Source organism: Aegilops tauschii, chromosome 4 (assembly GCF_002575655.3).
Source record: "Aegilops tauschii subsp. strangulata cultivar AL8/78 chromosome 4, Aet v6.0, whole genome shotgun sequence".
NCBI classification, from domain to species: Eukaryota; Viridiplantae; Streptophyta; class Magnoliopsida; order Poales; family Poaceae; genus Aegilops; species Aegilops tauschii.
The window spans coordinates 430,969,743-431,041,831 of record NC_053038.3 but is presented as its reverse complement, the minus strand read 5'-3'; the positions used below and the strand labels follow the sequence as shown (position 1 = coordinate 431,041,831).

At 45.2% G+C, this 72,089-nt stretch overlaps 3 protein-coding genes across 3 annotated transcripts; 1 reads left to right on the top strand and 2 right to left on the bottom strand.

Annotated features, from left to right (window-relative positions):
* Positions 1–28,120: 28,120 nt before the first annotated feature.
* On the top strand, positions 28,121–35,650 carry LOC109753217 (methionine--tRNA ligase, chloroplastic/mitochondrial). The gene is made up of 12 exons (XM_020312134.4): positions 28,121–28,498; positions 28,858–29,001; positions 29,098–29,247; positions 29,432–29,599; positions 30,671–30,795; positions 31,170–31,263; positions 32,013–32,111; positions 33,216–33,396; positions 33,506–33,621; positions 34,193–34,348; positions 34,752–34,880; positions 35,079–35,650. The coding sequence occupies exons 1-12, from the start codon at positions 28,223–28,225 to the stop codon at positions 35,241–35,243; spliced, it is 1,803 nt and encodes a 600-aa protein (XP_020167723.1). The 5' UTR covers positions 28,121–28,222; the 3' UTR covers positions 35,244–35,650.
* A 23-nt stretch (positions 35,651–35,673) lies between these two features.
* LOC109753218 (putative cysteine proteinase inhibitor 7) lies at positions 35,674–36,030 on the bottom strand. Its single transcript, XM_020312135.4, has one exon. The coding sequence runs from the start codon at positions 36,028–36,030 to the stop codon at positions 35,674–35,676; it is 357 nt and encodes a 118-aa protein (XP_020167724.1).
* Positions 36,031–48,332: 12,302 nt separating this feature from the next.
* LOC109753213 (putative cysteine proteinase inhibitor 7) lies at positions 48,333–48,689 on the bottom strand. The gene has a single exon (XM_020312129.1). The coding sequence runs from the start codon at positions 48,687–48,689 to the stop codon at positions 48,333–48,335; it is 357 nt and encodes a 118-aa protein (XP_020167718.1).
* Positions 48,690–72,089: the final 23,400 nt, after the last annotated feature.

The following is a 72,089-nucleotide window of genomic DNA, read 5'->3' as shown; positions in this document are numbered from 1 at the left end:
AAAGTAAAATAAACGGCAAAAGAAATAACTAAGTGTTGGAAGATTAATATGATGGAAAATAGACCCGGGGGCCATAGGTTTCACTAGTGGCTTCTCTCAAGAGCATAAGTATTATGGTGGGTGAACAAATTACTGTTGAGCAATTGATAGAATTGAGCATAGTTATGAGAATATCTAGGTATGATCATGTATATAGGCATCACGTCCGTGACAAGTAGACCGACTCCTTCCTGCATCTACTACTATTACTCCACACATCGACCGCTATCCAGCATGCATCTAGAGTATTAAGTTCATAAGAACAGAGTAACGCTTTAAGCAAGATGACATGATGTAGAGGGATAAACTCATGCAATATGATATAAACCCCATCTTGTTATCCTCGATGGCAACAATACAATACGTGCCTTTCTGCCCCTGCTGTCACTGGGAAAGGACACCGCAAGATTGAACCCACAGCTAAGCACTTCTCCCATTGCAAGAAAGATCAATCTAGTAGGCCAAACCAAACTGATAATTCGAAGAGACTTGCAAAGATAACCAAACATACATAAAAGAATTCAGAGGAGATTCAAATATTGTTCATAGATAAACTTGATCATAAACCCACAATTCATCGGTCTCAACAAACACACCACAAAAGAAGATTACATCGAATAGATCTCCACGAGAATCATGGAGAACTTTGTATTGAGATCCAAAGAGAGAGAAGAAGCCATCTAGCTAATAACTATGGACCCGAAGGTCTGAGGTAAACTACTCACACATCATCGGAGAGGCTATGGTGTTGATGTAGAAGCCCTCCGTGATCAATGCCCCCTCCGGCGGAGCGTCGGAAAAGGCCCCAAGATGGGATCTCACGGGTACAGAAGGTTGCGGTGGTGCAATTAGGTTTTTGGCTCCGTATCTGATAGTTTGGGGGTACGTAGTTATATATAGGAGGAAGAAGTATCTCGGTGGAGCAACATGGGCCCCACGAGGGTGGAGGGCGCGCCCAGGGGGTAGGCGCGCCCCCCTGCCTCGTGCTCTCCTAGTTGATTTCTTGACGTGGACTCCAAGTCCTCTGGATCACGTTTGTTCCAAAAATCACGTTCCCGAAGGTTTCATTCCGTTTGGACTCCGTTTGATATTCTTTTTCTGCGAAACACTGAAATAGGCAAAAAACAGCAATTTGGGCTGGGCCTCCGGTTAATAGGTTAGTCCCAAAAATAATATAAAAGTGTATAATAAAGCCCATTAAACATCCAAAATAGAATATAATATAGCATGGAACAATAAAAAATTATAGATACGTTGGAGACGTATCAGACGCGAGCTTCCTCCTCTGCCATGGGGCCGATGCCGCTCACGACCTCCTCAAGCGCCTCGACCAAGTAGGGAAGCGGCTGGGCGGGGCCGTCCTCGTCGGTGGTCAGCGTCTTCTCCAAACCCTTCTCGTAGAGTGCCTTCAGCGCCACGCGAGACCTCTCCTCGAGGAGCGCGAAGGCCGCACGGTCCTCGCCCAGGACCTTCGCCTTGGCGTCAAGTTCGGCCTTCTCCGCCCTCACCTTCCGGTCCAGCTCCTCCAGCTGCGCGCTCAGCGGCCTGCGCCCTCGCTACCTGCTCCAGCTCGGCGTCGCGACCCTTGACGGTGTCTTCCCGGGCCTTCATCTGCTCCTCCTCCGCCTTGCGGCTGCGGGCTTCCGCTGCACGCTCGTTGTGCAGGGTCTTCAGCTCGTCCTCTAGCGCCCGACAGCGATCCTGAGCGGCCTCGACGTCCTTCAGCGCCGCCTCGTGAGCAACAGCTGCTTGGGCGGCAACCTGCTTCTCCCTCTCGGTAGTCATCGCGGCCTGGCTTAGCGTCACTCGAACAGATGTGTCAGAATGAAGCTAGCCAGAGACCAGCTCCAGGCGCCCGGCTACCAGGCGGGTGTCGGCGCCCTGGAGATCTTCTCGCAGCTGGGCCATCTCCAAAAGGGCGCGCTCCAAGACATCAGGGGAGGCAGAAGGACCTGGAATCAGCAGTGCAGCGGGAGGAGGAGGAGGAGGAGAAGGTGTCGTCACCACAGCATGGGAGACTGGGGGCTCCTGAGCCTTGGAGACCTCGGCAACCGAGTCAGACATCGGTGCCTCCGGAGCCAGTGGTGCCACAGGGGCTGACTCCTCCCGAGGATTCTTCCCCAGGCCTCGTGAGGACGACCGAGCCGGAGAGACATGAGCGCCAATGATGCCCTTCTCCATGGAGGGATACGCAGCCGGAGCAGGCGGGTTGGTCCCGAGCGGCACCACCGCCTTCCCCTTCCTCTTCTTCGCTGCAGGTGTCGGCCTGATCGCACAACGGAGAAGCGTCAAGGTCAAGCAGCAGAAGCAAGAACAGGACGAGGCAAGAGCACTTACTGGTCCACCGCGGTGTAGTCCACCCTCCTCTTGCTAAGCTTGAAGCCCGAAAGCCTCCCAGCCTGGGGCGCGGGCGCACGGAGTCCAGGGGCAGAGGAAGGAACAACAGATGGGTCGGAAGTGGCTCCGGGCGGCGTTGGAGCAGAAGCAGCGTCTCGGGAGATCAGCGCCGACCTGCCCCTCGCCGGGACCGCGGGCGGCTCCCCCTTCTCCTGGAGGACGTCGGCCCCGTCGTCGTCAGGAAGGGTGCGGAGGATGTCGGCCTTGCTCAGGGGGGAGGTCTCCCCCATTCCCTCGGGAGTCGCTTCCGAGTCGCGCTCCTCGTCTCCCTCTTCTTCTTCCCCATCGCGGGAGCCGTCAGAAGACACGTCAACCAGCGCCGTCGCCTCCGGGACCACAAGGGGCGCCGGCGGCACCAGTCCGCGCTCGTCGAAGGAGGGCATGGCGGCCACAACCTGTGCCCCGTCCTTGCGACGGAACAAGGGAACGGTGGCACTCGGCGGATACTCTTGGTCGTCCCCGACCAGGAGGCGGAGAGCTACAGCCAGCTCCTCGTCAGACAGGGCGCCTGGACTCAGGCGAAGCTTGTCTTCTTCACCCCCAAGCATCCACAAGGGGCGCGAGCGCGCCTGAAGCGGAGCCACCCGCAGCATCAGGAATTCCCTCAGGAGCGTGGCTCCCGTCAGCTTCGCCACCTTTGCGTTGCCCGGCTTCAGGTCGGCATTCATCTTCTCCAGCACCGACGTCGCTCGATCATCAGTGAGCTTTGCGCAGGACCACCTCTTGTCAGGCTGAGGCATCTCCGTCGGCAACCTCAAGCGTGGGTGGACGCACTTGGCATCCATCATGACCCACTTGCTCCTGAAGCTGTCTGCCTTCTTCCCAGCCTTCGAGATCGCATTGGCCTTGCCGGCCGTGATGAAATTGGCGCACCCGAAGGTGCGGCCATCAATGATGCGGAGGAAGAAGAAGTGGCGCAGCAGAGCGACGGACGGCATCACGCCGACATACGCTTCGCAGTAGAAGGCGAAGATCGACAGAAGGAGAACAGAGTTGGGATGAAGATGCAGCGCCTGCAGCCCGTAATGGCCAAGAACCCCGTAGAAGAAGTCGGAGAAGGGGGGAACCAGCCCCGCGACGATGATGCTCATGAAGAAGGGGTAGAAGGTGCTATTCGGGGCCTCCGGCTCGGCGGAGCCAGCCCGGAGCTCGGTCTTCCCCCTCTCGTTGCTCTCCCCCGCCATCAGCAAGTGCGTGGCAGCGAGGTTCTTCTCCGAGACGTTGGGCGTGTCCAGAGATGGTTCATACCAAGCTGGCAACGAAGCGGCCTTGACCTTCCGGGGCGCCATTGGTCGCTGATTCGGAAGGAGAAGGGAGCAGATCTGGAGATTTTAGAAGCGAAGGGCGAGAAAGGGGATATGGAGCAAGGCGAAAGGAAGCAATGAAGGCAAGCATAGCCCACACTCGCCTTTTGTCAATCGGGCAGTTGCCGAGGCAGCGTGAGGAAGCGAAGACGCCCACGTCCAATCAATCGCCACGCGTCGAGCGGGGCCGCAGGCTATTGGGGCTCGCGTCGCTCCGCACTTGCCCTTTGGCTTCACCCCGAAGCCAAGTCCGAGCGCGCCTTGGGCCCGGGGGCTACTGTCGGCGTTCTGGGAACGGGGGTCCCCAGACTTGCCTGCCTGTGGCCCCAGCGTGGCTCCACAAGCGGGCCCGTACGGCCCATCTTCACCAACAAGTACTCAAGACCCTCGTGAGGTGCCAAGCCTCGCGAGGCGGACGACACAAGACCTCCTCAGGAGCGACCTCACCAGGCTGGCTCGCGAGGGGCGGAGAGATCAAGGCAAGGCGAACTTCGCGAGGTTCCTACGACGTCAGCCATGACGACCAAGGCAGGCGGGCGCCAGGCGGGCGCCAGTGCGCAAAATGTCCTCGTTTCCTCTTTGGTGCTAAGGAGGCAAGCGCAGGCAAGGAGTACCGAGGCATCAGGCAAAGGTTTCCATATCAGTGCAACGAGACCAAGACCAGCAGGACGACAGGACGAAGGTCACCATGGAGCCCAAGACGGCGTCACCACCAGAGCCTTTGGCAGGCAAAGACTACTTTTGTCAGGATAGCTTGTACTAGTTGTCCCCTTTCAAATTGGCCGTTGTTGGCTCCCTTCCTACTCAATATTTGGGGAGAGGACCAGGGCCTCTATAAATAGGACTAGCCACCACCCAAAGGAGAGGAGGAGCGAGAACCGATCTGGGTCTCATCTTGAGCCATCCTCACCCAAACACATTCACCGAGCACAAGAACACCTCTCCTCAGGAGGCTGTTCTTCCCCTTGTATTGTTCATCACCAGCCCAAGAGGCAATCCACCACCACCACACTGGAATAGGGTATTACACCACATCGGTGGCCCGAACCAGTATAAACCTTGTGTCTCTTGTGTTGCGAGTTCGTCTAGCTAGCCTTTGAGACCGCGGTGAGGCTGAGGGCGTGGTTTGGTAGGGGGAAATCTTCTGTGTTCGAACCTCAAGGGTTTTGCCGGAACCCGAAATCTGAAACCCCTCTGGTCAATGGCCTCCATGCAGGCGGAGGGGCAGGAGCCCCTCCGAGATTGGATCTGTCCCCCAGTTCTCTTCTGTTTCGCGCTCCCCAGATCTGGCCCTTCACGGTTTCTTAAATTCCCGGAGATCCGTAACTCCGATTGCGCTGAAATTTTTACATGATTTTTTCCATAAATTATCTTTCTTGCACCAGAAGAAGGGTCCCAACCGACGTTCTAGGAGGGCACAAGATACCTGGGCGCACCAGGGGGTGCCCGGCACGCCCTGGTGGGTTGTGGTCACTATGGGCCCCCGTTTGCGTTGATTCCACCTCCCGACAATCATAAATATTCCAAAATAATTCTCCGTAATTTGTTATCGCGTTTGGACTTTGTTTGATATGGATTTTCTATGAAACAAAAAACATGCAACAAAAGGAACTGGCATTGGGCACTAGATCAATAGGTTAGTCCAAAAAATCATATAAAAAGTTGCCAAAAATATGTGAAAGTTGTATAATATTGGCATGAAACAATCAAAAATTATAGATACGATGGAGACGTATTAGCGGTCAATGTGTGGAGTAATAGTAGTAGATACAGGCAGGAGTCGGTCTACTTGACACGGACGTGATGCCTATATGCATAATCATTGCCTTGGATATCGTCATAACTTTGCGCTTTTCTATCAATTGCTCGACAGTAATTTGTTCACGCACCGTATTATTTGCCTTCAAGAGAGAAGTCTCTAGTGAAACATATGGCCCCGGGGTCTATTTTCCATCATATTTGTTTCCGATCTACTATTTTGCAATCTTTTATTTTCAGATCTATAAACCAAAAAACCCAAAAAATAGTTAGTTATCTTTTATTTAGTTTTATCTATCTCTATCAGATCTCACCTTTGCAAGTGACTGTGAAGGGATTGACAACCCCTTTATCGCGTTGGGTGCAAGTGTTTGCTTGTTTGTGTGGGTGCATCTATTGGGGACTTGCGCGTTTCTCCTACTGGATTGATACCTTGGTTCTTAACTTAGGGAAATACTTATCTCTACTGTGCTGCATCACCCTTTCCTCTTCAAGGGAAAAACCAACGCAAGCTCAAGAATTAGCAGGAAGAATTTCTGGCGCCATTGCCGGGGAGATCTACGCCAAGCCTACCAAGTACACATCATAAACTCTCATATCTTGCATTACATTATTTGCCATTTGCCTCTCGTTTTCCTCTCCCCTACCTCTAAAACGATTTTCAGAAAAATACAAAAATATTTTCCTTCTTTTCGTTTGCCCTTATGTCTTACTTGTTTTGTTTGCTCGTTTGCTTGCCATAATTGTGTATTTTATTCAATATTAGAAACAGAAAGGTTTATGGATCCACTTAAAGTTTTCTACTTGGATCATCTTCGATCTATATGTGCTCGTGTTGAAACCACAACTAGTTTAGTTGAGGGAAAATCTTTAAATGAGCATGCTCATTTTGTGCGTCACCATTTGTCTGAAAAAGGGAGACTCTTATGGAATCAAATAAATTGTTTGCTATGTTATGCTTGGAATCTTTGTGAACTTTGTGATTTTACTTGTTGCTCTAAGAACCCTAAAAACACCTTCCCTTCCTATGTGAGTTTAATGACAATGAAATCGTATCTTCTTATGAAAAGGGTGTTTATAGTTACTATGATATCAAACAAACTGAAGAATTTGTTGCTTTTAAGGGTGCTTATGAAGTTGCTACTTTGATTGAAAAGTATGATATTACTCTGTACAAATCTGAAAATTTTGACATACTTAAATATTGCTATGAAAATTATGCTCATAATGCCTATGTTAAAGAATTTATTGAGAGAATGTCCGCTGCTTTGGAAGAAAATAATGATATGCATGAATCTATAGATAATTGTGATTCTGTTGATTTGATTGAAATATCCCTTGATGAACATGATGCTTGCTACTCTTATGGCCATGCTGCCAATATTAATTATGCTTATGGAGGTGAACTTGCTATAGCTCCTTGTGTTAAACATGAAATTATTGCTATTGCACCCATGCTTGATAGTCCCTTGAATGAAAAGCATGATTGCCATGATGTTATTATAAATTCTATTGATGTCAATTGTGCTAATAATATGCAAAATCCTAAGCTTGGGGATGCTAATTTTGCTATGTCCACTACTTATTGCAATGATCATGATTGGGGTGATAATGCTTCTTATGATCTTGAAATTTTATTTAAGCCTCATGATGAATATGTTTGCGATAATATTGAAAGTGGGTTTGGAAGAGTATCAACTTTAGGAAATAATAATCCCACTATTTTGGAAGAGTGTCAACTTTGCATGCATGTGGATCATGTTGAGATTATTTTATATGATAGCTATATTGTTGAATTTGATTATGATACTACATGTAATTATTATGAGAGAGGGAAATATGGTTGTATAAATCTTCATGCTACTAAATTACCTCTCGTTATGTTGAGATTGCTATTGTTTCTTTCTTCTTCTTTGCATATGCTAGTTTTTGCTTGCCTTGATAATTTTTTTGCTGCCTATGCATAGGAAGTATGTTAGACTTAGATGTGTGTTTCACATGCTACATGATGCTCTCTTTGTGCTTCAATTCCTATCTTTCATGTGAGCATCATTAAAATTATCGATGCCTAGCTAAAAGGCTTTAAAGAAAAGCGCTTGTTGGGAGACAACCCAATATTTTTATTTTCTGTTTTTATGAAAATACACATTATTACCTCTGTAGTAATTGTGTTTTGGTGTTTTAGTTAGTGTTTGTGCCAAGTAAGACCTTTGGGATGGCTTACGGTGATAGTTGATTTGATCTTGCTGGAAAAAAAACTTTTGCGCCCAGTCACAGAATTGTTAAAAATCATAGAAGCCCGATAAAATACTGATTATTTTTGCAAAATATTGATATACAAATTGCCTCTGTTGTCCTAATTTTTCAGAATTTTTGGAGTTATAGAAGTATTCAAAGTTTACAGATTGCTACAGACTGTTCTGTTTTTGACAGATTCTGTTTTCTATGTGTTGTTTGCTTATTTTGATGAATCTATGAGTAGTATCGGGGGGTATGAACCATGGAGAAGTTGGAATACAGATATTACACCAATATAAATAAATAAAGAATGAGTTCACAATAGTAACAAAAGTGGTGATTTTATTTTCTTATACTAACGGATCTCATGAGTTTTCTATTGAGTTTTGTGTTGTGAAGTTTTCAAGTTTTGGGTAAAGATTTGATGGACTATGGAATAAGGAGTGGCAAGAGCCTAAGCTTGGGGATGCCCAAGGCACCCCAAGGTAATATTCAAGGACAACCAAGAGCCTAAGCTTGTGGATGCCTTCTCTTTCGTCTTCGTCTATCGGTAAATTTACTTGAGGCTATATTTTTATTCACCACATGATATGTGTTTTGCTTGGAGCGTCTTGTATGATATGAGTCTTTGCTTTTTAGTTTGCCACAATAATACTTGTTGTACACACCTTTTGAGAGGGACACGCATGAATCGTGATTTATTAGAATACTCTATGTGCTTCAATTATATCTTTTGAGCTAGGCAATTTTGCTCTAGTGCTTCACTTACATCTTTTTAGAGCATGGCGGTGGCTTTATTTTATAGAAATTGTTGAAATCTCTTGCTTCATGAAAATGAAAAAGTATTGGCTTGAGTTCTTTCGCGAAATCTCTTGCTTCACTTATATTATTTTGAGAGTCTCTCTAAACAGCATGGTAATTTGCTTTTGTTATGAATTTAGTCCTAATATGATGGACATCCAAGAGAGATATAATAAAAACTTTCATATTAAGTGCATTGAGTACTATGAGAAGTTTGATTCCTTATTATTGTTTTGAGATATAAAGATGGTGATATTAGAGTCATGCTAGTGAGTAATTGTGGATTGGTAGAAGTACTTGTGTTAAAGTTTGTGATTCCCGTAGCATGCACATATGGTGAACCGTTATGTGATGAAGTCGGAGCATGATTTATTTATTGATTGTCTTCCTTATGAGTGGCGGTCAGGGACGAGTGATGGTCTTTTCCTACCAATCTATCCCCCTAGGAGCATGCGTCTAATACTTTGTTTCGATAACTAATAGACTTTTGCAGTGAGTATGTGAGTTCTTTATGATTAATGTTGAGTCCATGGAATATACTCACTCTCACCCTTCCACCATTGCTAGCCTCTCTAGTATCGCACAACTTTTGCTTGTGCCTTACACCCACCTTTTGCCTCCCTCAAAACAGCCGCCATACCTACCTATTATGGCATTTCCATAGCCATTCCGAGATATATTTCCATGCAACTTCCACCGTTCCGTTTATTATGACACGCTCCGTCACTGTCATATTGCTTTGCATGATCATGTAGTTGACATCGTATTTGTGGCAAAACCACCATTAATATTTTTTATACATGTCACTCCTGAGTCATTGCACATCCCGGTACACCGCCGGAGGCATTCATATAGAGTCATATTTTGTTCTAAGTATCGAGTTGTAATTCTTGAGTTGCAAGTAAATAAAAGTGTGATGATCATCATTATTAGAGCATTGTCCCATGTGAGGAAAGGATGATGGAAGCTATGATTCCCTCACAAGTTGGGATGAGACTCCGAACAAAAAAAAAGAGAAAAAAAAAAGAAAAAGAGGCCAAAGAGCCCAAATAAAATGAGAGAAATGAGAGAAGGGGCAATGTTACTATCCTTTTTCCACACTTGTGCTTCAAAGTAGCACCATGATCTTCATGATAGAGAGTCTCCTATGTTGTCACTTGCATATACTAGTGGGAATTTTTGATTATAGAACTTGGCTTGTATATTCCGATTGTGGGCTTCCTCAAATTGCCCTAGGTCTTTGTGAGCAAGCGAGTTGGATGCACACCCACTTAGTTTCTTTTTGAGCTTTCATACACTTATAGCTCTAGTGCACTTGTTGCATGGCAATCCCTACTCACTCACATTGATATCTATTGATGGGCATCTCCATAGCCCGTTGATACGCCTAGTTGATGTGAGACTATCTCCTTTTTTGTCTTCTCCACAACCACCATAACCTATTCCACCTATAGTGCTATATCCATGGCTCACGCTCATGTATTGCGTGCAAGTTGTAAAAGTTTGAGAACATCAAAAGTATGAAACAATTGTTTGGCTTGTCATCGGGGTTGTGCATGATTTAATACTTTGTGTGATGAAAATGGAGCATAGCCAGACTATATGATTTTGTAGCGATAACTTTCTTTGGCCATGTTATTTTGAGAAGACATGATTGCTTTATTAGTATGCTTGAAGTATTATTGTTTTTATGTCAATATTAAACTTTTGTTTTGAATCTTATGGATCTGAACATTCATGCCACAATAAATAAAATTACATGGATAAATATGTTAGGTAGCATTCCACATCAAAAATTCTGTTTTTATCATTTACCTACGCGAGGGCGAGCAGGAATTAAGCTTGGGGATGCTTGATACATCTCCAACGTACCTATAATTTTTTATTGTTACATGCTATTATATTATATGTTTTGGATGTTTTATATGCATTATTCTGCTATTTTATATTATTTTTGGGACTAACTTATTAACCTAGAGCCAGTGTCAGTTTCTGTTTTTTCCTTGTTTTTGAGTTTTGCAGAAAAGGAATATCAAACGGAATAAAACTTTACGATGATTTTTCTTGGACCAGAAGACACCCAGAGGACTTGGAGTCCAAGCCAGAAGACCCATGAGGCGGCGGCATGGGTGGAGGGCGCGCCCTAGGGGGGAGCGCCCCTGCCTTGTGGCCCCCTCGGGAGTGCCCTGACCTACTTCTTCGTCCTATATATTCACATATATTCCAAAACCCTCAGGGGAAGCCACGAAAATACTTTTTCGCCGCCGCAAGCCTCTGTTTCCGTGAGATCCCATCTTGGGACCTTTTCTGGCATCCTGCCGGAGGGGGATTCGATCACGGAGGGTATCTACATCAACCCTATTGCCCTTCCGATGAAGCGTGAGTAGTTTACCTCAGACCTACGGGTCCATAGCTAGTTGCTAGATGGCTTCTTCTATCTCTTTGATTCTCAATACCATGTTCTCCTCGATGTTCTTGGAGATCTATCTGATGTAATCTTCTTTTGCGGTGTGTTTGTCGAGATGCCATGAATTGTGGATTTATGATAAGCTTATCTATGAATATTATTTGAATCTTCTCTGGATTCTTATATGCATGATTTGATATCTTTGCATTTCTCTTCGAATTATCGGTTTGGTTTGGCCAACTAGATTGGTTTTTCTTGCAATGGGAGAGGTGCTTAGCTTTGGGTTCAATCTTGCGTGATTTCACCCAGTGACAAAGTAGGGGTAGCGAGACACGTATTGAATTGTTGCCATCGAGGATAAAATGATGGGATTTTCATCATATTGCTTGAGTTTATTCCTCTACATCATGTCATCTTACTTAAGGCATTACTCCATTATTTACGAACTTAATACTCTAGATGCATGCTAGACAGCGGTCGATGTGTGGAGTAATAGTAGTAGATGCAGGCAGGAGTCGGTCTACTTGACATGGACGTGATGCCTATATGCATAATCATTGCCTTGGATATCGTCATAACTTTGCGCTTTTCTATCAATTGCTCGACAGTAATTTATTCACCCATCGTATTATTTGCCTTCAAGAGAGAAGCCTCTAGTGAAACCTATGGCCCCCGGGTCTATTTTCCATCATATTTGTTTTCGATCTACTATTTTGCAATCTATTATTTTCAGATCTATAAATCAAAAAACCCAAAAATATTTAGTTATATTTTATTTAGTTTTATCTATCTCTATTAGATCTCACCTTTGCAAGTGACCATGAAGGGATTGACAACCCCTTTATCGCGTTGGGTGCAAGTGTTTGATTGTTTGTGTAGGTGCATCTATTGGGGACTTGCGTGTTTCTCCTACTGGATTGATACCTTGGTTCTTAACTGAGGGAAATATTTATCTCTACTGTGCTGCATCACCCTTTCCTTTTCAAGGAAAAAACCAATGCAAGCTCAAGAAGTAGCAGGAGGCAGAAGCAAGTCTCTAATATATGCACCTGCACAAACTAACAAACACTTGCACACAACGCGAAAAAGGGGTTGTCAATCCCTTCACGGTCACGAACAAGAGTGAGATCTAATAGAGATAGTTATAAAAGATAAGTAAAAGAGTGGACTAAAGTAAATATAAATAAATTGGAGCAAGGTATTTTTGGGTTTTTTGGTTTATAGATCTGAAAATATATGATGGAAAATAGACCCGGGGGGCATAGGTTTCACTAGAGGCTTCTCTCCTGAATAAAGCATACAGTGGGTAAACAAATTACTGTTGAGCAATTGGTAGAAAAGCGCAAAGTTATGACGACATCTAAGGCAATGATCATGAATATAGGCATCACGACCGTGACAAGTAGACTGAAACTATTCTGCATCTACTACTGTTACTCCACACATCGACCGACTCCTGCCTGCATCTAGAGTATTAAGTTAATAAGAACAGAGTAACGCCTTAAGAAAGATGACATGATGTAGAGGGATAAACTCAAGCAATATGATATAAACCCCATCTTTTTATCCTTAATGGCAACAATACAATACGTGCCTCGCTGCCCCTTCTGTCACTGGGAGAGGACATCGCAAGATTGAACCCATCACAAAGCACTTCTCCCATTGTAAGAAAAACCAATCTAGTTGGCCAAACCAAATCAATAGATCGAAGAGAATTAATAATCTATCTCAATCATGCATAAAAGATTTCAGAGAAGACTCAGATAATATTCATAGATAATCTGATCATAAATCCACAATTCATCAGATCTCAACAAACGCACCACAAAAGAAGATTACATTGAATAGATCTCCAAGAACATCGAGGAGAACATTGTATTGAAGATCAAAGAGAGAGAAGAAGCCATCTAGCTACTAGCTATGGACCCTTAGGTCCGTGGTAAACTACTCACACTTCATCGGAAGGGCAGCAAGGTTCATTTAGAAGCCCTCCGTGATCGAATCTCCCTCCGGCGGAGTGCCGGAAAAGGCCCCAAGGTGGGATCTCACGAGAATAGAAGCTTGCGGCGGCGTAAAAGTATTTTTGGTGTGCCCTCTAGTATAGGGGGGACATTTGGGTATTTATGGAGCAAGAATTAGGGCTGGAGGGTCTACAGGGGGCCCACAAGCCTGGGGGTGCCCCTAGGGACACGCCCCTAGGGCTTGTGGCCACCTCGTAGGTCTTCTGGCCTCCTCTCCAAGTCTCATGGGTTTCTTCTGGTCCAAGACAAACCACCGTAAAGTTTTATTCCATTTGGACTCCGTTTTATATTCCTTTTCTGTAAAAGTCAAAAACAAGGAAAAAACTGGCACTCGGCTCTAGGTTAATAGGTTAGTCCCAAAAATAATATAAAATAGCATATTAATGCATATAAAACATCCAAAAAAGATAATATAATAGCATGGAACAATAAAAAATTATAGATACGCTGGAGATGTATCAGGCGCTTGTGGGTGGTGGGTGGCGGTGGTGGTGGAGGTGTGGCCCTCTTGTCCTAGCGCCAAGCTTCCCTCCTTTGGTGTTAGATGTGTGCAGCGGCGATGTTCTGCTCAAGGCGAGCCTACGGCGTCCTGTTGGGGATGTGCTGACCCTTTCTATGTGGCCATCTTCCGGGTGGGGGGAGGGGGGTCCTTTCCATCTTGCGACGGTGCGGCGCCTTCAATCCAGGCGAGGAGGTAGTGGCCTTCTTCGAAGATGGTGTTCCGGATGTGCCGTGTCGAGGCTGTAGGTGCATGGCGACGTCATGCCCCGTTGGTGTCGGCCCTCTCTCCTTTGAGCCAGTGCGATATTTTTCCTGGTGCAGCATTCTCGGAGGAAGACCTTGGTGCCTTCGGCTTAGTTCTCATTTGTTCATCTTCGGTTTCCGTAGCGTATGAGGTGTAGCTTGGTGCTATTCTTCGTCTATGTATCTTAACGCCATGTTGCTCTTTCTTTTGTTTGAGGGCGCATGCTTGTAATCCTGGCTAGTTGATGGCTTTGTTAATTCAAAGCCAGACCAGGCTCGAGCCCCATCTCGGGCTCGGTTGATGCCTTTTCTCTAAAAAATGGACGTTTTTCCCAGGAAAAAATTATGTGTTTGATGTTTGCGTGAGACGGGTGGATTTTTCATGGTCTCTCTTCTTTTTTTGCGGGAAAACTTTCGATGTATTCATCATCAATCATGGCAGTATAATGAACACTAGAAAAAAATTACATCCAGATCTGTAGACCACCTAGCGACGACTACAAACACTGAAGCGAGCCGAAGGCACTCCGCCGTCATCACCACTCCCTTGCCGGAGCTAGGTAAAACTTGTTCTAATAGACAGTCCGGAATTTTTCATGCTAAGCCCCATAGGACCAGTGCACCAGAACAACGACTATCGCTGATGAAGAGAAGCATGGATCGAGAGGATCCAACCTTCATGGTCTCGTTCGAATCATGGATGTTTGGCATTCAGACTTCACGTACGTTGGCGTGTCCCAGGGCGACTCGAGGGTTCCTCCTCCTGCTATCGCCATCACCAGTTCATCTCCTCCCCCGCACCGTCGTTGTAGGAAGCCGCCGGGTGAAAGCCGCGTGGCTGACAGCGGCGGCGGGGACCTTGGTAGAAGCCGGCGATGACCCGATTTGTGCGGTGGGTGTAAGGGGTGGGTCTCAGCAAATGGTGGTGGGCTGTGGGGATCGGGCCTGGTCGGGCACAGGCATCCTGTGGCCTGGCATGCACGGTGGCGGGCCTGTCCGGGGTTGGTGGATTTCGCCCAGATCAGCCCTGCGATTGGCTTTGTCCAAATTGAGGCCTGGTCAAAGGGTGACATCATCTCAGCAGCTAACGGCGTTGTCAGCGCCTTCAACCACGCGGATGATGAGGTGCCACCCGGCGCTAACATGGAGCAGCGCACCTTCCTCATCGCCATATCTGGAGGGTTGAGCCTCATGACACTCTCTTCCCTGTAGGCTCTAGTTGACGGCTCATCCGGAGCAAGCAGAGGTTGGTGGTGTAATTGGGACCGGAGGAAACTTTGGTCGACTGGTTTGGCCCGGCAGCGGCGACGTCTTTCAGTGTCGTTATCCTCCTTGGAGGCGAAGCCGAGGTCCATCCTATCCACCCCTGACCCCCTCCCGGACGAAAGTCCAAAATCTGCGTGACTGGGCAGCGTCGCGCCATGCACGTCATACCCCTCATGAGGGTGCCGTCTGCGGAGGCTTGGGTGTTCAGGATAGGGCTGTTATAGCAGTGGGCTCTGGGTGACAAGGGGCTGTAGCGGTGGTGCGGAGGTTCATAGGTGGAGTGATGTGTCATCTACCGCATGAAGACGACGAGTATCCGTGACATGGTGCAGTTGGATCTCGACGACAGATGTGTCTGGATGGATGAGAGCAGGGTGGTGGCGCTGTTTGGTGTCGTGACGACATTGACGGTAGGCCTAGCAAGGTCGATGGTCAATACCTGCTCTGAAGATGGATTTGTGGAAGATGGTGGTAATGACCCATGAGAGTGCGTCGGATCGGTTTGTGCCCCACACCCGGTATGTGGTCAGGGGTAAATTTGCCAGCCTCTTATTGATCTCTGCCCCAGGTTAGGTCCCTGGTCAGCGTCTCCCATGCCTGGCGCTCCAATTGATGGTGCAAAATACCGTCATATCCCTCGGCAGGGTTCCTGACGAGATCAGAAGTACCGGAGGGAGCCCGCACGCACAAGTTACCCAGGTTCGGGCCTCCATAGAGTAATACCCTACGTCATGCTTCTTCTTGTTATTGATGATGATGAGATACCTCATGCGAGGGAATACGATAGGGAACTAGGCTACCACCGGAAGTTGTTTATCTCTAAGATCAGATGCCGTGGGTGCTCCCTAACATTCCCTTGTATAGGTAGCGGAGCTTAGGATTTACAGGGAGAAGTTGCGATCTAGGCCACCGCCCTTCTTGGCTTGGAGCGCAAGACACCTAAAGGTCGGTTCTTATCCTTGCTCGGCTCCGCAGGCCCTGATCCGTTGATGCGGAGCATCCTACGGTCATGCCCATGGACCTACCTACGTCTCCCACGACACCACTTGGACCAATGACAAGAGCTCGAGCAAAGGCTATCGAAGATAAGGTGAACTCGCTCCTCTCCGAACTACCCCTTTCTACATATGAGACATGGCTACTACCTCAAGCGGAGACCCTATGTGTGATCAGGTACTTAGAGGAAGGCTACAGAGTAGCTGCACCCAACGGACAAGATGGCGAGGACACCAAGTACAAGGACCAAGAGGAAGTGCTGCCAGAAAGCTACAGCCACCGGACGACCGGCGCCTGTCGGACGTCCGACGCCTGGAGGCACTAGCCAGCCATCCGAGTCCCAGCCTGCGCGTGCTCCAGCAGCCGGACGACCGACAACAACCGGACGTCCGACACACTCCAGCCACCGGACGACCGGTGCCACCATCACAGAACCAAAACATCAGAAATCGAAGTCCACCGGACGACCGGCGCCCCAGACGTTCGACGTCCACCGGAAATCCGACGCCACCTGATTAGAGCCAAAACGCCGGACGTCCGACACCTACTGGACGACCGGACCCTTGCGAGCCACCAGACGTCTGGTAGCTGTCGGGCGACTGACGCCTGTGTGCCCACAGCGTGTTGGGCCGAGGCCCGTGTACCCCTTCGTGACCCTAGATTATATATACTCCTCCTCCTCCTCCTCCTCCCTCTTTCTAGGGTTAGAAATGTGATAGCTTATTATAGAGATAGAGCTTTGCTCATCCACTTGATACTTTCTCCATTGGAGACTGCGGCCTCTACAGAGAAGATCCCCCAAGTGGATTCAAGACCCCTCACGGGAAGACCTTCAAGACCTCCTCACAGAGAAGAACCCGCTACTTGTATTGTCCTTTGGTGTGTTTGAATCTTGTATCACTCTTTATGTTCATGGATCTAGCACATGTGTGATCATTCCCGTTGATTTGAGTGTTTCCCCTCGTGATTTCCCTCGTGTTTCCCCTCGTGTTCTTCATTGGATCCCCTCCATTTCGTGAAAGATCGGCCTTAGGGTTTCCACCCTACATCATCTTGGTATCATGAGCCTTGGTTGATCACGAATTTGGAGCCCTGCCCTTGTTGGTTTTGTCCCAATTTTGAAAGTCCCCACAAAAATAGCCCCCAATTTTTTTGTGATTTGTTGTTTTTGATGAAGTTTTGTTGGATTTGATCCATGGATTTGCTTTGCCACGAGTGGATCTAGCTTTCCCCCATCATCTTCACCATTTCCATCCACAGATCCGTCCAATTTTTCCCAAATTTTGCCTCTCCACCATGAACCCTATAAGTTCATCCCGTGCCCGAAATCGCCCACGCACCGGACGTCCGACGACCATCGGTCGTCCGACCCATCTCGAACGTCCGACGTTTTCTGACGAAAATGAACTTTTTCAGTTCCAACACCGCTCCACTTCCACTTCCGCATACGCACTCCACTACCACTACACCTTCCGACCCCACCACCGCTTTCCGCAACCACCATTGCTTACCCGCTACCAACTCCGACAATTTTTCCACTTTTTGTCTTTGAGAATTTGAGTTGCGGTTTCCGCTTCCTAACGTGTTTCGGCTACTTAGGGACGGTTCGACATCGACATCATCGACGCTCATCTTCTTCATCGACATTGACCATATCATCATCCGTTCTTGCTTACACTCGACATACCATGAGCGGTAACCTCTATATCACCTTGGTATCGTGGTAGCCCATCATTGTACATTCTATCTTTCCATTGCATTGATAACCCCATAGCCCATTTTGCGTCACTTTCCTATAGAGGCTAGCCTTTGAGTATTGCCGGCAACGTTACTTGTGCACATTAGTGATCATAACTTCCCATTGCATACATACCATATCATCTTGGTAAGAACATCTTCATATCATCTCTTGTGTCACAAGGTTGTCATCGCATATACACAATTGCTATCTTGGTTCATCAAGTTTTGCATGAGAAAGAGCTCAAAGTAGAAAGAGCCAAATACGCTTTTAAGCAAAAGAGAGAGATAAGCAAAGAGCTCTTAAGCAAGAACCATAGCATCACACTACACTAACATTGTCATACTCGATCATCTTGGATCATATCACCGGAACACCATACATATAGCATACTTGGGATAGAAGTCGTTGCATTTTTGCTTTGTAGGTTGTGCACAAGTCTCGTATCCGCCTATTGTGCAATCGTGCTAGCATCTCTCTAGAGTTGTGCAACAAGAGCATTTTTCATGGATTCCACATTATGAGCTCATTTTTGGTTGCACGACCCCATTTATCTTTCATGTGTGTGTGTGTGTTTCCGTGTACCTCCTTTTGATATTGGTCTACTTGTTGCATTTGAAAATTTGTGAATCTTGTTCAAAATTATTGAGTCTCACTAACAATTGCATAAATTTTGTGCCACCATCCTAACCAAGCTCCACCAAAGGCTTATTTGTGTAGGTGTGAGAAATCGACGGGAACCGGTACCAATTGTGCTATTTCCTTGTTACATCATTGAGTGATCTTTGATCCATTCTCAACATCGGTCAAGGTATATTTGGTATAGTTCTTCTCTTTCTCCCACTCACACATTTCCTTGGAATGATGGATAGGCCAAGTACTTCTACCAACCCACTCTTCATCGAGCAAGATGAGGACCCGAACAACTACATCACCAAGAACCACCTCTTCGGCGTGCAAAGAGCTTTGCATCAAGAGAATGAAGCATTAAGCGAACGCATCGACATACTCGCTTTTGACTTGAGACAATCTGAGCAACGTACAAGAGACTACTTCGACAACAAACTTGATGCGCAAAGGAGGGACACCGACAAAAGGATGGACGAAATTTGCGCCTTGTTGGTCAACCGTTCTTCTACCTCTTCGTCCTATTCAAGACGGAGCCACTCAAGTCGACATTCCTCCGACACCATCTCTGGCTCAAGTACATTGACATCAAACACTCTTCGACGAGCCACGCGCCAAGACCGTTAAGCAAAACGCAATCCACTACACGACAATGATCGACGGCAAGAGCAACTTGACTAGCAAGAACATCGACATCGTTAAAATCAAGCTACCCTTGCGCAAGCACAAGAAAGGCAACACCAACGCCAACAAGAGGAAGAGCGAGCACGCCAACACCAAGACGAGGAAGACGCCGAAGCTCTCCGTCAACAACAACAACGGCGTGAAGCACAAGCCCTTGAGGCGCAACGTGCCCTCCTCGCACCAATCGTGACGTCGCTGCCCGTAACTGACGTGTTCGAGAATAAGAAGAAGAAGAAGCACTTCGCGAGCAAGTACAAGCTCCTCCACAAGCTAGACAAGAACAACAAGTCCGACAAGAACCACAAGTTTGCCAAGAGAAACAAGACAATGGGAATCCTCCATGCCAAGAGCAACTTGAGGTTGACGACCCTCCATGTCAAGGGCGTCATCACCCCCGACCCCAACACAATGAAGAGCAACGCTACGGCAAGCTCAAGTTCACCATGCCCAAGTTTTCCGGAAGCAATGATCCCGAAGAGTATCTTTCATGGGCATTGAAGGTTGACAAGATCTTTCGTTTGCGCAACTATGAGGAAGAGAAGAAGATCGCCATGGCATCCCTTGAGTTCCAAGACTATGTCCTCATTTGGTGGGAGCAACTCATTGAGCGTCGAGAGGCAAGAGGTGAACCACCCATCACAACTTGGGATCAAATGAAAGATGTCATGAGAGCGTGCTTTGTGCCAACATACTATAACCGCGACCTGTTCAAGCGACTACAACTCCTCAAGCAAGGAACAAAGAGCGTTAAAAAGTACTACAAGGAAATGGAGATTGCCATGATACAAGCCAATGTCACGAAAGATGATGAGCAAACTATGGCACGTTTCTTGAATGGACTCAATCATCCTATCAAGCAGATCGCCGACTTCCAACCTTACTCCAACCTCATCGAGCTAGTACACCAAGCTACCAAGGCGGAACGACAAGTGCAAGATGTCTACAAGTATGCCAATTCCTCTTCCAAGCCCTACGGCGCCTCCCACAACCAAGCTTCAACGACTACGACAACTTCTTCCGTGACAAAACGTCTCCAAGCAATGACGACAAGTCAAGTTCCAAGAAAACTTCGACTACTTCGAGTCGTCCTCCTACTACAAGCAACTTCAAGACGAGAGCTTCATCATCTACACCTCCACCGGATGAGACCATCAAGACTAGTTCCATCAAGTGTTTCACATGCAGCGGCCGAGGCCACAAGTCCTTCGAGTGTACCAACAAACATACCATGATCCTCAACGGCGACGGTACCTATGACTCAATGAGTGAGGAAGAAATGGACGCGCTTGAACACGTGGCCATGCATCGGCGCATGAATGAGGATGAAGATGACCGAGTCTTTTGTGACAATGATTCGAGCCCCGCTCTCGTTGTCTCCAAGGTCTTGACACTTCAACACCAACAAGACGAAGACCAAAGATGCCATATCTTCCACACCAAGGCGGGTATCAATGGAAGGTTCGTGAAGGTCATCATCGACGGAGGAAGTTGCCACAACTTGGCAAGTGAAGAACTATGCACTAAACTACAATTGGTCAAGATGAAGCATCCTCGCCCCTACAAGGTCCAATGACTAAGCGACTCCGGCACCATTCAAGTGGAGCACACCGTTCAAGTCTCCTTCAAGATTGGAGCATATGAAGACACTTTGGAGTGTGATGTGGTTCCTATGTCCGTTTGCCATCTCCTACTTGGACGATCTTGACAATTCGACCGCAATGTCATCCACAATGGAAGAACCAATCACTATAGCTTCAAGATGAAGGGAAAGGAGTACGTGCTACGACCTATGTCACCAAGTCAAGTGATCGCTGACAAGCAAGCAACCACCCATCATGGAGGGAATAGTGAGAGAGCGACCCACCAAAAAGAGAGTGAGCGCCACAAGCCCAAATTGAGTGCCTCCATATGATGAGCGACAAGAAGAATTTAGTGCTATTCGCCACCAAAAGTGAGATGAGAGAAGTGTGTGAGAACCCATCAAGTGTTATGCACTATGTCCTTTTGCGCAAAGATGAAGTGGCAAGAACTAACACCTCTCACAATCTACCTTTAGTGGTGTCTTCTCTATTACAGGAATTCCAAGATGTATTCCCCGACGAGCTACCCCCGGGTCTACCTCCTCTACGAGGCATCGAACACCGCATCGACCTCATCCCCGGAGCACACCTTCCTAACAAGGCACCCTACCACGTCAACCCCGAGGAAACCAAGGAGATCCAATGGCAAGTACAACAACTCATCGACAATGGCCATGTGCGAGAAAGTTTGAGCCCATGTGCCGTACCGGTAATCCTTGTTCCCAAGAAAGATGGTACATATCGCATGTGTTCCGATTGTCGTCCTATCAATGCTATCACCGTTAGATACTGTTACCCCATTCCACGCCTTGATGATATGCTAGATGAGCTTAGCGGAGCCACCATTTTCTCTAAGATTGATCTTAAGAGTGGCTATTACCAAATTCGCATCCAAGAGGGTGATGAATGGAAAACCGCTTTCAAAACTAAATTTGGCTTGTATGAATGGTTGGTCATGCCTATGGGCTTATCCGAAGCACCCAACACCTTTATGCGCGTGATGCGTTTTGTTCTTCGCCCCTATATTGGCGTATTTGTTGTGGTCTATTTTGACGATATTCTTGTATTTAGCAAATCTCTCAAAGATCATGTCACCCATCTTAGAACCGTTTTGCAGACTCTTAAAAAAGAGCGCCTATATGCTAAATGGGCAAATGCCTTTTCGTGTTGATAAGCTCATTTTCTTGGGTTTCGTTGTGTCTTCTAAGGGTGTTCATGTAGATGAATCTAAGATAAATGCTATTAAAACTTGGCCCCAACCAACAAACTTGCAACAAGTGCGAGGTTTCCTTGGCTTAGCCGGTTTCTATCGTAGATTCGTGAAGGATTTTAGTACCATCGCTTTACCTTGCATGCCTTGAGTAAGAAAAATGCACCATTTGTTTGGGGACCATCTCAAGATACCGCGTTTAATGAGCTCAAGAATTTGCTTACACATGCCCCTTTACTTGCATTACCCAACTTTGATAAACCATTTGAGGTACATTGCGATGCTAGCGGTTACGGCATAGGAGGTGTATTGATGCAAGAGAAGCGCCCCATAGCTTACTTTAGTGAAAAACTTTCCGGAGCGCAACTTAACTACCCCATCTATGACAAATAGCTAGATGCTTTAGTGAGAGTCTTGCATGTTTGGGAGCATTATCTCCGCCCTCATGAGTTCATTCTTCACACGGATCACGAAACACTTAAATATCTTAAGGGCCAAACTAAGTTGAACAAGCATCATGCTAAGTGGAGTGAATTCATTGAGTCTTTTCCCTATGTCATCAAGTATATCAAAGGCAAAGAGAATGTTGTGGCGGATGTGCTTTCCCATAGATGCATGCTTGTTACGCAACTTGAGTTGAATGTCATTGGCTTTGAGCACATAAAAGACTTGTATGCGCATGCCTACTTTTGCTATTCCACATGCCAAATGTTTGATGCATACATATTGGGAACGGTATTACATCAAGGATGATTATCTTATGAGAGCTAACAAACTATGCATTCCCAAGTCTTCTCTTTGTTTGTTACTTTTGCAAGAGGCTCATGGAGGAGGACTTATGGGACACTTTGGACGCGACAAGACATTTGCTATGCTCTCAAAGAACTACTTTTGGCCCAAGATGTTCCGCGACGTCTCACGCTTCACCAACCGATGCTCTACATGTCGCAAAGCTAAGTCTGAAGCTCAATCCCATGGTCTCTATATGCCACGTACAATTCCATATCACCCATGGGAAGATATTAGTATGGACCTTGTGATTGGTTTGCCTAGAACTCGAAACGGCAAAGATTATGTGTTTGTTGTTGTGGACCGATTCTCTAAGATGGCTCATTTCATACCATGCAACAAGATAGGCGATGCTTCACATGTTGCAAATCTCTTTTGTAGGGAAATTTTGCGTCTACATGGAGTGCCAAAGACGATTGTCTCGGACCGCGACGTCAAGTTCCTAAGCTACTTTTGGAAGACTTTATGTGCCAAGTTCGGGATCAAGCTTTTGTTCTCTTCAGCATGCCATCCTCAAACCGACGGCCAAACGGAGGTCACGAACCAGACGCTCTCCACTCTCCTATGCGTGTTGATCAAGAAGAACATCAAGGAGTGGGAGGAGTGCCTACCCATCGCCGAGTACACCTACAACCGCGCAAGACACTCTACTACCAGCAAGTCCCCCTTCGAGGTCGTCTACGACTTCAACCCGTTGTCCTCATTGGACATTCTACCTCTACCACTGCAAGAGCGCATCAACATGGACGCAAGTGCACGAGTGAGCTACCTCAAGAAGATGCATGAAGATACACGGCACACCATCGAGCGCCAAGTACAACGACTCGCGATAAAGCTCACCATCAACAAGCAACCCATGATATTCAACATTGGAGATCTTGTATGGCTACACCTTCGCAAGGAACGCTTCCCCAATGAATACAAGTCCAAGCTACGACCGCGAGCCGATGGACCCTTCAAGGTGCTCGAGCGCTACAACAACAATGCATACAAGATCGACCTACCACGCGACAAGTACTCCGTGAGCGACATCTTCAATGTCAAGGACCTTTCTCCCTACCATGGTGATGAGGCTTTCGATCCGAGGTCGGATCTTTACCAAGGGGAGGGGGGAGATGATGCAGAGCATCCCACGGTCATCCCCATTGAAAGATCGTGGATGTCGCCTAGAGGGGGGTGAATAGGCGCTTTAAAATAATTACGGTTGAGGCTTGAACAAATGCGGAATAAACCTAGCGGTTAATTTGTCAAGCACAAAACCTACAACAACTAGGCTCACCTATGTGCACCAACAACTTATGCTAAGCAAGAAAAACTACTTAGGTGATAGCAAGATATATGACAAGAAACAATATGGCTATCACAAAGTAAAGTGCATAAGTAAAGGGCTCGGGTAAGAGATAACCGAGGCACGCGGAGATGACGATGTATCCCGAAGTTCACACCCTTGCGGATGCTAATCTCCGTTTGGAGCGGTGTGGAGGCACAATGCTCCCCAAGAAGCCACTAGGGCCACCGTAATCTCCTCACGCCCTCGCACAATGCAAGATGCCATGATTCCACTAAGGGACCCTTGAGGGCGGTCACCGAACCCGTACAAATGGCAACCCTTGGGGGCGGTCACCGAACCCGTACACTTTGGCAACCCTTGGGGGCGGTCACCGGAACCCGTCAAATTGCTCGGGGCGATCTCCACAACCTAATTGGAGACCCCAACGCTTGCCCGGAGCTTTACACCACAATGATTGAGCTCCGAACACCACCAACCGTCTAGGGCGCCCAAGCACCCAAGAGGAACAAGCTCAAGGGTACCAAGCACCCAAGAGTAATAAGCTTCTCAACTTGTAACTTCCACGTATCACCGTGGAGACCTCAAACCGATGCACCAAATGCAACGGCAAGGGCACACGGAGTGCCCAAGTCCTTCTCTCTCAAATCCCACCGAAGCAACTAATGCTAGGGAGGAAAATGAGAGGAAGAACAAGAAGGAGAACACCAAGAACTCCAAGATCTAGATCCAAGGGGTTCCCCTCACATAGAGGAGAAAGTGATTGGTGGAAATGTGGATCTAGATCTACTCTCTCTTTTCCCTAAAAAACTAGCAAGAATCCATGGAGGGATTGAGAGTTAGCAAGCTCGAAGAAGGTCAACAATGGGGGAAGAACACGAGCTCAAAGGATAAGGTTGAATGGGGAAGAAGACCCCCTTTTATAGGAGCTCCCGAATCCAACCGTTATGTGCTCAGTCCGCGCACGAGCGGTACTACCGCTCAGGGGAGCGGTACTACCGCCCGGGCGGTAGAACATAGAGAGCGGAGCAAAACAGAGGGAGAGGCAGAGCCGTATGAGCGGCACTACCGCTAGAGCCAGCGGTACTACCATTGGCCGCAGCGGTACTGCCGCTTGGCCCAGCGGTACTAGGGGCGGTGGTAGCCGCGGTACTACCGCACACGAGCGGTACTACCGCTCCTACTGCTGCTACTACTGCCGCTGAACCCGACACGAGAAAACCACGTCTCGAGTCGAGGCGGTACCAGCGCGGAACCGGAGCCGTACTACCGCTTATGGCCATAGGCGGTACTACCGCTGTGGGATGGCGGTACTACCGCTTGTGGCGATACGCGGTACTGCCGCTCCGGTCCAGCGGTACTACCGCTGGCGCCAACCTTATGCCAAGTCCACGAAAACAAGTACACTCCAAGGAAGACCAGAACTGCCATAACTTCTGCAAATGAGCTCCGAATTGAGCAAACTCAAGCTTGTTGGATAGAGGAAGACGAGTAGCATCAAAACACCTCAAGATGGACCACCTTTCTTGATTGCGTTGGGTCGATGGAGACTAGATGATTGCTCCCTCATACTCCACTATGGGTGAGCCACTCTTCGGCACATCTTCACAAGTCCATTGACACCACAATGGACGGCAAGCTTCAAGCACTTGATCTCTTCATGATGCTCCGCTTGAACTTGCACACCGCAAACTTGATGACGACCAATGTCGTCCTCCATGGGTTGTATAATATCTTCCTCTTGACGCTAGCCCATGGAAACATACCTAACCCCACATAGAACTCTCACGTAGACCATGGGTTAGTACACAAAGCATAAAGGACAATGCTTACCTTACCATGCGATCATGTGATCCCTCTCGGTACATCTTGTACGCTTTGTGTGTTGATCAACTTGATTCACTCTTTGACTTAGTCTTGATCAAGCTTGAATCTTTCCAACTCTCTTCATTTGGATGATGTCTTGAAGGTAAACATGAATGATCACACACACTTCTTCTTCAAGACATGCTTGCAATAAGCTCAACACTCACAAGACCAATCTTTGGATAATTCCTTTATAGCACCTTGGTCATCACAAACTCTCCTTGAAACCAACAAATGGACTCCAAGAAAAGCCTATGGACAAACCCTTCAAATATAACTCAAGGCAACCATTAGTCCATAAAGATTGTCATCAATTACCAAAACCAAACATGGGGGCACCGCATGTTCTTTCACCCATGGACCTACCTATGTCTCCCACGATACCACTTGGACCAATGACAAGAGCTCGAGCAAAGGCTATCGAAGATAAGGTGAACTCGCTCCTCTCCGAACTACCCCTTTCTACATATGAGACATGGCTACTACCTCAAGCGGAGACCCTATGTGTGATCAGGTACTTGGAGGAAGGTCACGGAGTAGCTGCACCCAACGGACAAGATGGCGAGGACACCAAGTACAAGGACCAAGAGGAAGTGTTGCCAGAAAGCTACAACCACCGGACGACCGGCACCTGTCGGACGTCCGACGCCTGGAGGCACCAGCCGGCCAACCGAGTCCCAGCCTGCGCGTGCTCCAGCGGCCGGACGACCGACAGCGACCAGCTGAGGTCCGACACACTCCAGCCACCGGACGACCGAGCCCCTCCGGACGACCGGTGCCACCATCACAGAACCAAAACGTTAGAAATCCGAAATCCACTGGACGATCGGCGCCCCGGACGTCCGACGTCCACTGGAAATCCGGCGCCACCTGATCAGAGCCAAAACGTCAGACGTCTGACACCTACCAGACGACCAGACCCTCGCGAGCCACCGGACGTCCGGTAGCTGTCGGACGACCGACGCGTGTGTGCCCACAGCGTGTTGGGCCGAGGCCCTTGTACCCCTTCGTGACCCTAGACTATATATACTCCTCCTCCTCCTCCCTCTTTCTAAGGTTAGCAATGTGATAGCTCATTTTAGAGATAGAGCTTTGCTCATCCACTTGATACTTTCTCCATCGGAGACCGCGGCCTCTACGGAGAAGATCCCCCAAGTGGACTTAAGACCCCTCACGGGAAGACCTTCAAGACCTCCTCACGGAGAAAAACCCGCTACTTGTATCGTCCTCTGGTGCGTTTGAATCTTGTATCACTCTTTATGTTCATGGATCTAGCACATGTGCGATCGTTCCCGTTGATTTGAGTGTTTCCCCTCGTGCTTTCCCTCGTGTTTCCCCTCGTGTTCTTCGTAGGATCCCCTCCATTTCGTGAAAGATCGGCCTTAGGGTTTCGACCCTACATCATCCGTCCTTTGGCTTTATCCAGCCCGGCAAGCCACCCCCGGGTCATGGCTCCATCACTTAGTTGCTTTAGAAAAACTGCAAATGAATTCAAAAGGTTGGATTAAACAAAAATTTCTTTAAACAACAAAGTGCAAGCAAGTTCTTACAAGCTACATTTATATAAATTGAGCAACCCCAAATAATTATTTATTTTAAAAGTACAAACATGAAGGGCCTATTTGATTCATAATAATTATAAGAAACAAGAATAGGTAAGAATTGGAGGATTAGAGTGTCATCTCAACTTGAATCTTATAGAATTAAAAATCTATAGGAATTTCGATGAATGATAGCACATGGAAAACAAATAATTCTACAAAGAGTTTTAGTGGATGATTCTTTCTTTCCAAAATACTCCCTCTGTTTTAAAATAATTAAAGTTCTATGATTTTTTAAAGTCATTTTTTAAAGTTTGACCAAGTCTATAAAAAATCCACAAAGATCTAGGATATCAAATATATTTCATAATAAATCTAATGAAGTGGTTTTGGTTTTGTAGATATTAATATATTTTTTGTAGACATAGTCAAACTTAATGAAGTTTGGCTTAGAACAATCCTAGAACTTCAATTATTTTGAAACGAAGAGAGTAGAGTGTAAAAAAATGTAAGATTTTTTTAAGGATTTCAATTCTGGGAATCAAACGACGAACGTAAGAAAGACTTCTACGGATCCAAATCCTTTAAAAATCCTGTGAAATTGCTTTGAATCAAAGGAGCGTAAAGAAATCCAGTGAGGCCAAGCTTGGAATGGTTATATTTCAATACGGAGGTGTATAACTTACACCTGTAAGTTACTGGCCGCTGTGCAAATTTCAGCCGGAATTGAAGCGGGTGTGTATTTTTTACAAGTGTATTCAAAAGAGAAACGGTGATCCAAACAGGGCCTGAAATTCATTTGGATTAGGGTGGCTGCATCCCATTCCCATCGCCATCGTTCCCCACCTCAAACATCTGCGCTCTCTGCCTCACGAACGCGACCCAAAACCCCTCCCTAACCCACTCCGCCTCTCCCCTCTCCTCCGCCATGGCCGCTGGGCGGGCCTTCTTCTGCGCCCCCTCCTCCATCGGAGCCACCGCCCGTCGGCTAGCCTTCGCCTCACCCCCGGCCCGCCCCCTCGCCTCCGCGCCCCACCGCCGCGTCCGCGGCCGCTGCTGCGCCTCAATCTCCTCGTCCTCAGATGCTTCCCCGCCCGCGCCGCCACCCTATGTGCTCACCACGCCGCTCTACTACGTCAACGCGCCGCCGCACATGGGCAGCGCATACACGACCATCGCCGCCGACGCTGTCGCCCGCTTCCAGGCAAGCCTTCATACTACTTTTACAAGTCCATGTCAGGAATTTGAGTACATTACTCGAGATCCACCTGCTGGCAGCCATGTTTGGATACGCAACCCGTATGAAAAAGTATAATGGCTGGTGAATATGCCAGTGCATATGTACCGCTTCATTGTTCTCTAGTTAAGTGGTGAATATGCCAGTGCATATGTACCGCGGGAATGCAGATGCACAGACTTCAGTATCTTTGTGTGTTAGCAGTGCAAATATTTCCAGTTTGATGATTTGTTTGTTAGACTAGTTGAGCTACTGGGAGCATTGCGTACCTTTTGTCGCCCGAGTCCTTCTCTAAGAATTTGTTCATGGTGCTTATCTGGTTGCAGAGATTGCTAGAGAAGAGGGTTATATTCATTACTGGGACAGATGAGCATGGTGAAAAAATTGCCACCTCTGCAGAGGCCAGTGGTAGAAACCCCAAGGAGCACTGTGATATAATTTCAAATTCATACAAGATGCTTTGGGCTGATGTATGTGACAACACAAAGTATTTTCAGTCTACCATTTCACAATATGTCATAAATCTGGAGCTCACATTTCTCTTCCAACTTTGTTTTTGCTTGCAGCTAGACATCGAGTATGACAAGTTTATTCGCACAACTGATCCTAAGCACGAGGCTGTTGTTAATGACTTCTATTCTAGAGTTCTAAGTAGTGGTGACATATATAGGGCTGATTACGAAGGGCTTTACTGTGTCAGCTGTGAGGAGTACAAGGCAAGCTTCTTTGTACCTTTCTCATATAGCAGCACTAGTACATTTTTTTAGGTAAATGTATTTATACATGTATGAATGGTTAGTTAACAAAAGTGTTATCATGGGCATCTATGTAGATCATCTCTACAGTTATATATTGGTAATTTTACCAAATAATAATGTCTGTTTTGTTGATTGCGCACAGGATGAAAAAGAGTTGGGGGAAAATAATTGCTGTCCTGTGCATCTGAAGCCTTGTGTACCTAGAAAGGAAGATAATTATTTCTTTGCCTTGTCAAAATATCAGCATAAATTAGAAGAGCTACTGACAAGCAATCCCAATTTTGTAAGGCCATCACATCGTTTGCACGAGGTGAGGCGTTATTCTCTATGTTTTGTTCAATCTGATGTGTGTTTATTGAGTTACTGGCTTAGTGCTAAAAATTGTGGCCGATTGCTTATTAAATGGAGATTCTAATTATATTGATTTGACTACTGACAAGTTAAAAAAATATGCATCATGTCAGCATATAAATTTTTGAAGATTTGGCATGATTTTCTCAAATATATCTGTGCAGTCAAATATGTAACAAACTACGTGGATTTTGTCGGGTTGTTGAATTCCTTCTTGACAAGAAGTGCTGTTGGCATGTTGAACAAACATCATCATAATACATTTCCTTTCTGGCAACCTGTCAAATGGTCACTTAGATATCATCCTAATACGGCAATACCTAACTAGATTAAAGGTTAGAACCTAGATGTTAGTGTTTACCAGTTTTGAAAAAGAAAGCTTCCAAAGGGTTGTGTGTACTATATGGTAATAGTTAAAATAGTCGATAGACAGTGAAGAGTGTCTTTAGACCACAACGGTTCTCATGTAATACCTAGCTTTTACAGCATATCATATGTCAGGGTTTAGCGGCATACAGTGCGAGTTTGGTGTTGGGGAGCCATGGTTGTTCAATCCAATCCTGGACTTCGCCACCTGATGTAGTTGCTGGTAATTTCCCCAGCCCATCTTCGTAATCGAGTTGCGGTGTTTTGTCTAAAAAGCTTACTAAGCACTTGAAGCCTGGCCATTACATGTTTATTTTCCTTGCGCTGGCAAGATGGATCTCAACTATGACATCTCAAAGTACATGTGTGCATCGGCGCATGCCTACACATTGACTGACCATAATGCACTTTATTAAGTAGCCTCTGTTCTTCTCACAGTAACACACCTTGGTTTTGTGTACAGTGATAGGATAATATAATTTTTTTCTTATAGAAGTGTCCAAGATTCATATTTTCATACTCTGCTTCATGTTTTAGCTTTCAGTAAAAATATAACCCTTGACGCTTCATTAATTGCCAATCTTTCAGCTCACATGTGTTTATTTTCATGGTATTAGAATGCCCTTATTTCTTTGTTATTTTACTAATTAAGACACAGCTGTAGGTCGAAGGCTGGATTAAAAGTGGATTGAGAGACTTCTCTATTTCTCGTGCATCTGTCGAGTGGGGTATTCCAGTGCCAAATGACACCAAACAAACAATATACGTGTGGTTTGATGCCTTATTAGGGTATGTTTGTATGTCTCATACCTGCTGCTTGGCATTTTAGTAAGCATGAACAGGTTGCATATTCTTACTCAAATTCTACTGGATAGATATGGCTGTATGTGGCGTGTTGTCTGATATACTCAACTTCATTGATTTATATTCATGTTTGGCAATGACAATTCTTAGATAAATTGTTCTTTTGTTTACTCGAAACTGTGAACTTTCTATGCAAAAGCAAAAGATGCCCCAGTCTCTTAGTCCATGCATGTAGTAAATGAGCAGTTAACTTGCAGACTTGAAATCTTGAAATGAGGCTAGAGTACGTAATCTTATGTAGCATTGCCTATTACTTTGTTTCGTACTGGTTGTTCATTTCTGTATGTTTGTCTCTTTAGTTATCTTTCTGCGTCCCTAGATGATGGGGAGCAGGCAAGTTTACAGCAAGCTGTTGATCGGGGTTGGCCTGCATCTCTACACCTGATAGGAAAGGTTGGTTTTGGGCAAATAATTTTTGCAGCTTCTTCAAACATTCATGTTTTTGTTTCAACTTATAGCAAAACACCATATTGATTGATTCCTTCTTATCGTCGTAAGGAGCTCTCATTTTGATGTGAACTTAGATAGTACCACTTTTTTTTTTAGTGTTGCTAAGAGAAAGTGCTGAAATATGACATTTGTCAAATGAATAAACAAACATAAACTCCTTTATGTTGATCTATATAGTAACCAGCTAACATCACATAGCCACTCAGTTTTCCATATGGCGAAACTCGGGGACAAGTTTCACTCCTTCCAGTTCTCAAGATTAGATCCTGTTTCATTTAAACTTATTTTGATAGGGCCCTTGTGCCTCAGCTGCAGTTACTTGCACTAATAAAAATATCATGTGTTATGCTGGGTTTGGTGACTTGGCACTGGTAGGTCACAGTTGAAACAATTTTGACAGATGCATCCCCTAATTCCGAAAAGTGAGAGACGTGTGACAGCTAAGAAATAGAAAGAACAACACATCTCTTCTCATATGTTAAATCTGATGTATTTTATTATGTTTCATAATACCTGAAGATGCCAATGTCATAAAATGTACTGTTAATCTACTGATTCCAGTACAATTTACTTGGAGCTGGTCACTGTAGATATTGACATTTTTGTCCCATTTAAAAGCAATAATATTGGATAAACTTCTTTGTTTTATATGTTCATTCATTTTGTGACGATCTCTTGTACATGTACCTCAGGACATATTGCGGTTTCATGCAATTTATTGGCCAGCAATGTTAATGTCAGCAGGGATAAGCGTTCCTGATGCAGTTTTTGGCCATGGATTCTTGACAAAGGTGACCTCACATATTTCCAATGTTCTTGTTTCCACATCAACTGATAACGATATAACACCATACAGCACATAGTATTTTGAGCATGTCTATGTGATCATCGTATTTGATAAGGCCTTTTCCTGCAACTACATGTGCATTTCCCATCTAGACATTTGGACATCGGTTGCATACTTCCACTCAGTATCATGTCTACCTTAGAATACATCACGTTTTACATATGTACGATTTTAATCTACTCCCTCCGTCCGGTGAAAAGTGTACATATAGAAATTTTAGGACAAATTATGGAGTGGAGTAAAAAATGCATTGGGAAGATGCAAGCCACCATCTCTCTCCTCTTTAATTACCCAACCCCCAATGAGCTAAGTGCATGTAGAAATTGAGGAGACCATGTGTAGAATATTATTGGTCTTGATTACCGTGTGATGAGAGAAAAGCATTTTTTCTACTTTAAAGTGCATTGGGAAGATAGAAGTACACTCCTTTGTGGACAAATTTTAAAGCCAAACGTACACTCTTCACCGGACGGAGGGAGTAACTTGTATAATGGTACTGCACATGACACAAGTTAGCACACCTATATTAGTGTATATATGTATTAGCATTTATCCTTTTACCTGTTGGTATTTCACATGTTCTATAGTTTTGGCTTTGTAGCTCATAGATAATTCTGTATTTTTGGCCACCTTCTTCTCGATTTTTCAAGTTTACAACCCTCTACTATGTGTGTACTTCAAATTGTAAGAACTTATGTTCTCCTTTTTATGTGAAATAAATGTTTGTCTTCTCCCTCCTTTTGTAACATTTGTCCATTTTTCTGGGAAATTCTGTTTCACAATAGTTTTTTCATTGCTGCAGGACAGGTTGAGTAGGAGTAGTCTTTAATTTTATAGGGATGTGTACGGTCCAATGGCATTAGCTATTATAAATTTTGCACCTCATTGGTGCGCATGGTTGTCTTGGACAGATATTGTGAAACACAGCAACTGCTTTGTAGTTGTGTCTTTGAGTAACAAATATAAATTCTATCTGGGCTCCCAGCCACTTTTATCTCATTAAATCACTTTTATTTCATGCAGCTGCTTTTTATTTTGCAAATTTTAGGATGGCATGAAGATGGGAAAATCGCTAGGCAACACACTTGAACCAAAGGATCTGGTAGGCAGATTTGGAGCGGATGCTGTTAGGTACTTCTTCTTGCGGGAAGTAGAATTTGGCAATGATGGGGACTATTCAGAAGAACGTTTTATCAATACAGTCAATGCACATCTTGCTAACACAATTGGTATTTATGCGTGCTAAAACTTTTATTCACTTATTTTTGGCTTATGCTTTAGTTGGTATTAACTGTCTGTCTTAAGTGATTAGTGATGATACTGTTCTCATCTGAACAGGAAACCTTCTCAATCGAACGCTTGGTCTCCTAAAAAAGAACTGCAATTCCACCTTAGCTTTTGATTCAATTGCTGCTGCAGATGGCAATTCATTCAAGAATAATGTTGAAAACTTGGTAAGTTGGTCTCTTTGGTATCTTTGGAACTGATGACAAACCATTGATCTGTCATTGCATTACTTCTCATGGGGTGTAGGTTGTCTGAATTGGCTTAATAAAGTGAACTTCTAGACAGTAAACGGTCTAAATAGAAAAAAAAAATCTTTGTGAGGGAAATCGTTTCCAATTATGCATTACAAAAGCTTGAAACCCTTTATATGTAATGATTGCTCCTTGTTTGGTGCTCCTTTAAGTTCTGTTTCTTGGCCTACAGAAAGTAAAGACATCCACCATAATGATCCTAGCTGAACTGTTTTATTATTTCTCCTTGGAGCTATAGATAATGGATATGATATTTGCTGAACTGACATGTGACAATGAGCCAACAAGCGCTTCAGACACTGTCAGCACGTGTTGTCCATTATGAATTGGTCCCACTTGATATTTCAGACACATGTTGTATTTGGATATTTCAGATCATCACCTGCTATTCATCTGCCTAATAAAAAGATTCTTTTAACACATGTTTGCATGTACTGCACTTCTGTTGTATCTGTTGGTGTTACAGTGATATAAACTGTTTATACAGGTGGACAAGGCGAAGGGCCATTACGAAAATCTTTCGTTGACATCAGCATGCGAAACTGTTCTAGAAATTGGTAACTTGGGAAACTTGTACATTGACGAGCAAGCACCATGGTCTTGTTTCAAGCAAGGGGGCGAGATTGCTGAAAAGGCTGCAAAGGTAAACACTTGAAAGTTGAAACTATATCTATTTCTCTTCCTTTTGGGCTTGCCGTGTTTGTTTCAGATTTTACTTGCCAAAATTTAATGCTGACAAGGTCAAACTGCATGATGCATTAGTTGCTTCTTTTCATGTTTGTAAAAGAAACCCACTTTCAAACAGAAGAGCACTCTTTGAGCTTCAAAATTCTTTATATTCTGTACATCTGAGTACCTAATTCCGATGTCACAGCAACTCTGTTGTTGTGGCTGTAATAATGAAACTATAACATGACTTTAGTCGTTCTGATGAATTGTTGAGATGATTTTGGGGTGGCTAGTTTGTGTTATTTATTTGATGTTATTATTTTATTTTGTTTGTGATATTTGCCTTATTCTTTTTTTTTGTCTGCACTTCACTACAGGATCTCGTCATTATTCTAGAGACAATGAGAATAATTGCAATAGCATTGTCTCCAATCACCCCAAGCCTTTCGTTGAGGATTTATACACAGCTTGGTTTCACAGAAGACCAGTTTCGTACATTGAGATGGGTATGTTCTTGTATGTCCAGGGATATGCTATTTAGGTCTAAACCCAATTTTGCAAAGTATTTTACAGCCATTGTCTAGTGTGTATATGAACTAACACCCTCAGAGAACACAATCTTCAAACTATAAATAGCAGATATGCAATATAAAAAATTTCCAGTGGCGCGACATGCTTACAACCCTGTGCTAACTGCCCTGCAGGATGATACCAAATGGGGAGCCCTTAAAGCAGGCCAGGCAATGATGGATCCGAAGCCAATTTTTGCCAAAATAGAAACCGAAGTCGAAGAGAAAGATCAAGCAAGTCCAAAGGAGGGGAAGGGCGGGAAGAAGAAAGCACGTAGCAAAGGGCTCGTGGAGGCATGAGTTAAGCTTGTGACTTTGTGAGTACTGACTGGATGGCTCCTCAACTGTAGAACCCAGATGCCTGTTCTGCAAAACCATCTCATAGCTGATGGTGTAGATAGCATAAAAGCTTTGGTGGCAAAGAAGGCTTTGACTTTTTGTAGAGAGAACTGAACTTAGCAATTCTGTTCTCTCAGGCTTTGAAATTCAAAATTGTACTACATTGAGATGGCAAAATTGGTGCACCCCCTCGTTTGAAAATGTAGTATAAGGCATTCACGTATTCCACCAGTTAGCTCAAAATTTTCTTTTCTAGAATACACACGAGAGTGACATTTAGATTATGTGAGTCAAAGGTAATGCAGTTGGATCTGTAACTTTTTGATGCCTCATTAATATTGCTTGTGAGCTGTGGCGATGTCCATCAAGAATTACAAATGCACCAAAAGGCCTACGCCTCTTCGGCGACCGGGGTGAAGGAGACGAGCTTGCGGCCTTTGTTGGCCGCCGCCTCGTACACCTCCACCTTGTACGCGTCCTTCTTGCCGGCGACGTTCAGCGCCTGGACGAGGAGCCGGTAGTTGAAGCCTGACACCACCTGCACCGTGCCCAGCACCACCTTGCTGAACCTGAGCCGGCCGCCCGCCTGCTTCACGTGCTCCCCCACCGCCCAATTGCCGAGCCCCTGGATCTTCGGGTCGTTGATGTTACGGATGTGTTCCCACCCGCCGGGCATCGCCGTGGCGGGCATGGCGACCGCGTAGATGATGGCGGCCACCCCGATGACGAGGGTGATGCTGGTCCTCATGGCTGCTGGTTTTCGCTGTGCTGGCTTTGGATCTATCAGTGAGGTTTGGAAGCTTAAGAGCGGTCAGATACTCAGATCAGTCGGGGCACTGACACGTGAACCGGGGGCGTTTAAATAGAAGCGCTGGGACATGGTCGAATACACAGACGGAGATAACTAAATGCATGTCATATACACCATATATCTATCTAATAAATTATTGCTTTGTATCTAAAAGTATCAATTAATGTGGTTGATCCCTTGATGCATACCGATACATTTTTTTTGAGCATCAGTACAGACACAAGCGCTCATATATACGCGCATACACTCATCTCTATGAAACACACACGTACACCCTACCCCGAGATTTACGAAAGCCATCATAGGCGCCTTGTCGTCGACGGGAACGTCTCCTCCCACTGAAAGTGCATCGCCGGAAATCCTAAAATAAATCCAGGAATAATGCGAACACCAGGATTTGAACCCTGGTGGGTTGGGGATACCACTATCCACCTAACCATCTCAACCACATTCTTGATGCATGCCCTATAAGGCTGGGTGTAATGGGTAGTATCACAAGTTCTTTTTTTTTTGTGAGGAGTGTAGTATCACAAGTTACTCCCTCCGTTCTTAAATATAAGTCTTTTTAGAGATTTCAATATGGACTACATACGGAGCAAAATGAGTGAATCTACACTCTAGACTACGTCTATATACATCCGTATGTAGTCCATATTGAAATCTCTAGAAAGACTTATATTTAAAAACGGAGGGAGTACAAGTTAGTATCATGCATATGATACTAGTGTATGATAGTATCTCTGTAATGTATAGTATTATAGATTAATATCTCAGATGATCCTATTTATTGACATGCAAGACACATACTAGTACAATATTTATTATGATACGATGTCATAATACGATAATCAATTCCATTTTTTCACTTAATTCTATGCCACCTCATAAAAAATTCCTAGCTAACATGCATGATATAACTATGACACCCCCATTACGGTTAGCCTAAGGTGGTACCAATGTTTCCTTAGAAAAAAAGCGTCCACTAATTGGTTCCATATCAATATCTGATACTGATTTAAATGTTTGCTTATAGAAACATCCATCAATTGATTCCATGATGGATCTAATGATATTAATTCGCTGTTATGAATGCTGATATATTTTTCTATAAACTTGGCCAAACTTAGAAAATTTAACAAAATTTACGCGAAGTAAAAATAAACTGAGGGAATATTACTCCCTCCATCACAGTTTAAAGGGCGTATCTTCAAAACCAGATTTTTTTCACAATTAGAGGGAAACAGGGCGCAGGTCATTAATTAGCCTATTAACCGCATCGTTTTGGGAGGAATTAGCCCGCTGAAATTACTCCTTCCGCTTGCCTTCCTGGTGCGCATGCATGGTGTGAACTGAAACTTTAGGTGGAGGTGTGAATCGGTTTTGTTTGCATGCATGGTTGTGCGAGGCCTTTTGCATGGCTGTTTCCTTCTTTTACTGGACGGGGAGGTTACTATGCGTTTGTTTGGCGATTAATTAGGCGCATATCCTTAACTACCGCAGCTCCAGTGCATCTGTTATTCCTGCCAATCGCTAGCAACCTTGGGCCCAGAGAGATGTAAGGTACGCCCTTTAAACTGTGATGGAGGGAGTATTAAAGTAGACGCAAGACACTAAGACCAAAATATCTACAAGCACAATATACGAAATAGATATCATCGATATACATGTACGATTAAGTCATTATTCGTCCACAACAGTGCAATCAAGAGGGGATAACACATACTCATGCCGACATCACCAAATCCAACTACCAATGGTGAGGACACATATTTTCGGACAAGGTGCATGGTTCAACACTTATGAAAGTGTGTCATTGTAGGGTCCGGCCAGTAATGGCCAGAGTGTTAATTGTTACACTGGACAGAAAATAGTGTTCTGGTCACCATCTTGACGGTGGATCTTAGAGAGCCACCTAACATAATGCTCCACTAGAAACTACTAGTACAATGCCCGTGCGTTGCCACGGGCTCTTAAAATAGTTTGCAAGAGTTATATAAAGATAATGCATGTTAAATTTCACACGTACGGACAATATAACACAGACACAATTATTTAATAATTAAAGTACATTTTTGCAATGTAAATTGCCAAAAAGAAAAATTAACGGCATGTCCATGTAACAAACTTAATGGAGTTCCAACTAAACATCTATTATAAAATTATTAATATCTAGGTTATACGCTTAAGAAATTCTTTCACAATATACGGAAAGTTGTCTTTAGCTTCATTCCCACGATGTTTTAGCAAGTATAATAAAAACTGCTTTCTCAACTCATATCCATCCTGCACAAACAATATATGTAATTAGTATGAAAATAAGTAACGGACAATACTCACCGCGCAAACTGGCTTGACCCATTCCACCAGAGCATAAAATGAATCATCGCTAATCATAATTCCCATTAACATCAACCAGTATTCTTGGTGTTTATTACTGTTAGTCAACTGGCATTTCAAGTTTCATTACTGCCTGAAATGAAGGTTATCACTCTAAAATAGCATGGTCATATTAGTGACCGTGCAAACTTCAAGATTTAAAACCGATAAGCAGCCCTTCAAATTGGAAAGGGTGCACGTGCAGCGCACGTAAGTTTAGGAATTTCTTCATCATTTTGATTATCTAAATCAATTTTTTTCATAATAGCTGTCACAATAACATGTTATGTTTAACAAGAATTGGTCTAAACTGAAATTTTATAACAATCCAAAGTCCAATTTCGGCAAACAGCCTCCTCGCTAGCAAGATGTGTCAGCACCATCCAATCGCCATCTCGCAACTGTCATCCTGTTGGTTTGGATTTCTGAATATGTTTGTCTCTTTCCTGCCGCACGCAACACTTTATCTCCATGTCACGCCGAATCTTCTTTTTGGGCTATCATCAGGGGATTTTGTCTACCTAAATATAATTACACACCATGAAGACAAGCTCGAATTGCTGGTGGCTTGGATCGTCTCAACAACACCCAACCAAGAACCAACCGACCAGGCTCGATCCTCTGCAAGGAGGGCATACCAAATCATCTCCTTTTTTATCAACACAGATAGAATGTTCAAAACAGTGCCATCGTAATCAACATGGGCAAAACATAGCAAAAAATAAGGGCATGCTATTGTTCTATGCGAGACAATAAGCAACTTCAGCATCCAGTGTCCCATCATCTACCATGAAGATTGGGAACTCCGTCGTTCCAAGATATGCTTCAATATTTCAATATTTCAAGATTGGGAACTCATTGCATGTAACTTTTTTCTTGCTTGTTAGCATAAACCCAGACATTGTCACCCCACAACAGAAAACATTAAGGTTTCAAAACAAAAGAAAACATTTGAACAAAAGAAAGTTAACGTATAGCAGATCTCAACCCATCTTACATCGCAAACTGTTAACCCCAATATTTCATGATCTGAATGGGGGAATTAAGGTTGGATTTTGTCTCTGACGAATCAGGTTTCTGGACATTGTCAACATCAAGATTCCATCGCATGGTTTTATAACAATCAACCTGTACATGGATCTCTGATTAAATTCTAGCCACTACCATGAAGCTCCCGGTCAGCAAGAGTTGTATTTTTTCTGTTTAAGCGGGCACCTAGTTTTTCTAATACATGGATGTAATTCTCCCCATGTGGCTCAAAAGAAGCATGATGCCCCTGGGTTCCTGAACCTTGACCCAACACCACCCATTTATTTGTGACAATTTATGCCCAAATTTATCTCAAACAAAAGGTATGCCCAGATCTGTAACACAAGCAGCTGAACAATTAAAAAATATAAATATCCTAGCCTTCTTTTTCATACGACTCATGAGATTCTACAGCAACAAAAATGATTTTACATTGTTTTTCACACACACATGAACCAGAGCTGCTAGGCAGCAATATTCCACCATTTGACAATAACTATAACGATAAAGAATGACTACCAGACCATATCCTTTACTACATAATGGAATACTAATGTGCAAACAAATGCCACCATTGCTACTGAAGTATTCATATCATCGAGTAAGAATGGTTGCATGTTTATCACCTTTTCCAATTCAATGAAACTGATGTTATAACGCATTACACATGCTATGAAAGAAATTGATGAGAACAATATTACATTTGGTCTTACTGCAAATCAACACCAACAAATCTATAATAGGTTCATGCATAAAGCAAGTGAATTTGAAAAAGAAACCAGAACCTTATTAAGTGATCCTAATTCCATGCGAAGTTGCCTAGGAAAAATAGAAGTGGAGGATCAAGGTGGATTCCAAATAATAGTAATATAATACTCCTTCAAGGTAAAAAAATGAAATCTAGTGGGTACAAGCATTTTGAATAATAAACAAAATTAAGATCTAACTATATACGTGCAATACATGTTTCTAAAATTCAAAGTATGTATGAATATATGTAAATAAAAGTTTTGCTTAGGTCATAATTTTTCATACTTCACAAACATCTTATCCTGCCAAATCATTGGTGCACATCCCCATTGTGCAGGATTTTTTTGGAACTTCCTATCTCCACTTACATCATGGATAGCATACAGCAAAAGTTAATTAAAATTCAATAGACTTCTATGAGATGACATGAGTGACGATCGGTGCAGGTTTATGGCATTGAGCATCATCTACTAACCCTTCAAAATGATGATTTTCATTTGGACCAAGTACATCTCAAGCTGCAAGCACAATAAAATCACCATGGGCTTGGAGCCCACCATCTCTCCACGTTCCTGCATGTGAAGAATTAACCAGTGCCCCAAGTCAGAACTACTGCTAACCTTATTCATGTAGACCTTACTAAAAATTCAGAAAATATGCAGAGTATCCATTTTTGTTAACCTAGCTATCTGCAGTCCAAGACAGAGCGTGACCATAATCCACACTACAACACATGAATATAGCTACCTTATGGGGCATATATGCCTAATCCTCATATCTTCTTGTTTGGAAAAGAGTTGACCATTTGCACATAGTATAGAATGGCGAAGATTGAACATGCTCTCGTACAATTGGGGAATGGTGTGGAGCTCCATAAGCGACGGCGGCGATGCCGGCTACAGTTGTTCTGACAGGAACTAATTTGCTTACTCTTCGTTTTTAGTTAACCACATAGTACTACACTGCCATATACAAAATCAGGAGAGGAAGGTACCTTCTGTACGCCCACTGCACGGGAGAGTTTTGTGGCGGACTGTATACCTGGACGCGATAATCTTGTTTCGGAGGAGCGCCCAACTGCGGCATGGAGGTCAGAGAGGGGTGAGAGCCGGACCGGCGTGATTCACACAGTGCAAACCTGATCAACAAAACGCAAAAGTCCAGCACCTGGTTTACTGCAAGGAGCTCGCTGGTGTCCAGATTCAACCCAAGGTAGACTTGCCCATTATCTCGCCCTTCCGCCATCGGATCGGCGGGATGTCCCCTGCTCAGCCGCTCCCGTCGACAGGTACGGCCGTCCGCGACTGCAGGCGTTGTGGCGGCGGGGGACTCTTGGAGATGCGATCGAGCAGCCTAGCCCTTGACTTGCAGAGGCAGGAGCTGATACGGACGCCGATCCCACTGAGGGGCCCGGCGGAGTGCTGGTGCGGACTTGATGATTCGACACATGAAGTCGAATAGATCATGGAACCCGGCACCGCCGCCGGCATCAGCGGGGTCCCGTCGCATGGGTCGTGGTCTAGGCTCGGGGGTCGTGTCGACGGCGGCATGGAGGTAAGAGAGGTGAGAGCCTGCTGGCCGTGCCCTTCCTCCCTCCCTTCCTTCTGTTCTCCCTGGAACCGCAGCAGGCCATGGAGGAGCTCAGCCGTCGCCGTCGTCCCTCCGACTCTCGCCGGAGCCGTCCGTCGTCGACCCGATCTTGCTGCCATCCGCCAGATCCACAGCAGCCCCGCCGGAGCCCACAACTTGGCCATCACCGTTCCCTCGAGATGCCGCCGCCTCCCCGTGTTGACCGCGTCGCTCACCCGCATTCAGGGATCTTTCGATATCGGATTGTGTTTTCCTTTCCTTGGATTAGGAAACGATGTACCGGGGTCGACGCGGGGCGCGCGGAACGTTTGGTACGGCAGAGTTTTCGTCCGCCCAGGTAAATTGCTAAGCGCGTTTTTGGCTCTGGATTAGATTAAATTAAGTGATTCTGATCGTGTGGTTATAATTGAGCTATGTTGTTATGTGTACGTTAGGCTGGGTACACTTAGCGATGTACATGTTTTCTTCTTTAATAAGTAGTAGAGATGGTTTACTTATGAATTTCTTTAAATCCATTATTTGTTTCCTCAAAATCTATTATTTATTTCCTAAAGCAAATTGCATTAATGAGAGAAATTCACTGATTTGGTTAAGGTAGGAAAGAATCTATTATTTGTTTCCTAAAGCAAATTGCATTAATGAAAGAGATCCGTTGATTTGGCTAAGGTAGGAAAGAATCTATCATTTGTTTCCTAAAGCAAATTGCATTTATGAAAGAGATTCGTTGATTTGGCTAAGCTAGGAAAGTTAGATCCGTGATCTTTTGTCATTAGGAAAGTGTTGAAAATAAACCGTATTAAATCCATTATTTGTTTCCTGAAAAACTATTATTTATTTCCTAAAGCAAATTGCATTAATGAGAGAAATTCACTGATTTGGTTAAGGTAGGAAAGAATCTATTATTTGTTTCCTAAAGCAAATTGCATTAATGGAAGAGATCCGTTGATTTGGCTAAGGTAGGAAAGAATCTATTATTTGTTTCCTAAAGCAAATTGCATTTATGAAAGAGATTCGTTGATTTGGCTAAGCTAGGAAAGTTAGATCCGTGATCTTTTGTCATTAGGAAAGTGTTGAAAATAAACCGTACCGGACTACCAACTCCTCCATTAGGTTTTTTTTCGCTGGTTAATCTTGGTAGGTTTTTGTTCGTTGGTTAACCTTCGTAGGTCTATTTTTTTGGTACGTGGATGGGTGCGGGTTGGGGCCTCAGGAGGAGGTTTTTTCGGTTTCTGGTGGATAAGTCATAGGTGGGAGTGAGGACGAAAAAAAACCGGACGAAAATGGTGGGACGAAAATAAACCCGGAACGGAGACTACCAACTGCTCCATTAGGAGTAGAGATCATGATGTCCTCAGAGATGGCCGTAAAGAAAGGCACCACTGGAACTTCTTGCGGACATGCCCCAGCCTGAGCCAAATCAATGACAGGGCATGAGCATGTGCGGAGCCAAATGAGTACATGGGTGTACCGACGAACCCCTATTACTTTCGCCCAAAAAATAAGTATATAGGGATATGCATGATGTATGTTGCCTTTTCTTTCAGGGCTAAAGCCAAGTTTTATTCATCAAAATCCACAGTGTGTGGGATACAAGCTGCGTCATGAGGCTGGCCAAGGCGCACATGTTGCCCTGAAGCTAGATTAGGAGAAAATCTTGCCAAATTATGAACCTTGACATTAGAGGCCCGACCTTCAAATGTAAAAACACATGTAAAAGAGATAGCTTGCGCTTTAATTTGCTTGACGATGGTCCTCCCTGGTTAATGTCACCAATCACTTGTTTTGAGTCAAAGGCCACGATGAGTTGGTTGATGTGAAGATCCTCAACTAAGCATAGGGCTTCTCTGCATGCGATGACCTCCATTGTCGAGGCATTGTCCACTCCCGTGATAACCAGTGCTGAACCGCCAAGGTAATTTCCATTGCAATCCCGATAGACAGCCGCTGCTGAACCTCCCCTCACTTGTCTAATGCCTGCATCAACATGGATTTTTACATAGTTTGGGGGAGTGGCTTGGACTTCATGTACGTTGGCTGGCACCGGTAATTCATAAGTACGTATTCGGTTTTTGTCCAGTCGAGCCTTTTTTAGCACAATTTTGTTTAGCCCAGCTATCCACACTACTTCTCTCCACCTCTCTCAGGCCCGAAGCCCATATAAGTAAGCAACTAGCCCAAATGTACAAAAGCCCATTAGCTAGGGCGGCAAATCCCGAATTGAATGGCCCATTAGATACCGGTTCGGCTACAGCTCCAGAGGTTTCTAAAAAACAACTCTACTTGCCCCATATGTATTGTGACATGTTAGATGTTGTCTTTTGCATACTATCTTACCATGAATGCTATTTCCTATTTTTTATTTAAAAAATTGGCGACTTAAAAAAATAATTGGAACTCCGTACACCCAAGTTTGAAATGTTGGCTCCGCTACTGGCCATGAGCCTTAGTGATACCAACTAATCTGAAAGGACACGTAGGCATGGCGTCACCAGACAATAACTGAAAGCACCCAAACCTCATGGTCACGACCACATCGCCACCATGAGATCACACATGTGTGAGAGAGCCACCGAATAACCATCTCCAATGGGGCTGACAAAGGTAGAAGAGGTGCTAGAGGTGTGTTGGACTGGACATATCCCGCCCAAACCTGGCAATATGGGCCAGCCTCGTCGGCCAACGCATGGGCACAGACTTTTGACCCGACACATGCCTGGCACGACACGAGAATAATAGGGCCAGGTCGGCCTTCGGCCTGCCATGGAACAAGGTTGATCCCCAAAGCCAGGCCTTAAGGCCGGGCATGTCACAACCCTTTTTTTTGCGGGCCGACACGACACAACACATACCCCACACATCACGGCACACAGCCCACCCACATGGCACTTTGCCTATTTAGATTTTTCTGTATATTTCTTATATTTTAGTTTTTTTATTTTTTTTCTTAAATTTTTACAGATAAAAAAACGTTCATGGATATACAAAACTGTTCACGGACTTAAAATGTATTTAAGAATTTATGAAAATAATTCGTGTATTTAGAAATGGTCACGGATATGAAAATAATAATATTCATGGCTTCAAAAAGATGCACACAATTTTTTCACAAACTTGAAAAATATATTTTTATTAAAAAACTATAAAAATGAAAGGAAAACCGGTAGAGCTCATGGAGAAAATAAAGAGAAAAAAACCCACTAGAGAACCTTCTAGAAACTTCAAAAAACGTGAAAGCCAGATCCACACACCTGAACCCCACGCAGCTAGCACAAAATAAAAAAGTCGGCCCAAACAGGACAAAGGCATCAAACAAAAACGAGGAAAACCCTATTTGCCGCATTTTGCTGCAAGTTGTCGACCTATCCCACATGTTCGATGGTACCTGGCCGGCCCAGATAGCTCTTTTTTTTTTACGTGGGATCATTTTCGGGTTTTGGGAACCTTCTGGTTGGTACCAGGTCGGTTTTGGGAGAAGGTTCTTGAACCGATTTTTCTGGTTTTCTTTTTTCTTTTTCCTACTTCTTTTCATTTTTAGTTTTTATGTTTCTTTTTTTAGACATTTTTGTTTCTTTTGTTTCTTTTTTCTTTTGTTCTCTCTTTTGTCAAAAAAATTCAAGATATTCAAAATTGGTTCATGTTTCCAAAAAATGTCTCAAAATTCAAAAATTGTTTGTGTTTTGCAAAAAATGTTCAAAATTCTAAATTTAGAAAATGTTTAAAATGTTCAACATTTGTTTGCCTTTCCAACCATTGCTATGATTTTTCAAAAAGTGCTCGGAAAATTCAAAACTGGTTGTGTTTTCAAAAAATTTCAAACTTTTGTTTACGTATTAAAAAAATTGCCCTTGAAATTTGTTCAGGATTTCGAAATTGTTTTCTGTTTCAAAATTAAAAAAATGTTCATGCTTTAATTTGTTTTTCATGAATTCCCAAAATGTTCATGTTTTTGATAAAATGTTTGGCAAATTCAAAAATTGTTTGATTTCCTAGAAAAATATGCGTTTGCGAAAATTGTTCGTATGTTCAAAAAATTGCTCAAAATTTGGATAATTGTTCAGGATTTTGTCAAATTGTGTTAAGTCTGAGACTGTCATTAGTTCTTTTAGTGTTCCACCGTGTTTCGGTCAACAGATCTCTTCGATCTTAGTGGTTAGCAGCGAGCTTGCGCAATTAGGCAGTCCCGTGTTTGATTCCTACCCGACGTGCTACCCTTTTTGCGATTTTTTCACCCTCGTAATCGCAGTGCACTGAATTGGCCAGCCCAGTCGACGCACCCTGTGAGATGGTGCGTGTATATGCCGCGGAAGCCAAATCCTATTCGGCGCCTAGGCGCCGAATATAGGCCAGTTGGTAGCGGGCGCACACCCCCCGATCTCCCATCGAAGCTATATGGGCCGGCCTTTTACCCTATTATTGTTTCTGAAAACGCAAAGCAAAACAAAAGCAGGCACTGCGATTCGAGCAGCCAACCTCCTGCTTCGTCATACACTACACTAACCACCATGCCACCACGCCTAATGTGATTACATGTATGTTTATCATTCTTTTCTTCCATGTGCTTTTCTTTTTTCATTTTTCTTCATTCCTTTTTCTTTTTTCTTTCTTTCTGGTTCAATGCAAAATCGATGAACTCTATATTTCAAATTTGGTGAACTTTTTCTCAAATTCGATGAACTTTTTTCAAACTCGATGATTTTTTTTCAAAATCGATGAACTTTTTTTCAATCTCGATGAACTTTTTTCAAACTAGATTAACTTTTTTCTCAACTTCGTTCAAACTCGATGAACTGTTTTGAAGCTCGATAAACTTTTTTTCAAACTCGATGAACTTTTTTCAAATTCGTGAACTTTTTTTTATCAAAAGTGATGAACTTTTTTCAAATCCGTGAACTTTTTTTAAAATCCGGTGAACTTTTTTCAAATTTTTTAACCTTTTTTATCAAAACCAATTTAACTTTTTTCAAATCCGTGAACTTTTTCAAATCAGGTGAACTTTTTTCGAATCCGTAATGTTTTTTAAAAAATTGATGATTTTTATTTTGATAATTTGTGAACATTTCTTTGAAATCCGCGACCTCTTGTACAAAGCGATGAATTTTTTTAAAATTCGTGAATTTCTTGTTCAAATTTCTGTTCCCTTTTTCCAAATATTTTGTACTGGGGCTTAAACACGGGTAAAATAGATCTGTTTTCGTACAAAAGACAATAATGGTATACTGGTGCATTTGTTGAAGCGCCAAGTCTGTAATCAATGGCATGTGGGTTCGAATCCCTTGTGCTACGTATTTTCTCTGACAATTCTATTTTTGAGCGTTTTTTGTGCATCTGACGCGATCGTTGCTGGGCCGGCCCAGTACCGCGCTCCTTCGAGCGCCCGCTACCTTACGCGGCGCAGAGGGCGCCGAAGAGGAGCGGCAAATAGGAGCTCCCCAAAAGTTACTATAAAGAAGGAGCGCTCCCAAAACGAACTAGTCAAACACACTTGGAACGCGACTGTAATCCGATTTGCGTATGACACGCCTTGCGTTATGCTGATCCGTCGAGGTAGGCCCACGTGCCGATACGCTATGTTCTTTTTGTAAAAAAAAATACCAAGGTTTTTCTGCGGGATTAGTATTTTTGATAAAAAATGCCCCCAAACAGCCAAAAATACTGAAAAGCACACGCGCCGGTTGTCACACACGCCGGGCCTACCGTTTAAATTTTCCTTTTTGAAAAGAGTCAACCGTTAATTAGTTTTTTTTGAGGCAAACCGTTAATTAGTTGCTCTCTTATGCGCCGTGCTTGTCTCCGGAGGGGAGGCCCGCGTGACGACACGACATGGCCCTCATATGAACAGGCGTCCATGTTCTGTGCCATGTCAGGTCTGTTTTGGGGGCGATGTTTGATTCGGTCAGCCCGGAGACCTTTTTATTCCTCCTTGTAAACATTGTGACGTTATAATAAAGATTGAGTTTGCCTAAAAAAAAGCTATGGTTCTAACCATAGCATCGTACAAACATGGGACAAAAGTCGCCGTATGCATAGCAGCGTTCAATCTAAAATGGGATATACGTATCATATTAATTATATGCGATCTCCGATACATAAAGAAATCTCAAATCTCCGGTATAACCGGCCGTCACTCAGATGATCTGTCTGAAGGAGAGGAGCTCGGGTCTGAAACTCTGAATGAGCATGTTCCTCAGCCTTCGACGTGCTCTGTCACCCACCCAACGGCCGAGCTTCTGGGTTTTGGCTTGCCATGGCTAGCGTGCCCCATGCCCATGGTCTGACGACGGCGACGATAGCGCCGAGGAGGATACTCATTGCCTGCTTGCTAGGACTGCCACGGTGATACCTTTGGGTTCGTACACTAATCACCGGCAAGGCTTGCATACATTCTTACCTTTTTTCTTTATTACCGATGTTAAACAATCAAAGAAACGACAGTATGCTTCATAAATATATCCTGTCACGACCTCCGCACTTACAGATACACGAAAAAACCTCGTCTACATGATCGGGTCGAAGGAGACGAGCTTGCGTACACTGCTCGACGCCCCCTCGTACACGCCCGCCTGGAATCGGCCTTTCTCGCCGGAGTTGTGGAACGCGTGGAGGAAGACACGGTAGTTAACGCCTTGAACAACCTGCTCCTCGCAGCCCCACACCTCGATGAATCGGATGCCATCGTTCGCCATCTTGACGTGCTCCGCCACTGCCCACTTCCCGAGCTCCTGCATCTTCAGGGCGTCGACGTTGCAGTACTCCCACGCTCCAGGCATCGATATCGCCGTGGCGGGCATGATGATGGAGCAAATGACGATGCCGACGCCGACGCCGACGACAAGGGGGAGGCTGGTCCTCATGGCTGATGCTTGTGGTTTCTCTTGGATGAGGGTCGATTAATGGGGCTGCAAGATTAAGAACAATGGGATGAGTCGAGGATACTGTTGTGGCGTGGTGATGGTAAGGACAGCTGAACACAGGGGTATAAATAGATTGGCAGGACATGATGGTGGAAATTAGTTGAATGTATGTCCCTTTTTTGATTTATTAGTAGTTACTGATGGGAAGGCAATATCTATCTTGTATAGTTTGGCATCCATTGATTAGTTGCATATCTATCCGACTTGCTTTTGTAGCAATAAATTCTTGCTTATAAAGCATGCATTAAATGTTCTATATCCATCTTATACGGATTAGTGACAATTATTCGATGGATGCAATAAAGTAACACCCCACATGAAAATGTTCGGCTTTCATACAAGAGAGAATTCCTTATTTGACCCTTCCTCAAAATTTGGTTCCCTCTTTGGCGCTGATAAAAATTTTCTTCCTTTTTTTGACACTCAAACTTCATTTTGTTGCCTCTACGACATTTCCGTCAGTTTTGGCAACTAACGCCGTTAAATGTGACCTGAGAAGTCCATTTTACCCCTGGTCTATTTTGTGACCAAAATTATTTTTTTGAGGGAAGACCATCATGGCTAGCTTTATTAAAAATTAAACAGGGATTACATCGTCCACAAGGTTTGGAACTAGGCAGCCCGGAGGCTCCCCATCCAACAACTAGAAATCTTATTACAAAAACCGTGATTAGCTAGCACATGCGCCGCTTGATTAGAAGAACGATAACAATGTTTAAATTTGACCTTCCCGATTGATGAAGACACGTCCACACATTCCGCAAAGATCGCCGCCGCAGCATCCCACCATCTTGTCTGTCCAGTACAATAATCAATTACCGTCAAGGAGTCAGACTCAGCTTCCACTCGAGGGAACCCCAGAGAATTTGCAAAGATTAATCCATCACGCATAGCCATAGCCTCCGTTGTCACCACATCTGCTGCGTAAGGTATAAACCATTACTGTCTCTAAGAACAGCTGCAATGGCTCCTGCACCCTCATCCATATGGAAAGAGGCATCCACGTTTAGCTTCACAAACTTGGGTTCCGGCTTGCTCCATTTATGTTCATGTACAACGTGAATTTTTAAGTTGGCTTGATGAAAATTATTTGCAATTGCCAGGACCGAAATAGGCCATCTCGAGGGAGGTGGCGGTGATCCATCATGGGTGAGCTCACGGCGCACCCACCATAAGTACCAAGCCCCAACCGCTATCACCTGCTTTACATCCAAATTAGGCTTTATAGGGATCGGTCTGGAGTCTGCTAGGATCAGGTGTTCGAGTATGACTGAACCAGAGCGATCAATTAACTTCGCTTCTTCAACAATATCCAGTATACCCAGTCGAAGCCACAATTCCTTTGCATGTGTACAGTCAAAAAGCAGATGGCGTACATCTTCTGCGTCCTGGTGACAAATCGGACATGAGCCATTGGTACCCACATGTCTATTAGTGAGTATGGATCTTAGGGGGATAATTCCATGAAGTGCACGCCAGCAAAAAATCTGAATCTTACGTGGAACCTGCAGTTTCCACAGTGTAGGCCATACTTCCGGTAAGTTTGATCCAGCTGGGCGTGCCAATACATTTGCATGCGCCTGAAAAGATTGAATCCATTGTAAGCCGTACGCCGAACGAACTGAAAAAATACCCATTCGATCTGGGTTCCAGGCAATAAAATCATCAAATGCATTATGATTAATTGGGATTTGCATGATCCTTCTGGCGTCGACAGGATTAAAAATAGAACGGATCAGGGGCTCGTCCCATGCTCCCGTATGAGGGTCAATGAGATCACTGACGACCGAGAGAATAGTTTGACCTCGGTTTGAGATAACCTTCCTATCCGGGCTGGCTGGCACCCAAGGATCACTCCATATATTCACATTCTCTCCAGTTCCGATGCGCCATATATATCCCAACTTAAAAGTTTCTAACCCCTTCATAATACTTTGCCATGTAAATGATGCTCCGCTTTTCAGTGTTGCTTGGAGTAAATTTACATTTGGATAATATTTTGCTTTCAAAACTCGAGCATAAAGAGAATCTGGGTTGGTGATAAGTCGCCAACATTGTTTCGAGAGCATTGCCAAATTGAAAGAGTGGAGGTCCCTAAAGCCCATCCCACCTTCATTTTTTGGATAGCAAAGTTTCCACCAAGTGTACCAATGCATCCTTTTGTGTTCCTCATCATCCCCCCACCAAAACTGAGCAATCAAATCAGTGATCTCTTTGCAAATCCCTTTAGATATACTAAAGACTGACATGGCAAAAACTGGGATTGCTTGAGCTACAGATTTAATAAGAATTTCCTTGCCACCAGTGGACAATTGTTTCTCCATCCATCCTCGCAGCCTTTCTTTAATTCTTTCACAAAAGTGCCTAAAACAGTCACTTCTATCTGCTCCCACCATTGCCGGAAGCCCGAGATACTTGTCAGATAAAGCTTCAGTATCAATGTTTAACTGTTGGCAAATTTCAGTCCTAGATACGACAGGAGTGTTTGGACTGAAAAAGACACTAGATTTCGACAAACTCACCAATTGTCCCGAACTCTGACAGTAGGTCTCTAGAACATGCTGTAAGGAAGCCGCGTTTAAAGTATCTGCTTTCATTAGAATCAAAGAATCATCAGCGAATAACAGGTATGATACTGATGGTGCATTTCTGCACACTCTGATTCCTTCTATGCCACCAGCTTCTTCTTCATACTGCAATAGACTAGAAAGACCTTCCACACATAAGAGGAACAAGTAAGGGGAGATGGGGTCCCCCTGTCTAATACCCCTTGTAGGAGTAAAAGAATCCGTCTCTTGAGAATTAAACCTCACTTTATACCTGACAGAGCTTACACAAGCCATCATCATCTCAATCCAATGTTCATGAAATCCCAAAGCAGCCATCATATCATGTAAAAAGGACCATTCCACCCTGTCATTAACTGGAAGTAAAAAAAGCAATGGCAATGTGACCTGTTTTGTCTTGAATACGTTACCAAATGAAACCAAATCTTCTATTTGGCACATCTTCAATTTTAATTGGAAAACTGAACAGAACCTCCCTTGTATTTTGATGACATATCCCCTGTGCAGTTCATATATACACAAATGATACATAATTATGGGTCTTTCTTATACAACAGCATTTGCAGACATAACACATGTGCAGAAGATTAATTGTGTATGGTGCAGCAAATCTAGTCTCTAAGTAATCTCTGCAGAAATTTTGGATCCATCTCATGGCAGAAATTGCAAATCCAAAGAAGAGAGGATTCACCCTTCTAGCCAAGCTGATGTAGTGCTCTGCACAGGTCTGCCTCGCCCCTCCTCCACGTCTTGGCCACCCTCCGCCTCCCCACCATGGCCACACGATGCAGCGCCGCCGCCCTTCTTCGGTGATGGAAGGCCACCCTTCTGCGCCGCGGCTTGACCACGCAAGGCTGAGGCCTCCGAACGGCCGTGGCCCTCCGGTGCCGCGACTTTGCTCTGCACAGCGCATCCTCCTCCTTCCTCCACTGTGTGGCCGCCCTCCGCCTCCTCACCATGGCCGCCCGGTGCGGCGCCATGGCCCTCCTCCACCGCGCCTTCCACCCCGCCATCCGCGTCGGCCGCGCCCTCCTCCATGCCCCACTCCCAACCTCGCGCCGCCGCAGCTAGGGTTAGGGCTCGGGGAGAAAGGGGAATCGGGAGGAGAATCAATCGGGAGAGAATGTGGACTGTTCGATGAAACCAGATGTTTCTGTTCTTTTTCCTAGCATGCTAAAGCAGGGGTACAAAGGACTTTTCAAGTCGAAGTTAACGGCGTTAACAGCAAAAATTGACGGAAATGTCATGGAAGGAATAAGACCAAGTTGTGGTGTCAAAAAGGGAAAAATGAAATTTATAGGGCCAAATAGGGAATCAAATTTTAAAAAAGGGCCAAATAAGGAATTCTCTCTTCATACAAAGTTGCTATGAGTGACAAATTACCAAACGGAATTGTTAAGACACATCTAGATGTTTTTTTAGGATGTCACATCTAAATTTTTATCCATTGGATCTGGTCCACTGTAAATATTGTGCAAAGTTGATTTCCGTAGCGCGCGTCCCTCGTTTCCAGTCGCGCACGTAGCTGTGGCTCGGGCGCTGTTTTTCCTTTTGTGGGTCCAGCCTCTTGTTGCACGGGCAGGCCGACCTGTTTCTCTTTTTTTTTGTCTTTTCTCGGCTGTGTTGTAAAATTTGAAGAGGCTACCCGTTTCTATTTGCCCATATAATGTACGATATTGGTTGGTTCCATATCTCACTCTTTTTTTTTGTCCCGTTCATAAAAAAATTAGTACGTGAAACACTTTCAAAAGTGTGTGAACACTTATTAAAATTCACAATTTTTTATTTTTGTTAACACTTCTTTAAATTTATGATTTTTGAAAAATTCATGATCATTTAAAAATAGTTGAATGTTTTTCAAAACAGATTTGCTATATCTCATGAAGACTTTTACAATATTTTATCTAAGTTGTGGTCCGTCCGATTTATTTTGATTGTAATCTTTGCGCAAACTTGATCATGTTCCGTTTGTTGTTCGCATCCCGCGTCGTCGTGATGTCCATTTGTAGGACGGTGGTCGTTAGGCTTTTTTTTGTTCGGCCTCTGTTATATTTTTTCTTGGCAATTTTCATGGGCCTTTTTTTGTCGATTATTATTGACGTCCTTTGTAGAAGTAGAAGAGACAGGGTGCTCTATTGCCTCTTTGATTATCTCCATTCTATCACTGATTTGCCTCTCCTCATTTATTCTCTCTTCATGTTCCCTTTGTCTTCTATTATAGCCGACACCTTTTTTGTGCGGTGCTTTTTTTCGCGCAAGTTGCAACTTCACTCTTAACTGTAATTGGGGTCAACCTTTTTTGACGTAGTCCAGTATAAACTTGCAATTTCGTGTAACTTTTTTGTCTCTAGTTGCAAGTCCATCATTGACTCGCAACTGGGCTCGGTATTTCTTTTGTATCGCAACTGGTTCCGACTCTTTATTTTTGCATCAGTTGCAAGTCCATCTTCACCTTGCAACTAGGCCAGACCTTTTTGTGCGTGTCAGTTGCAAGTCCACCATGAACTTGCAACTAGGGGCTATGTTTTTTCTCTGTTTCAAGTCAACCATTGACTCACAACTGAACTACTGATCCTTTTTTATCGCAGTTGCAAGTCAACCAATGACTATAACTCTGCCTGGCCATTTTTTGGTCCTAGTTGCAAGTCCAACATTGACTATAACTCAATTACAAGTAAACCCTTGACTCGCAATTAGTCTTGATGTTTCAATTGTATCACAAATAGGCCCAACATTTTTGTATTAGTTGCAAGTCACACCCTCAACTTGGAACTATGCCTGATTTTTTTTCACCTCAGCTACAAGTCCACCATGGACCCGTATGGCCGTAACTAGGGCTGACATTTTTTACCAGTTATGCAAGTCCGCCATCAACTTACAACCGAGCGCACCCTTTTTTATCTCAGTTGCGAGACAACCATCGACTCATAACTGGGCTCTTGATCTTTTTTGCAACTGGGATCGTAGTTTGTTATCGTTCCAGTTGCGAGTCCATCCATCGACTTGCAACTGGGGTCCTATAGTTTTGTTTATTTGTCCCAGTTGTAAGTCCACTCTTGACTCACAACTAGGATAATAGTTGTAGGTTCCCTAGTTGCAAGTCCACCCTCAAGTCACATCCGGGCTTGTAGTTGTAGGTACCCCAATTGCAAGCCCACCCTCAACTTGCAACTGGGGCATGTAGTTGTAGTTACCTCAGTTGTAAGTCCACCCTTTGACTCGCAACTGGGCCCTAATTTGTTGTCATCCTAGTTGCAAGCCCACCATCCACTTGCAGTTGGGCTCATATTTGTTGTTTCCTCAGGTTTCAAGTCCACCTTTTGACTTGCGCCAGGACCCGTAGTTGTAGGTGTCCCAATTGCAAGTTTATGTTTAACTCGCAACTGGCCCTATAGTTTTTTGGTCGTCCCATTTACAACTCAATTCGTGACTTGCAACTGGGCTCCATAGTTGTTTGTTGTCATAGTTGCAAGCCCACCCCGACTCGCAACTAGAACCCTAGTTTGTTCTCCTCCTTGCCGCGAGTCTACCCTCGACTCGCGATTGGGGTCCCATAGTATTTGTTCCAGTTGCAAGTCCACGCTTGACTCGCATGTGGGGTTGTAGTTGTAGGTGCTCCATTTGCAAGTCTGTCATGGATTTGTCACGGCAGATGTCCTAGTGTGAGGACTTAGTCGTGAGGCCAACGCATCTACATGGTAGCTTGAGAGGGGTTGATTGGGATGAGAGACGCGAGGCGGATCAACACACAAGACAAGGATTTAGACAGCTTCGGGCCCTGGGAAACATCATCCGGTAATAGCCCTACATGCTGTTTGTGGCTAGGTCTCATTATGCTCATGAGGGAGTCGCCGTATAAACCGGCTCTCCTCTTTAGTTGTGTCTAGCCTTAGAGATTATTTTCCTGTCCCTCTTGGGGTGCCCTGCCCCTCATATAAGTTGAAGGGGCGGGTTACATGTAGAGTCCAACTCGGATTAAGACTTAAACTATTCTGACTTCTCTTCATGGGCTTCTCTCCATGGGCTTCTCACCACGGGCTTCTTAACATCTTGGGCTTCTTAACTCCAGGCGACTTATTTTCATGGCTAAGTACTTGCCGGGTCATAACTGTCTGCCAGCTTACAATCTGGCTTATAACTGTCCGCCGGCTTACAATCTGGCGGCTTACAATCTGGCTTATAACTGTTCGTCGGCTTACAATCTGGCTTATAACTGTCCCGACTTACAATCTGCCGGCTTACAATCTGGCTTATAACTGTCCGTCGGCTTACAATCTGCCGGGTCACCAACGAGTCACCAGACTCGGGTGGTTTACCAATGAAATACCAGGTCCCAGCCGGGTCATAACTCCGACCGGGTCATACCGCGGGGTATATCCCCGACATTAGCCCCCAGTTTAATTTGGATTTATCCATGTTAAACTGATCCTGTAAAACAAACACAAGAACAGTTTTGACAAATTGTGCTCTGGGTTTAAGAATTCTTGTAAGCCGACACCTGATCATCCTTAATTCCTTGTCATTTCCTTCTTCTAGAAAATCAGGGTCAATAGGCGAGCTTCATACTCAATTTGCTGACGTTGGTTTCTCACAGAAATATTGTGAAGAATAATTCATTTGACTCAGCTCCCAATGCTTAACAAAAATATTGGTCTTTGAAATACTCATCTGATCTTCAGCCTGGCTTCAAGATGTAAAACTTACCGGTTTATCCAAAATTGCCGGCTTGTAAATATCGATGGCACCGGGTCATAATTGTTGCTAATCATCAAGCTTGAAAATATCCCTCCCTTATATGCATATCACCTGTAGCCCCAAGTCTTAAGAAGGGAGCGTAGTAACCGGTTAAGACTTGCTTCAATATAAATGCTACAACCTTGAAGAAATCCAAGTTGTTCATCTCAGTCACTAGTCAAAACTGAATATTCCACATATGTAGCCCCCAAGTGCTAGGTTGTCATGCTTGCAGCAACTTGGGACTTGTAATTGCCTTAAGCTCATAAAAACTTCAACCAGTGTAGCCCCCAAGGGTCGGGTCATTATGCAATAATGAGCAGGGACTTTGTAGATATGATCATGTAGACTTGAGCAGCGACGTGTAGCCCCCAAGGGCCGGCTCAGTAAGATAATACTGAGATGGGACTTTATATATACTTCATTGAAAATAACATCATATGATGTAACCCTCACCATGGGGCTCGAACCCACGTCCACAAGGTTAAGAGCTTTTGTACTCTATCAACTGAGTAGTTGACCTTTCAATATAATGGATTAAGGCTTGTGTACCTTGAATTTTCGACAGGAGCAATTGGTAGCCCCCAAGGGCCGGCTCATTACAATGTGATGAGTCGGGTCTTCAATAAGGCAAGTAAAAAATGACCTTGCATTAGCCCCCAAGTGTCATAGTGCATGCTTTCAGCGACATGGGACTTCCATATTTGATATAATCATGATTTGAATAATGTAGCCCCCAAGTGCCGGGTCATAAGCCTGCAGTGGCTTGGGACTATTCCTTCCATTGTAGAATAAATCATATCCATTGAGTAAAATAATAGCCATTGCGCTAAAGCGACTTTGAAAATCTTAATCATAATACTGGTTATTGATAACCATAATAAAAATCCAACCATGTTGGCTATTCAAGATTTGAATAATATAATTCGCGGGTACTGACCCGTAGGCATGCAATATCATGATTTTGATTGCTCAAGGCAAAGATATCCTGGCAATTTAACGCCCTCTATTAGGACGGGTTATCAAAACCCCAAATATGCTCAAATATGAGTTGTCATGGAATTGTCACGGCAGATGTCCTAGTGAAAGGACTTAGTCGTGGAGCCATCGCAACTAGGAAGCAAGAAGGGGTTAATCGGGACAAAGGACACGAGGTTTATACTGGTTCGGCCCCTTGCGGCGAAGGTAAAAGCCTACGATCCAGTTTTGAGTGGGATTATGTATGTTTCGATAACCAGGGAGCGAATCCGCTTGACCTAGCTCTCGATTTGATGTTACTTGCCCTGAACCGCCGCCTGGTCGTCCCTTTATATACAGAGGTCGACGCCCAGCGACTCATAGAGTCCCGGCCGGCTCATAAACAGTGTCCGGCTCGGTTTCTCTCTATTCCTACCTTATAATACAAGTTTACACATATATGGTGGTTTATCTCTACGGGCCTTAAGTCGCCCTTTGGGGCCTTGGGCCCTTAACTAACCCGCCATCTCCAGGAGCTGTCTTGGGCTTCAAGAGTCGTCATGAGTATAACCCGGCCCCTCCTAGGCGGGTCATACTAATAATTATATCTCCAACATTAGGCCCCAGATTGATTTGAACTGGTTCATGTCAATCTTCATCACTTTAGAAAAAATCTTCTGTTCTCTTCTCTTGTATAAAATTTTGTAACCCGCCATGATGTCATCCTTTGAATTTGTGGTGACCCGCCATGACGTTATCTGCCATTAATGTATAACATATCTCAACAGATCCTTACCTTAATGACCATCTCGAGAACCAAGGCGTCCTTGTAGTTGGATAATCATGTTTTCGGCCTCCTCGTTTCTCGCGCCCACTTATCAGTCATCTCCTTATAAATAGGCACGACTGGTCTTTCTTCATTCTCCCCCTTTTCCATCATCTTCTTCCTCTCGCAACCCTACCTCTGCTCGAGCTCCGCCGCCGCCGCAGCGCACTTCGTCGTCTACGACCCTAGCCGCTGCATCGACCTGAACTTGTCCAGAAAACGGCGGCGAACCTCCGTAGTAGATCTGCATCTGTAAGTTTCTGCTTTTTCGCTCCTCAGATCCACATTAGGGTTTACGATTTCCATGGTGTTCTTCACTGTTCATCACGGATTCTTCGTGTTTTCTCCACCGCACCTTTTTTCGATCTAAAAAAGGTATAAAGCTCATGTGGTAGCTGTGTCGCATCCATTTCAGATGCTAGTAGATCCCCTTTTCTTGTACAAAAGCCTCTTTAGAACTGATGAACTCTTCTGTACTGTTCTTTTAGGTTTAGAATATTTTTCCTTTTCTGAGCATCCGTTGATCCGAAATAATGATTGCAATCTGTGAAATTTGTTTCTATAACACTTAGTCAATGTTTGTACTTTGATAGATCCCCGTAGCCATGGCGACTCACACCACCGGCTTTAAATTGCAATGCTCCATAGATAACCTCAGCCACACATGGCGGCTCAATTTATTTAACCGTTCACGGCGGCTTAAATAATCTAACATAATTAGCCATACACCATTAGGCCCCGTTATAAGCCGCCATTTAGAATATGTATTAAAATATTTTCCTCCGGCTTAAATTTGAACCGGGAATTTTACTCTGTCTTAGGCTTCTATCTTCACAATGCCGCCCAAAGCACCCAAAGCACCCGTTACATGCAACTGGGTCAAATCCATCGTCATAGATAGCACACTTAATGATTTTGTGAAGACTGGCTATCTGCCAAAGAAGGAGGTCATGTCCTACCGTGCTCCTGATCCAACAGAGGAGAAACCTCAACCCAAAGAAGGGGAAGTCATCGTCTTTACTGATCACATGAACAGGGGCTTTTCTCCACCCGGCTCAAAGTTTTTCAGAGACGTCCTGCACTTTTTTGATCTCCGACCTCAAGATATCGGGCCCAACTCCGTATCTAACATTTGCAATTTCCAAGTGTTCTGTGAGGTGTACCTTGGAGAAGAACCCAACTTGCTGCTCTTCAGAGAATTATCTTATTTGAATCACCAGAATGAACGTGCCAACGGGCCTAGCTTGGAACTTGGTGGGATCTCAATCCAGCGACGGAGAGACTGCATTTTTTCGTATGCCGATCCACCTAGTCACCCCAAAGACTGGAACCAGACATGGTTCTATTGTCAAGATACTTCTCCGGCTGGTGAAAACCCTCTGCCCGGCTTTCGCGCCCTGCGCCTCGAGTCTACTCATCCTCTACAAGATAAGTTGTCTGCTGCTGAACGCCAGAAACTTGCCCCCACCATGAGTAAAGTCAAGGCTCTTCTGGGGAATGGCTTAAATGGCATTGATTTGGTCCGGGTTTGGCTTGCCTGGAGAGTTATTCCATTGAGCCGCCGCCCTGGTTTGATGTGCGACTACACATGCCAGAAGAATGATCCTCTGCGGCACAGCCCTGACGATTTACCTGATGATGTCATTGATGATAGGACAAAATCACTCCTGAATGAGAGCCTGACAGATTGTGGCAAAGTAGGTTTGAGTACTTTTTGCAAAGCTAACCCGGCTCCAGCGGTAAGCTAGTAACTTAAGCATTTTTTTATACTCTCACCTTTGAGGTTTTACCTTTACTCAAAACTCTTATTGAAATTCACAGGCCACTGACGAATTTTGGAAAGCCAACTATGATCATGAGGCTGCAAAGAAGGCCAGAAAAGCTAAGAAAGCCGCCAGGAAAGCCGCCGCCAGGAAGAAAGGAAACAAACCCAACGCCTCAGACATGCTTCGGCTAGAGGAAACCTCTGAGTCAGAGGTAGCTCTTGATTCTCTAGGCTCCTTTTTTAACTATCTTACTGACACTGATTATCCTCAGGAGGATACAGGAGCGAGTCATGCAGTGGTTGAAGAGGTAACTATCATTTCCTTCGACTCCGAGCCTTTCCCAAGACAGAAAGTCCGAAGAGTAACCCGGTAAGTAAGATTTTCACATCCTTTAGCTTACCAAGATCCTCAATTTCTTTTGAAGCAACAAATACATGAGAGCCGGAGGCAGACCCGGACCAGCAAAGATGCGGAACTCTCTTCCGGCTTACCCAATACACCAAAAAAGCATCGGAACAAGGTCACCTCCAATTTATATTCCTTTTATCCTTTGGCGGGTCTCACTCGTCAACCACTCAGTTCTTCTGACTCAAATCATCAGGAAACTTCACCTTCCTCCGGCGAGTCAATGCAGTCCAATTTGTCGGCTTTTAAAACCGCTCCAGGGTAACAATAACTTGCTTAACCTGTGCTCATTTCAATTTGTTGTATTTGTGCCGATCTTCTGATCTTATACAGCGGACAAGCAAAACCCAGCAAAAAGGCGAGGAAGAATAAGCCGGCCGAAGAACCGATCTTAACTGAACCGGAACTTGGAACGGCCGCACCTGAAGCCTCCACTCATGAGCCGCCACCTGAGCCAGCCCATGATATACCAACGCCCACTGCTGACCCGCCTGTCGAACAAGCTGTTGATGGTTCTGAAAACCCGGAATTCCCTAGCCCGACCAAGACGGATGACCCTCAAGATCTTGATGTTGAAATCACCAAAACCAGTTTTGTTGAGCTGGGGAGACCAACCGTGCTGGCCAAGTGTTCTGCCAAGGAAGAACTTCTTGAACGCCGCTGAACTAAGCTTGATGTTGCTGATTATACTCATATGAGTATCGGAGATATCTTTTCTTGCTACATGAGCCAAGTGCACAGCAGTCGTGACATTGAAATTGACATGGTGAAGCAGATGCACCAGAAATTTGAAGTACAATCCTTTCTCCATATTCATTTATCCTTACCATGCCAGCCCCCAAGTCTATTGCTTATGATAAATATGCTGTAGACTTTAGAAATAAACTTAGCAATATTAGTAACATGGCTGAATTAAAATACAGAAGAATTCCGGCTTACTCCGTAGTCCCCAAGGGGCGGTTTAATCAGTATGATTGAACCGGTTCTTCATATGGTTGCACATAACAAACTATTTAAAAAGGCTTTAAACAGCAATATACATTAGCCCCCAAGTGCCAAATACTCTTGCTTGCAAAGTGATTGGGACTTATTGTCATGAACTGCCACTTTTTAAACAAAATTCTTCAGCACACATTAGCCCCCAAGTGCCAAGTGTTATTGCTTGCAAAAGACTTGGGACTTAATATTGCAGCATGATAATCCTGACCTCTGGACCCGGCATATATACAGGTCACCACCAGTCAACTTGAAGAAATATCTGATTTGGAGAACCGCCTAACTGCCCAGGAGACTGAAACCGAAAAAGCCAACTCCAAATTTGAGTTCAGTGTGTCTGAACAAGAAAAACTGAAAAAATACTTTGAAGTGGAGAAGAAAGCCTGGGCTGATGAAAAGATCGCCTTGATCAACCGGGCTGAGAAGGCAGAAGCGGCTCTCGCAGAAGCGACCGCCGAATTATCTGGTTTAAAACGCCATATATCTCAGATGGTCTCAACAATCTTTGGTAAGTCACTCTGCAAGTGTTAGATATGCGGACCTTTCTAATAAGCATATCAGTTGTCATCAACTCACCTAACATCGTAATGCAGGCCCCAGGAGCTCAAATCTTAACCAGAGCATGCTGATAAAGCTGAAGGCGGTTTATACGCTGGTGGAGCAACTCTACACCGGGTCTCAGCGTGCTTTAGCCGCAGTGGCCCTGTCAAATGAAGTTCCTAACCTCCTGTCGGATGTATTAAAGCGGCTTGCTGTGCTACCTCAGCGGTTTAAGGAACTAAGGCGATCTTCTGCGAGAGTCGGAGCCGTAGCTGCATTAAGCCGGGCCAAGGCGTGCCTACCGGAGCTAGACCCAGCCGACATCACCATTGGGTATCCAAGCCTAAAAGAGGATGGCACACCTTTTGGACAGGAGGACTTCACCACTTGTGTTAAGGAAATATGCCCTGTGGCCACCCTGATTGCTGATGACACGGATCTTACCAAGTATCATCTGGGTTATGACGCTGAAAATCGGAGGATTCCAACGCCTCATTATGAAGTGACCAGCCTGATCCCTCCAATTCGTAAGCATACCTTCGCCCTTGAAGTTGACTCGGCCGGATTAATTGATGATGAAGCTGAATTTGCAGCTTTGAGTGGCATTGACTGGTCATCATCAACCTTCCAGGACAGGGAACATGATGGAGGAGCGAAAAGGGATGATCCGGAAGCTTCAGGCCAACAACACAATTGATCCATCGGGCGGGTCATATTTATGCTTTGCTGAAAAACAATGTTAATCATTTGGACCCGGGGAGTCATGTAATAGGGTAGACATAACTTGGTTTTGCCGTGCCTTCGTGCACGTGTTTGGTGCTCAATACTGTTAAGCCGCCCTCTTATATTCATCCATATTATGCTTATTATCTGCTTCCTTGTGCTTAAGAAAGCTTTTAAACTGTCCTGCATACAGAAATAAATCACAAGTCCCTTGGCGGCTTACCGCAGGCCGGGTTATATATCTTACATAAAACCCAGAATATGAAAAAGAGCCATAGATAAGCCAGTTATCAATTATAGCTTGGAAATATAACTATAATATCATACCTGCGATGCTTTGATCCATACTGTCGGTTTATGTGACCCGAACAGTTAAGGGTGACATCCCAATGCTGTAGAAGCTGGTACTTCCACACATATGATTATTGTTATATGCTGGCGACTTATTGACTAAGGCCAAGCCGGGTTAAATAGAAGTCAATCATTATACACTTTCAATAGGATCAAAAGACTCTCAAGACAAACGCAAAAAAGACTGTTTGCAAAAAACATCAGAAAGAATAAACAAAATTTTGGGGCTTCTGATTCGAATACGATCATTAAACCGTTCCAAAGGGGTTAAGCTAGGATTCGAATACGATCATGTAGCCCCCAGTGGCTTTGGTGTTGCGCCGATCAAGGGGGTACCGACAGCTATGTTCTCTTTGGTTCGAATACGACCTATGTTTGAACAGGAAGCCCCCAAATGACCTTGAGAGTTTTTTAACGACGCTGATTCGAATACGATCAACGTCGGACCCAAAAGGGGTTGAGCTATGATTCGAATACGATCATGAGCCGGACCAAGAGAGTTAAGCTAGATTCGAATACGATCAACCCCCGACTGGTCGTTTTTAGAATAATAAGAACATATGCTCATTGAGGATGAAAAGGACAGAGGTCCTGCTTTATTATTTATCATAATATATACATTTCAAAATATGTACATAATGAGAGCCGGTGGCTCAAGTGTAGTAAGGCCGAAGATGAGCAATGTTCCACGGCCGGCGGGTCTCCTCCTCCGACTACGTGAGTCTTTGTGCTCTCGAACATCGATAAGGTAGTATGACCCGTTGTTCAGGTTCTTGCTGACCACAAAGGGTCCTTCCCAAGGTGGGGATAGCTTGTGCGCATCAGACTGATCCTGGATGAGCCGGAGCACCAAGTCACCTTCTTGAAAGGTTCTGGACCTAACCCGGCGGCTGTGATAACGGCGCAAGTCCTGTTGATAAATCGCCTAGTGGGCTGCTGCTAAGTCGCGCTTCTTATCCAACAAGTCAAGTGCATCCTGACGGGCTTGTTCATTATCAGCTTCAACATAAGCTGCCACACGGGGCAAGTCATGATGGATGTCACTCGGTAAAACCGCCTATGCTCCATAAACCATGAAGAAAGGCGTATAACCCATAGATCTGTTAGGTGTAGTATTGATGCTCTAGATCACAGAGGGCAACTCTTCCACCCAACAACCCGGCGTCCGCTGTAAGGGAACCATGAGGCGGGGCTTTATGCCTTTCAAGATCTCCTGATTGGCTCTTTCAGCTTGACCATTGGATTGAGGGTGAGCTACCGATGAAACATCGAGCCGGATATGCTCACGTTGACAGAATTCTTCCATGGCACCTTTGGACAGATTAGTACCATTGTCAGTTATGATGCTATGTGGAAAACCAAAACGAAAAATCACCTTTTTCATGAATTGAACCGCCGTGGCTGCATCACACTTACTGACCGACTCTGCCTCAACCCATTTCGTGAATTTATCAACCGCCACCAGGAGGTGTGTCTTTTTATCTTTGGACCTTTTGAAAAGCCCGACCATGTCAAGCCCCCAGACTGCAAATGGCCAAGTAATTGGAATCATTCTCAATTCTTGAGCCGGCACATGAGCCCATTGTGAGAATTTCTGGCAACCATCACATTTACTGACCAGATCCTCCGCATCAGCATGAGCCGTTAGTCAATAAAAACCAGGACGGAAAGCTTTGGCCACAAGAGATTTTGAACCGGCATGATGGCCACAATCTCCTTCATGGATTTCACGAAGAATTTCTTGACCTTCCACAGGCGAGACACATCGTTGAAACGCCCCAGTAACACTGTGATGATGTAACTCCCCATTAACAATCGTCATTGACTTAGACCGCCGGGTTATCTGCCTAGGCAAGGTTTCGTCCTCAGGCAGCTCGCCCCGGGTCATGTAAGCCAAATATGGCACTGTCCAGTCTGGGATAACGTGAAGAGCCGCCACCAGTCGTGCTTCCGGGTCAGGAACAGCCAAGTCTTCCTCTGTAAGAACTTGACAGAAGGGTTATGCAAAACATCCAAAAAGGTGTTAGTTGGTACCGGCTTACGCTGAGACCCCAGCCTGCTTAAAGCATCGGCTGCCTTGTTCTTTCTGCGATCAATGTGTTCCACCTGGTAACCCTTGAAGTGTCCAGCAATTGCATCAACTTCACGGCGATAAGCCGCCATGAGAGGATCCTTGGAATCCCACTTGCCTGATACTTCTTGAGCCACCAAATCTGAGTCGCCAAAGCACCTTACCCGGCTTAAGTTCATCTCCTTAGACATCCAAAGACCATGGAGCAAGGCCTCATACTCAGCTGCATTGTTAGTACAGGGAAACATCAACCGGAGCACATAACAAAATTTGTCACCTCGAGGGGAAGCTAAGACAACTCCAGCCCCCGAGCCTTCCAATTGCCTGGATCCATCAAAATGAATAGTCCAATATGTGTTATCCGGCTTTTCTTCAGGCATCTGCAGCTCTGTCCAATCGTTGATGAAGTCCACCAGTGCTTGAGATTTAATAGCAGTGCGCGGCACATACTTTAAACCATGAGGCCCAAGTTCAACGGCCCACTTGGCGACTCGTCCCGTGGCCTCTCTGTTTTGAATGATATCGCCCAGGAGCGGAACTGACCATAGTGATGGGGTGACCCTGGAAGTATTGCTTAAGCTTCCGGCTTGCCATGAACACCCCATAAACAAGTTTCTACCAATGTGGATACCTTTGCTTGGACTCAATAAGCACCTCACTGATGTAATAAACCGGCCGTTGAACCGGATGCTCCTTGCCAGCCTCCTTGCGCTCCACCACAATGGCCACGCTGACGACACGTGTGTTAGCAGCCACATATAGCAATAAGGGCTCCTTATCAATAGGAGCAGCAAGGACTGGCGGCTCAGACAACTGTCTCTTCAAATCTTCAAAAGCAGCATTAGTAGCATCACTCCAGACAAAGTCGTCCGTCTTCTTCATCATCTGGTACAGTGGTATGGCCTTCTCACCTAACCGGCTTATGAACCGGCTTAAAGCAGGAATACGACCCGCCAGACGCTGAACATCATTGATACATGCCGGTTTAGCCAAAGAGGTAATTGCCTTGATCTTCTCCGGGTTAGCCTCAATGCCCCTGTTAGAAACCAGAAAACCCAAAAGCTTGCCAGCTGGCACTCCAAAAATGCATTTGGCCGGGTTAAGCATCATCTTGTAGACCCAGAGATTATCAAAGGTTTCCTTCAGATCATCTATCAAGTTCTCCTTCTCTCTAGACTTTACCACAATGTCATCCACATAAGCATGAACGTTGCGCCCAATCTGATTGTGGAGACCGTTTTGCACACATCGCTGATAAGTCGCCTGGGCACTCTTAAGCCCAAAAGGCATAGACACATAACAGAAGGCTCCAAACGGAGTGATGAAAGCTGTCTTCTCCTGGTTCTTAACTGCCATTTTGATCTGATGATACCTAGAGTAAGCATCCAAAAAGCTCAAACGCTCACAACCCGCCGTAGTATCAATGATTTGATCAATACGGGGAAGAGCAAAAGGATCAGCCGGACAAGCCTTATTTAAGTCCGTGTAATCCACACACATACGCCAGGTGCCGTTCTTTTTTAGCACAAGCACCGGGTTAGCCAACCACTCTGGGTGAAAAACTTCAACAATAAACCCGGCCGCCAAAAGCCGAGCCACCTCCTCACCAATAGCTTTACGCCTCTCCTCATTAAACCGCCGAAGAAACTGCTTGACCGGCTTAAATTTTGGATCAATACGGATGAACTCAATGAGCGCGCTTTCCTATTTGGGATCCAGATTGGCACTGATATTGAACTACTTAGATGAGTCTCCTGGAACAAAATCAACAAGCTTGATTTCATCGGCCGACTTGAATTTCATCACCGGCTCATGTTCCGTGGTTGGCTTTTTCAAAGATGTCATGTCTGCCGGGTCAACATTGTCCTTGTAGAACTTCAACTCCTCTATTGCACAAACGGATTCAGCATAAGCAGCGTCACCTTCCTCACATTGCAAAGCTATCTTCCGACTCCCATGCACTGTGATGGTGCCCTTGTGACCCGGCATCTTGAGCTGCAGGTAAACATAACACGGCCGTGCCATGAACTTTGCATAAGCCGGCCACCCAAACAGTGCGTGATATGGGCTCCGGATTTTGACCACCTCAAAAGTTAACTTCTCAGCCCGGGAATCATGCTCATCCCCAAAGGCCACTTCCAGCTCAATCTTACCCACTGGGTACGCCAACTTACCAGGCACTACTCCATGAAAAACAGTGTTGGATGTCTCGAGATTCTTATCAGTCAACCCCATGCGACGAAAGGTCTCATAATAGAGAATGTTGATGCTGCTGCCTCCATCCATGAGCACCTTTGTGAATTTGTATCCCCCAACTTGAGGTGCCACCACTAAAGCCAAGTGACCCGGATTATCAACCCGTGGTGGGTGATCCTCCCTACTCCATAGAATAGGCTGCTCAAACCATCTCAGATAACGCGGAACCGCCGGTTCCACCGCGTTCACCGCTCTCTTATGAAGTTTCTGGTCCCGTTTGCATAAGCTAGTGGTGAACACATGATACTACCCACTATTAAGCTGCTTTGGGTTACTCTGATACCCGGATTGCTGCTGCTGTTGACCTCCCTGGCCAGATTGTTGATTATAACCACCTTGATGACCTTGAGGGCCCTAGCCATGAAAGCCACCGCCGCCCGGGCCATGAAAACCGCCACCGCCTGAGCTGCCGCCCGGCCCGTGATTTCCGTCGAACATGTTAGAATTCTTGAAAGCCTTCATGATCGTACAGCCTTTCCATAGATGAGTGGCCGACTTCTCACGGGTGCCGTGTCTTGGACAGGGCTCATTCAGCAACTGCTCAAGGGTGGGACCTGACCCGCCTGACCGAGGAGGTGGCCTCCCCTTGTGTCGTTGATTGTTGCCTTGCGTATTCACCACAAACTCCGAGCTACCATCAGCCTTACGTTTATTATTACCTCCTTGATTCACCGGGTTATGCTGAAGGCCCTTAGCGTTACCGTTCTTATTTCCCTTCCCTGTCTTCTCTTCATCAGACGCGGGATCCTTGGTACTATCAGAATCGGCGTATTTGACCAGAGCCGCCATCAGCTGGCCCATCTCATACAATCACGCTGGAGCCGCCCCAGCTTCTGTTTTAGAGGTTCAAAACGGCAATTTTTCTCCAACATTAAGACTGCAGAGCCGACATCCATCTTATCAGATGAATGTATTATTTCCTTCACCCGGCGCACCCAATGGGTCATGGATTCACCTTCCTCTTGCTTGCAATTAGTCAAGTCCACAATCGACATGGGCTGCTTGCATGTGTCCTTAAAATTCTGAATGAACCGGGCCTTTAACTCGGCCCAGGAACCAATGGAATTAGGCGGCAGTCCCTTTAACCAAGTGCGGGCCGTTCCATCCAGCATCATAGTGAAGTATTTAGCCATTGTCGTGTCACTGACCTCCAGCAATTCCATGGCCATCTCATAACTTTCAATCCATGCCCCGGGCTGTAAGTCAGCCGTGTAGTTAGGCACCTTTCGAGGCCCCTTAAAATCCTTGGGCAAACGCTCATTACGCAGTGCTGGCACTAAACAAGAGACACCTCGGTTCTCGTGGTCGCGCCTGCCTCAATAGAAGTCGTCGGATAAACCGGAAAAGGTTGGTAAGCCGCCTGCTCCATCGCCTGCTGAGCCGCCCGCTCAACCTCTTGGCGTACCCTATCCTGATTAGCCAAGTTAGGGGCTCCGTCTCGCGCCGGGTCTCGCCTGCCTGGCTGATCACGGCGCCGGACGTTGCTTGAAACTGCCGCCGAGTCCATATGCCTGCTGTAACTCGGGCTCCGGCTTGGACGGGGGGTCGAATGAATCCTGTCTCGACTGTAAGAGTATGCCTCCTGCTATACCAGAGCCGTCTGAAGAAGTTCTCTGACCCTTCGTGTTTCAACCGCCGTTGGAGAGTCGCCCTCCACCGGGAGAGCCGCCAATCGCGCTGCCGCAGCGATCATGTTCTCCAGCGGGTTAGGATAATGACCCGGTGGTGTTGGCACATACTGAGGCGGAACAGTGTTCACTCGGGGAGGTTCCGTCACCCATGGTTGAACCGGCGCCCCCGCTCCGGGCGTCGCAGCCGGGTTTACCTCTGGCGGATTACTGGGACCTGCCCGGGGTGTGCGGAAGAGATTTCTAGGATCGTAAATCAAAGGCAGACGGGATTGAGACTTTTGGTGCCTTCTCCTCATGACCTCATTTGATGCGTTTAAATCCATCATAAGCTGGAACGCTTCTGATTGAAGCTGCTAAGCTCGAGCATCCAAAGCTGCCCGTTCTGTGGCCAATCTGGTGCCCTCAGCTGCTAGGTTTTCCTTGGCTTGCACTATCTCCTCACGCAATCGAGCCACCTCTGCATCATGCTCAGCCTGATCCGCTGGATTAACTGTGGCGGTTAATAGGGTTGTCAGCCTATCCGTGAGATCAATCAGCACCTGAGCCGGCGGGCGCACAGGGCCTCCTGCCCCGGCTGCCGCTGACCCAGAGGTTATAGCTACCGCAGCTGTAGAGTTTTGACCTGGTTGAGTGCCAGCCATGAAGATCCCTACTCTGCTTGGCGGCTCAAAGGGGTACGGAATACTGCTGCCATCAGAACAGCCCCCAAGCCTGTCGTCTTGTAGTTGATACAACGAATCTGTCTCACCCATGGACGACTCACCGTCAGAATAGATGGCCGTCTCACCGCCAGACTCAGATCCTTCAGGAAGTTCTCCTCCATGGATGCATCCCACGAAGGCATGCTTCATGGCGGGCGGAGCCTGGGCGGGTCTCGCACGCTGAGCCGTCTCGACGATGTCGGTGCAGATGTCCGGCTCAGGGCCCAGCTCGCCAATCCGGCCGATGAAGATGTGAATTCCGCCGAAGGGGACCCGGTACCCGTACTCAATTGAGCCGGCGTCGGGGCCCCAGCCTGCGTCGTCGATGTAGAGCTTGCCGCGACGACTCTTGGTCATCCGGCCCACAACGTATCCCTTGAGCCCTTCGAAGCTGCCCTTCAAGAACTCAAATCCACCGTGCGCTGGCCCCATGGTGGGCGCCAACTGTCATGGAATTGTCACGGAAAATTTCCTAGTGAAAGGACTTAGTCATGGAGCCATCGCAACTAGGAAGCAAGAAGGGGTTAATCGGGACAAAGGACACGAGGTTTATACTGGTTCGGCCCCTTGCGGTGAAGGTAAAAGCCTACGATCTAGTTTTGAGTGGTATTATGTATGTTTCGATAACCAGGGAGCGAATCCGCTTGACCTAGCTCTCGATTTGATGTTACTTGCCCTGAACCGCCGTCGGGTCATCCCTTTATATACAGAGGTCGACGCCCAGCGACTCATAGAGTCCCGGCCGGCTCATAAACAATGTCCGGCTCGGTTTCTCTCTATTCCTACCTTATAATACAAGTTTACACATATATGGCGGTTTATCTCTACGGGCCTTAAGTCGCCCTTTGGGGCCTTGGGCCCTTAACTAACCCGCCATCTCCAGGAGCTGTCTTGGGCTTCAAGAGTCGTCATGAGTATAACTCGGCCCCTCCTAGGTAGGTCATACTAATAATTATATCTCCAACATGAGTCATAAAGATTAAGGCTACATGGCCTGAATTGTTCTAAACCATATGTCAATATGGTACAAAGATGAACCCAAAAAATGTTCAAATAGAAATAATAAATCAGAAAAAACAAGGCTTTCACAGGCCGCCAAGCCTAAATCTCAAGTGCTTTCAAGGGCCGCACAACCACTGAGTTAAACCTTCATGCCAACCTTATAAGCCGGACCTCACATAACCAATCATCGTTTTAACTTTGACAAGTTCAGGGTCTGTGTAAGATTGACTTGTCAAAAGTACGGCGGGTCATTCGAGTCAATCTGGGCGGAGTGGCAGACTTAAAAGGCAGGATAACCCGGGTTTTTAGGTGAATACACCTGACTTCCAAGCCTGAAAAAGGTTATGTCCTCTTTGGTGAATACAACTATGTTTGAACAAGATAACCTGGAAAGTTTTGGTGAATACACCTGGCATTCCACGCCAAAAAGGTTATGTCCTCTTTGGTGAATACACCTATGTTTAAACAAGATAACCTGGAACCTTTAGTGAATACACCTGGTGTTCCAAGCCAGTCAAGAGGGTAGTGACGCTATGTGAATACACCTATGTTTGAACAGGAATCCCCCAAGTGATGTTTACAGCCCAGCCTGTAAGCCAGATCAAAGGGTAGTCATAGCTATGCTCAGTGAGCAGGAAGCCCCCATGTATTTTGTAATAAGACGTATAAGATGGATCGGCTACCCATGTTTGAACTGCGCATCATGGCAACAAGTTCTCTTTGGCAACCTTTAACTTTTCCTGAGAACTCGAACTTGCGAGAGATGGATTCTTTGTGAACCGGACGTATGAGCCAGATATTGAGAGCTTTCAAAGCTTTGCGGGAGATAGATTTCCCTTGAACCGAAAGTTGAACCGGAATCTTCTTTTTAAGCCGGAAATATTCTAACGCCCTTTAAATTTTCATCAATATAACAGTAGTCTCTGGGACTGGGTTATCTTCCCTCCACTAACCCGAAGTTCTTGAATCTGCTTTTAAACTGGTAATCATTTACTGAGTCATGTCATCATAGCCCCCGAGTCTCAAGGCGACTCGAGGAGTTGTCTTGAGATTCTCCATATTTGACCGTGATATAAACCGGCATGAGTCATTCAACAACTCAGTGATATAATAGTCCCCTTTGCAATAGACAACTTGTCCTGCATTAGAGAATTTGCAAGCCAGAGTAATTGCTCTTTTAAAGAAAGCAATATGAAATATAAAAACATACTGGATGGCTTTCACCTGATATGTTAAACCAGAAATTATCCACTGCGGAGTTGATGGTCACCATGTTGAAGCTGAAATCAATCACGGCCAAGTCGGTCACGGGAGCAGACAGATGAGCCGGCTGCGGTGTTGTAAGCCAGCGCGGACGGGCGAGTCAATCGCAGGCGCGGTAAGCCGCGCAGACGGGCGAGTCAGCCGCGGATGCGGACCCGGCGAGTTGATGTAGATCGAGCTGCACGGGTGGCGGTTTAAACACATCCATTGAACAACTCGTGCAAGCAGGCGCGGTCCCGGTGAGTCGATGTAAACCGGGCCGCAGGGGCGGCGGTCTTTGCGCACGCCCGTGGAGCAGCATGGCATGGACGAACATTAGTGCAAGCTGATGCTGGCACGCACTCCATATCCATGGTATAACAACCCCTTTGTCATGAGTAATTATCCTGCATAAAAATATTGCAAGACCAAGTAATTTTTTCCGGGTGAATTAATATATATGATGAAAAACATTGGAAAAATAGCACCTGACATTTTGTCGGATAAGGCGGACACTGAAAAATATGCTCCAACGTGCCAACGTGTTTAGAGCAGACTGGATCACAATGAGT

Bases quoted from the DNA above. Each gene is read 5' to 3' on its own strand.
- LOC109753217 (XM_020312134.4), top strand. From the start codon at position 28,223: ATGGCCGCTGGGCGGGCCTTCTTCTGCGCCCCCTCCTCCATCGGAGCC. The intron at 29,600-30,670 runs GTGAGGCGTTAT...ACACAGCTGTAG, and splicing joins CATCACATCGTTTGCACGAG to GTCGAAGGCTGGATTAAAAG. The intron at 33,397-33,505 runs GTATTTATGCGT...TCATCTGAACAG, and splicing joins ACATCTTGCTAACACAATTG to GAAACCTTCTCAATCGAACG.
- LOC109753218 (XM_020312135.4), bottom strand. From the start codon at position 36,030: ATGAGGACCAGCATCACCCTCGTCATCGGGGTGGCCGCCATCATCTAC.
- LOC109753213 (XM_020312129.1), bottom strand. From the start codon at position 48,689: ATGAGGACCAGCCTCCCCCTTGTCGTCGGCGTCGGCGTCGGCATCGTC.